This window comes from Lethenteron reissneri, chromosome 10 (assembly GCF_015708825.2).
Source record: "Lethenteron reissneri isolate LAM-NWPU_2019-01 chromosome 10, ASM1570882v1, whole genome shotgun sequence".
Lineage (NCBI taxonomy): Eukaryota > Metazoa > Chordata > Hyperoartia > Petromyzontiformes > Petromyzontidae > Lethenteron > Lethenteron reissneri.
The window spans coordinates 4682347-4754150 of record NC_083788.1 but is presented as its reverse complement, the minus strand read 5'-3'; the positions used below and the strand labels follow the sequence as shown (position 1 = coordinate 4754150).

The 71804-nt window shown below is 49.6% G+C and overlaps 3 protein-coding genes and 2 non-coding genes across 6 annotated transcripts; 3 read left to right on the top strand and 2 right to left on the bottom strand.

Annotated features, from left to right (window-relative positions):
• Positions 1-6634: 6634 nt before the first annotated feature.
• Positions 6635-29725, bottom strand: LOC133340863 (regulating synaptic membrane exocytosis protein 4-like). Of its 2 annotated transcripts, none has more exons than XM_061549305.1 (8): positions 29521-29725; positions 28619-28731; positions 19771-19916; positions 15042-15225; positions 14437-14549; positions 11914-12015; positions 10249-10388; positions 6635-9094 (listed from the first exon to the last, which is right to left on the bottom strand). In XM_061549305.1, the coding sequence occupies exons 3-8, from the start codon at positions 19904-19906 to the stop codon at positions 8495-8497; spliced, it is 1275 nt and encodes a 424-aa protein (XP_061405289.1). In that variant the 5' UTR covers positions 19907-19916; positions 28619-28731; positions 29521-29725; the 3' UTR covers positions 6635-8494. The 2 variants fall into 2 exon arrangements, with proteins under 2 accessions (XP_061405289.1, XP_061405290.1); XM_061549306.1 differs by having other exon boundaries at positions 19777-19916.
• Positions 29726-42020: 12295 nt separating this feature from the next.
• LOC133340532 (small ribosomal subunit protein uS10) lies at positions 42021-46893 on the top strand. The gene is made up of 4 exons (XM_061548833.1): positions 42021-42177; positions 43641-43740; positions 45330-45403; positions 46380-46893. Exons 1-4 carry the CDS (start codon positions 42175-42177, stop codon positions 46560-46562), a joined length of 360 nt encoding a protein of 119 aa, XP_061404817.1. The 5' UTR covers positions 42021-42174; the 3' UTR covers positions 46563-46893.
• LOC133341051 (small nucleolar RNA U54) lies at positions 42408-42477 on the top strand. Its single transcript, XR_009754973.1, has one exon. It is a non-coding gene; the product is annotated as a small nucleolar RNA U54 (small nucleolar RNA).
• On the top strand, positions 44212-44277 carry LOC133341048 (small nucleolar RNA U54). Its single transcript, XR_009754970.1, has one exon. It is a non-coding gene; the product is annotated as a small nucleolar RNA U54 (small nucleolar RNA).
• A 4100-nt stretch (positions 46894-50993) lies between the features above and the next one.
• On the bottom strand, positions 50994-56966 carry LOC133340530 (small ribosomal subunit protein eS12). The gene is made up of 6 exons (XM_061548831.1): positions 56861-56966; positions 56697-56726; positions 53951-54064; positions 53134-53236; positions 51855-51956; positions 50994-51122 (listed from the first exon to the last, which is right to left on the bottom strand). Exons 2-6 carry the CDS (start codon positions 56711-56713, stop codon positions 51063-51065), a joined length of 396 nt encoding a protein of 131 aa, XP_061404815.1. The 5' UTR covers positions 56714-56726; positions 56861-56966; the 3' UTR covers positions 50994-51062.
• Between the last annotated feature and the right edge of the window lie 14838 nt (positions 56967-71804).

Below are 71804 nucleotides of genomic sequence, written 5' to 3'. Positions count from 1 at the left end.
TGCAGTCACGAAAGCTTCAAATCTAGAATTAATTCCTGGTCTTGTTTCGGTCTTCAGTAGATGGGGTTGGGGCGGGTGGGGGGTAAAGGTGATGCCATCACTGTGGCTCTGTCGGGTGTTCGGCAGTAGCTGCGGACTGAACTGAAACAATAACGAGCGATGAGTCCGCATGTAAAGTGCCTGTATGCATGGCGTCTCGGGTACGTGCAGGGCCGGATTGTCCCAGTAGCACAAGTAGCTACATATGTAGTAGCTACTACATGTGTATATGTAGTAGCTACTACTAGTAGCTACTAGTAGTAGCTACTAGTAGTAGCTACTACATGTGTATATGTAGCTACATATGTAGTAGCTACTACATCTGTAGTACATCTGTAGTAGCTACTACATGGTAGTAGCTACATATGTAGTAGCTACTACATGTGTATATGTAGCTAGATCTGTATTAGCTACTACATGTGTATATGTAGCTAGATCTGTATTAGCTACTACATGTGTATATGTAGCTACAGATGTAGTAGCTACTACATCTGTAGTACATCTGTGTATATGTAGCTACATATGTAGTAGCTACTACATCTGTAGTACATCTGTAGTAGCTACTACATGTGTAGCTACTACATGTAGTAGCTACATATGTAGTAGCTACTACATGTGTAGTACATCTGTAGTACATCTGTAGTAGCTACTACATGTGTAGCTACTACATATGTACTACATATGTAGTAGCTACATATGTGGTAGCTACTACATCTACTACATCTGTAGTAGCTGCTACATATGCTACAGGCCCCGCACTTTCAAGGGCCCCGCGCTAAATGCTTTCAAGCAATCAATTCCGGTTCAGAGATTCTGCACTAGCTCTATTACTATAGTACTATACCGCCTTCAACTTTTATGAACGACTGAGTGTTTAAGGTTAGCGATTTGTCGTATCATCTGGCTGTATAGCAAATTATGTCATACAATTACTTTACTAGGCAAGTAAAACAAAGTTGTGTTTTAATATTTGTTTTTGTTTCAAATTTAGGACCCCTTTATAACATATGCTACAGGCCCAGCACTCGCTTAATACTGGCACTGGGTACGTGTGTTTGTACATTTGTCCAGATCGTTGGCTCTTCACCCTTCCTGCAGCCTTGCATCCCTTTTGGTTCTCAATGGTCAAAAAAAGTACAATGTTAATAAAGGGTTGATGAAACAAAGTAATATTCATATTCTTGGTTCTTTCGGTAAAGTCACGTAGAAGGGAAATAACAATAATAAAAAATAAAACAATAAAATTCTCACGACGTTTTATATTTGTATTATTTTGTTATTTCCCTTCTACGTGACTTTACCGAAAGAACCAAGAATATGAATCCCTGCAGTCACGAAAGCTTTAAATCGAAACAAAGTGAGTTGTTACTTAGCGTGCCCCGTGCTTAATTTGTGTTTTCCATAATTTTCCTTCTTATATATATTTAAGAACTTGCATCTTGGAATCTCTGCCTCACTTGATACAGCAAATCTGGCTGTGACGGTCCCACCTGATGACGGAGACTTGTGTTGCCTCCGAAACGTCGTGATTTTTATTATTTTATTTGTATTAATTTTAATTTCATTTTTTACCCACGTGACTTTACCGAAAAAACTAAGAGCACTAATCCTTGCAGTCACGAAAGCTTCAAATCTAGAATTATATATATATTTTTTAAAAATATGGCCATGTCTCGCACATCCCCCAGAAAGGGCATCTCACACCCCCAGGGTGCAGCGAGCAACCCCTGCGGTGCGAGCAACCCCTGAGTAAGAAGAAAGCTCCGCTGGTCCAGGCGATACCGACGAACATCCCGAGTCGTTCGAAAGCTCGCGGTGCCGTGCGCGCATGCGGTGAGCAACGTGGACGCTTTGAGCCGAGGGTTTTGTTGCCTTAGTCCGTTGTTGGTGGTACCGCCACCGCCGCCGCTGCGCGCTCTCCAGTTGCCTGGGTGAAAAGCGGGGCGAAGTTTTGGCGCGATCCCGCCCAGTTGGCTCAAAGAAACGCAATGAACGAACTTGACTAGAATTCGTCTTGTCGGACCTGACGGACGATGATGCTACCCATCCGCTCTACCATCTACAGTAGCCCGGAGACGCGATGCAGAGGCGCGTTTCTAAATTCTACAGCGGATAGGCCGGTGCCGTGGGGGGTCGGGGGGGGGAGGCTCTCTGTGGTGGGGCCGCTGAGCAGCGCTACGAACCCGGCGGACCCGAGTTCGATTCCCGCTCAAGGCCAACACCGTCGACGATTATCTGACCCGGCCCTGGGCCTGCCCCTAGGTCGAGTCAGGCCTCAAATGAGTAGCCGGTGCGGTGTGGTAAAAAAAACATTGAACACCGGGGATACAAAGGCGGTCGGGTGTGGTCCTGGCCACCCACCCCGACGTTGTTCCATTCCGGGACTTCATCCGGTTGCTACTCGCGAAGAGCACTTGCCCCCGACGGTCTGTTAAGGCTACACGGGGGAGCTTTGTCTTTGGAGGCCGGTGGACCGATTCCATCACACTGACCCTTGTTTAATACGCGTTAAACCACCACCAGTTATGATTGATATTTAACTCAACTATCTTACTTAACCAGGTAAATCCCACTGAGCTATTGCCGTTTTTACAGATCCCACTCGTCTATCACACGACATCAGCCGGCTCATCGTGGCTGATATCATCATCATCACCACCACCACCATACAAACAGACACGTGCATACCAACATACAAAGGTCACCCAAGAGTGCTTAGTGCGGCTGTACGACCTCACATTGCGTTGACAAGCGGCGCTGCGCTGTGCTGTGACTGCAGGCCGTGTAGCCAATAGCGCATTGTAATCCTGCGGATCGGGACTTTAAAAACAAAGTTTTTCACTATAAATCCTTTATATGCGTGGCGGCTAGAGTCCTCTCGTCCTCTGGCTTGAGATGGCTGCCACCTATGGGTCAGATGATTGCCTGCCTAATTAAGAAATTGGTAATTAAATATAATTTTATTTTTCCTAAAAAGTGTACAAATTTGGAGAAAAAAATTTCACGAAAATTAATTGTCACGCACAACGAGTCTGTGTGCAAAATATCAGCTCGATTGGATCACGAGAAGTGGGTTAAAAAACGACCGAAAGATTTGCACAGTCGTAAGCGCGCAAGCAAGCAAGCAAGTGAACTTAATATAAAGGATTTAAAAAGCAAGGTAATCGGATGACTATTTTATGATTACTTTTGCTTCGTATCAACATCGACTGCTCTGACCACCACTGCTCAACTTGCTGACCCACCCACACTGGACATCTGTGTGTAACAAAACAAAAAAAGCTTCATAGCTCATCAGATTTCTCTACCAGTCTACGTAAAGTTTCTGATTCGGTAAACATGCCAACGCTTGTATTTGCACCTGGTACCCTCATTTACCCAGGCTGCAAACTCAGATTTTGTCTGTTCTTCTAATAGATTCATCATTAACAACAACAACAAGATCCCCGCAAGTGAAAATAATCCCAAGACAGTAATTCACCGGCAGATGCTAAGAAACTGTAATCTCATTACACGTTGAAAAAGTTGGACTGATAATACTGGAACACAGGAGCCCATTTTTGTAATCTCATTACAGTAAACGGAGTGAAAAATAATACTGAATTTGTAATGTGACCCTGACCGCCCCCGAATCATCGCAGTTCCATTGAAGAAATCCATCATTTTGTGTATGCGGCCAATATGGCCGCCTCTAGTGGCCGCAGGTGCCACGTGCCAACCCACGAGCCCTCGACGCGCACGGACAGGAACGATGCGGCCGAATCACCGCCTCTCGGATCGATACTCATCAGTTAATCGTTTTTTTATCGTCGGCCATGGTCAATCCACTGCTGGACGAAGGCGCCCCCCCCCTCCCCCCACATCACCACCACCTCTCAACAATACCGCAGCGGTGATTGTCCGCCATAGTCATCCCCCCCAACACCCCCGTCTGGCTCCCTACCTCAGCTGCCACTCCGTCATGAGGCGGTTGTTTTAAATATCACGGTAGCAGACCGTGGATTTTAAGTTTAAACAAATTTCAGATATTATCATGGGACCTCCTAAGCCAGTACCAAAATATACTAATAGGGTTTTTCCCCTTTTTTCTGGCAACAAAACTGACACCTTTTGATTCCTTGCAAAAGGTGTCAGTTTTGTTGCCAGAAAAAAGGGGAAAAACCCTATTAGTAAATTTCAGATATGATTACGTTTTCTGTCTCTTAACAAAACATCTATCCACCCGGGGCGATTGTTGACCACAGCTTTCTGGCGGTGCATCGCGGTGGAGCCCATTGAGAGCCACCCGCGTGGATGATCGCAGTCGCCTGGTGGCCTAAGTAAGTGATGTTCGCGAACATACGCACCACATCCACCTCCCGTATAGGTTTCGTAGACTTTTGGGGGCCAGTGTTGTTGGCGAGTAGCACCGATGAAGTCCGACACGGCACACGAGCGGGTGGTGTGGCCAGCAGCATGCCCGGTCGCCTTCGTCTCCCCCGTGGCGATGTTTACACATCGCACCAGGTACTCGTTTGAGGCTGAGTCGACCTAGAGGGGGCCCAGGACCAGTTCAGATAATCGTCACCGGGTGTTGGTGGCCGCGAAGGGGGACTCTAACTCGGGTCGCCGGATTCGTAGCGCAGCGCGCTCACCGCTACGCCACCGCTCCCCACACCCCACACAAGCACACTTACACACCGTAGCACAAAGACACAAACGCACACACACGCAGTTCTGCGGCTCACGGTTACAAAATACTAGAAAAAAACGTAAGAAAATGTGCAAAACAGGACTCCATACAAAAACGCACGCGTACACACGTAGAGGAGTCGGGGTGGGAGAGCGCGCGGAGAGGGAGAGACGGGGAAGAGACGGAGCCAGGGATGGAGCGAGAGAGGAAAGGGAGTTCGATGTCTCGAGTCCACGTGGAGAAATGTACCCAGGCGACAGCCAGGCTGCGCTCGCCCGACTTTGTAAGCATACATTTTTTTTTCGTCCAGCTTTCTAGCCGACATATATACACGCAGGAGTTGAAGCAAGTCCGGCTGATTGATCACCACCTCCACCGTTAACTCGGGCGTTCCTAAAGGTTTTCCGTGAAGTCGCGACCCCGATACCGTTGGCGACATCAATGGAGGGGTCGCCACGGAAACGCTACGCACTGTGACGTCACACACCCCGCGCCATCGAGTAATCGACCTGTCGTCGTGTTCGCTTTTTTCTTAAGTGTCGTGGCCTTTCCCCCCCACCACTCCCAAGTTAGTTCCGATTCGTAACGATGTTTTGGGGGTTAGATCGCGTAAATATAATTGTGTATTTTTTTATTTAAAGCTTTCGTGACTGCAGGGATTCATATTCTTGGTTCTTGGGCCTCCATAGAGTCCAATTTGTAGTGTATAGTAGTGTAGTGTATAGTTGTATAGTGAATGGTAGTGTATAGTAGTGAAGTGTATAGTAGTGTATAGTGTAGTGTAAAGTAGTGTAGTGTATAGTGTAGTGTAAAGTAGTGTAGTGCCTCCATAGAGCCCAATGTGTAGTGTATAGTGTAGTGTATAGTGTAGTTTATAGTAGTGTAGTGTATAGTGTAGTGTAAAGTAGTGTAGTGCCTCCATAGAGCCCAATGTGTTCGCTTACCGACCATTCCCCTGTTAACGACAAGCTGTTGTAGCTACAGTAAATAATAATTAATGGATTAATTAACTGTTTATTTTAATATTATTGTGTGTTTATACTGTTGTTGGTATCTTTATGTATGAATAGCCAGTATTTAAATATGATAAAGTACGTTTTATCGGGTCAAAGATGGCAATTTTCGATGCTATCGGAACTCATGAAACCTTTAACGTGCATTTCCTGTACTCGCTTAACGACCAAATCACTTGACGACCGGTTCCGTGGAACCAATCACCGTCGTTGAGAGGGATTCAGCTGCATTTGACACTTTCTGATTGTGCTCTCGCCATTGTGCTATGAACCGGGAGGGAACCAATTCGGAACTCTCGCAGAGCGGAGTTGCGTCACCCCACGTGTTAGGGAACGACCCCGCCGAAGCGGACATGGCAGAGCTACTTCTGAGATCCCTTCAAATGTGCCAATGGTGTATATGCTTACCCCGAGCTCTCATACTCTGATGGTGCATCGTCTTTGAGTTGTGCGCCTTTTGGCGTCATCTGGTCCAACCCATGTGAGACTAGGCTCTAAGGAAAGCTGTCTCGGGTGTGGACCATTCAACTTCAAGGACAGTGCATGCATTATCAGAGTTATGTTTTTTGTTTGCATTATGACTCCAGGTATTGTGGTCTATGCAAACATGACTCCTCGTAAAAAAGGTGTCAGTTTTGTTGCCAGATAAGAGGGTAAAAAAACAATAATCATATTTTTTACTGGCAAATGAGGTTCCAATGGTGTGCCTGTTTTCATCCGCACGCACGCGTGTGCACGATGGGGCGGCGCTCGTTCTGCCGCGGATGGAAATGCTTGTCGCACGGCAGTTGAACCGATCGATCTTTTTTCATCTTCTTGGTTCTTTCGGTAAAGTCACGTAGAAGGGAATAAATAAAATAAATAAATACATAATAAAACTTTTTTATTTTATGTTATTATTTCCCTTCTACGTGACTTTCCCGAAAGAACCAAGACGATGAATCCCTGCAGTCACGAAAGCTTTAAATCGAAAGATATTTTTTTCAATTCTCGGATTTCTGATTTAGCCAAAGGAAGCTCAAACTTTCCGTTAAATCGAATGCGAGCGAGTGGTTTTTTGTTTCGGCGGTCGTCGGGTGACCGGGCTGAGATCGTCGACGTCGGTACGACTCGAGTCCTCGGCTCCATCGCTGCGGCTGGACCCCCAGATTCGAACCCAGGAGTTTGGCGGCGCCGGCTCGGAACCTACGACCCCCCCCACCTCCCCCGGAGCCCACCCAAGAACCGTGACGGGAAACTTTAAAATCGAGAAGCGTCCGACTTGCGTGCCACGCTTGGCCAGAGGCTTTGGCGCACGGCCGGAAGCGTCGCGACGCGCAGCAGCCAGAGGTCGCAACCGGGTACCCGATACCCGTACCCTACCCGATACCCGGCTACCCGTACCCGGCCGGGTACGGGTACCCGTTTGCGACCCTGGTGCGGCCGGGTACGGGTAGGCCGTGAGTCACTGGTGAGTAACCGTTTGTCACTCATTTCGGGTAGGGTACGAGTACGGGTAGGGAACGGGTACCCGTTTGCGACCCTGGTGCGGCCGGGTACGGGTAAGGAATCAAAACCCGTTTGCGACCTCTGCCGTGCGCCCGACGGAGCCCTGGATCCCCGACGTTCAGAGCGCTCCGTTCTTTAAATGCAGAGCCGCCACAGGCGGTCGGCGTTGTCACCCGTGGCCTTGTCCGTGTTGCGCAAAGTTCCAATGGCTCGCTGGCTGGCTGGCCGGAGCGCGAAGACCGCGACGGGACAGCCCTTTTTTGTTGGACGGATATTAATAAATAATGAATGCTTCGGTAAGATTCTTAATTATTATTATTCTTTTGTAAAGATCAATCGGCATCAGTGCCGCGGGGGTCCCCTCTTTCGTGTGAGGTCCGGTGCCAAGTGGCGCTTTGCTTACCGCCACCGCCCCCTACACCCCCAACCTGTCTGGACGGCCCTGATCAGGATAGCGGAGCAGCAGCAGCAGCAGCAGCTGACGACGACGACGATGACGGGAGGTGCACATCGCAGATTTTAACCGCACCACTGCCGCCACCGCCGCCACCACCGCGACCACCACCGTCTCGTCCTCCACTCCCTCTCGCGTCCGTTCTGACCTCGCTTCTCGCTCGCTCAACGTCCGCCCCCGACAACGCAACGACGTTCGGCGAATTGGGCGACGGGGGTGGAGGGGGTCATTTTGACGGTAATGATCATCTTAGAAGATCGTGTTGGGGAAGTCTTGTGGCCCGTGTATTGCCTCTGATCTCAGAAACGAGTCTGCTGGCATTAGTCGTTGAATCTAGAACAAATAGGTGGTTCCTGCTGCGAGGGGTGGTTCCTAACACTAATCCTTAACCCTAACCGCTAAGCTCTAATTAATTAGTAACCCTAACGCTGCAGCCTAACCCCTATACCCCATCAGCCTTAACTCAAAACCCTAACGCTAACCCTCCAGAGTAACAACAGCTAGCGCTAAGCTCTATCCCGAACACTCCACAGACACCAACCAAGGGGCTTCCCCCTCCGTATTCCATGAGCTGGGGGCTACCGACGCAAAATAGTGAATAGGGCAGCGAATGGGAGGAAACGCAACAACCTCGGGACAAAAAAATCTCCCCTACGATCGTAATAAAAATTAATAAAAACTGTGGAACATCAGTATCAGAGACTCGCTCTCCCACGCACCTCCCCCCCTGCCCCCCCCTGCTCCCTCCGTCTCCCGTGGCAGCGTCTCCCTCACGGCGCGACGCAGCAGCAGCAGCATCGTCGCCTCCCTCGGGCCTCTCGGCCCCCTTCACGACGCTTCTCCTCTCACCTCGCCGTAACTCAGCGGCCGCTCCAGCGAACTCGCGCCGGCCATCGGCGCCGCCGCCGCCGCGGCCCCTCCGGCCGCGTGGCCCTCGAAGCTGGGGCTCGGCGTGATGAGCGAGCGCGAGCCGAAGGGGCTCGGCGAGAGCGACTCCACGCCCGGCGAGAGCGACTCGTAGCCCGGCGAGCTGGGGTCGAGCGCCGACGCGCTCTCCAGCGACGACTCGGAGATGGCGCGCGCCGTGGGCCGCCCCGCCAGCAGGGCGCCGGCGCCGCGCGGGAACAGCCGGTACCACGCCGGGGCGTGGCACTCGGCGGCAGCGACGGTCGAGACGGGGGGGGCGCCGGCGGCACCGGTAGCACCGGCGGCCGCGGCGTCCGTGCCCCCGGAGTCGCCGGCGTCGCCGGCGTTGGCACCGCTGCTGTTGTTGTTGTTGTTGGCGCCGCCGCCACCGCCGCCGCCCTCCTCTTCGTCTTCGTCGCCGGTCGAGGAGGCAGGGTGCAGGCCCAGCTCGTCCAGAGCGATCTGAGCCAGCCCCATGAAGGACTTGCTGTCGCGCCGGCTGTAGTCGCCCCACAGCACCACCTGGGAGGGAGGGAGCCACTGGGAGGGAGCCACTGGGAGGGAGCCACTGGGAGGGAGCCACTGGGAGGGAGCCACTGGGCAGTTGGAGGCAGCAGCCACCCCCTACCCCCCTACGGCAACAACGGAGCCACGCTCACAACAATGAGCGGAGCGCCGGGCGGATAAAACGGTCGTCTCGGTCGGTCAACTCACAGCACCTGGGTCTGCACCATGACCTCCTGCCAGCAAAGAGCCCACACGTCACGTGGCCTCAAAGTGCACCTAGCCTGGCGCAGGCGCCGTGGTGGGTACGCCATCTGCACTTGGTGGCGAACTGCGGCTTTTCTTGTTGCTGCCGCCGTTGTTGTGAGCTCGCCCTGGCCAGTCTGGCGAGCGTGGTGAGTCGGGGAGTGTCGCGAGTGTGGTGAGTTGGCGAGTGGCGAGTGCGGCGAACGTGGTGAGTGCGGCGAGCGTGGCGAGTGTGTTGAGCGTGGCGAGTGTGTTGAGCGTGGTGAGCATGGTGAGTGTGTTGAGCGTGGTGAGTGTGGTGAGTGTGGTGAGTGTGTTGAGCGTGGCGAGTGTGGTGAGCGTGGTGAGTGTGTTGAGCGTGGTGAGCGTGGTGAGTGTGTTGAGCGTAGCGAGTGTGGCGAGCCGGGGACTGTGGTTAGCGTGATGAGTGTGGTGAGCGTGGCGAGCGTGGTGAGCGTGGTGAGTGTGTTGAGTGTGGTGAGGGTGTTGAGGGTGGTGAGCGTGGCGAGTGTGGTGAGCGTGGTGAGCGTGGTGAGTGTGGCGAGTGTGGTGAGCGTGGCGAGTGTGGTGAGCGTGGTGAGTGTGTTGAGCGTGGCGAGTGTGGTGAGCGTGGTGAGCGTGGTGAGTGTGGTGAGTGTGGTGAGCGTGGTGAGTGTGGTGAGTGTGGTGAGCGTGGTGAGTGTGATGAGTGTGGTGAGCGTGGTGAGTGTGTTGAGCGTGGCGAGTGTGGTGAGTGTGGTGAGCGTGGTGAGTGTGGTGAGTGTGGTGAGCGTGGTGAGTGTGGTGAGTGTGGTGAGCGTGGTGAGTGTGGTGAGTGTGGTGAGCGTGGTGAGTGTGGTGAGTGTGGTGAGCGTGGTGAGTGTGTTGAGCGTGGCGAGTGTGGTGAGTGTGGTGAGCGTGGCCGCTGGTGGTGAGTGCGACCTCACCTGGAGGACCTTCCCGCGCGGGGTCTCGTCGAAGGTCAGCTTGTGGTGGAAGTCCGGCTCGAGCGAGCGCTGCGCGGCACGCACCTTGCGCTTGTCCACGCACGCCCCCCCGCACAGCAGGTACACCTTCACCGTGAGCACTGCCACACACAGACACAGGCAAAGATCAGTTTAACACGTAGGCTTTCGCGACCAATGTTATTCATAATCAACGTTTTTGGGTTTAGATCGCGTTTATTTATAAATGTGTCGTAACCCTCCACCACCCGACACGGCCAATCAGTACGTTGATTATGAACAGGCAAAGATCCCCAGCGTAGCCTCCACACACCGACCGGGGCAAGTGAGGACACAGGCACAGGCAAAGATCCCCCGGGTAGCCTCCACGCACCGATGGGGGTGTGTGAGCGAGCAGCGTTGATGAAGGCCGCCATGGCACACAAGGGGGTGGCCAGCACTACGCCCGGCTGACTTTACTGTATCACCAATGAGTACCTCGTGTGATGTTCACACTGATATTGGCCGTGAGTGGGAATCGAACTCGGGTTGCTGGGTTCATAGCGCAGCGCTGTAAGCGCTGAACAATCAAACACACACACACAGAGTTCCACACACACACACAGTCTCCGTTTCATCGCTTCATCTGTTGTGGCGTGGTTGTGGCTTGGTTGTGGGGTGGTTGTGGCGTGGTGTGGGTTTGGTTGTGGTTTGGTTGTGGCATGCTGTGGTTGTGGTGTGGTTGTGCTGTTGTGTGGGTTGGTTGTGGGGTGGTTGTGGCGTGGTAGTGTGGTGTGGGTTTGGTTGTGGTTTGGTTGTGGCGTGCTATGGTTGTGGTGTGGTTGTGCTGTTGTGTGGGGTGGTTGTGGTGTGGTTATGGCGTGGTTGTAGTGTGGTGTGGGTTTGGTTGTGGTTTGGTTGTGGCGTGCTGTGGTTGTGATGTGGTTGTGCTGGTGTGTGGGTTTGTTGTGGGGTTGTTGTGCTCTGCTATGGATGTGGCGTGGTTGTGGTGTGGTTGTGGCGTGGTTGTGGCGTGGTGTGCCATAACGTGGTTGTGCTTTGGTTGCGAGGTGGTTGTGGTGTGGTGTGGCATGACATGCTTGTTGGGTGATTGTGGCATTGGTTGTGGAGTGGTTGTGGCATGGTTGTGGTGTGGTTGTGGCATGGTTGTGGCATGGTTGTGGAGTGGTGTGGCATGGCATGCTTGTCGGGTGATTGTGGCATTGGTTGTGGAGTGGTTGTGGCATGGTTGTGGTGTGGTTGTGGTTGTGGCATGGTTGTGGCATGGTTGTGGTGTGGTTGTGGTGTGGCATGGCATGCTTGTCGGGTGATTGTGGCATTGGTTGTGGCATGGTTGTGGCATGGTTGTGGGGTGGTTGTGGTTGTGGCGTGGTTGTGGCATGGTTGTGGTGTGGTTGTGGCATGGTTGTGGCATGGTTGTGGCGTGGTTGTGGCATGGTTGTGGTGTGGTTGTGGCATGGTTGTGGTTGTAGCGTGGTTGTGGTTGTGGCGTGGTTGTGGCATGGTTGTGGTGTGGTCGTGGTTGTGGTGTGGTTGTGGTTGTGGCGTGGTTGTGGCATGGTTGTGGCGTGGTCGTGGTTGTGGTGTGGTTGTGGTTGTGGCGTGATTGTGGCATGGTTGTGGCGTGGTCGTGGTTGTGGCTCTCACGTGGCAGTGTCTTGGCTCCGGGTTTCGGAACGAGGTTGCGGGCTCGCAGCAGATCCACAGTGAGGCCCTCGTCCTTCAGAGAGACGCCCAGCTCCACGTCCCCTACGCACACCACATACACCACCACCACATACACCACACACAATCACACACACCACCACACACACCACCACCACACACAGTACACACACCACCACCACACACAGCACACACACCACCACCACATACACACACTCCGGTCACCACCAACACACAGCACCACCACCACACACACCAACACGCAGCACACACACCACCACCACCACACACAACAACACTCAGCACACACCACCAACACACACCACCACCACACACAGTACATACACCACCACCACATACACACACTCCGGTCACCACCAACACACAGCACCACCACCACACACACCAACACGCAGCACACACACCACCACCACCACCACACACAACAACACGCAGCACACACCACAAACACACACCACCACCACACACAGTACATACACCACCACCACATACACACGCTCTGGTCATCACCACACACGGCACACACCACCACCACACACAGCACACACCACCACACACAGCACCACCACACACAGCACACACCAACACACACCACATACACCACCACATACACACACTCGGGTCATCACCACACACAGCACACACCAATCAGTCCCTCCAGAAAAACGCGGAGTTTTTTGGTGATTGTTGCGGGCAAAAATCGTTGATTATGTGGCACGTTTTCTTAAAAAATGCGATGGAATATGCGGGATATTTATTCAATTTTATGCGATAAAATTGCGGGAACTTGCAAAAACTGCGGTTTGATGAAAAAGAGAAAAAAAAGTGATTCCCCCAACACCCTATTCACTAGGCTACTATTTTAATGTAAAGAGTCATTTCTTATTACTTCCTATGATAAGCAAGCATACTACATCACAGAAAGGGCTGGGAATATTTAAGTTCTCATCTTGTTTTATTTCAGACCTTAACAAACAGATGGCTCAAACTTACAAAACATTGAGTCGAACAAGTTCTGTAGCTTTACAAAATGAATATGCTACAACTTCTGTAAAAATGAATAAATAAAATATTAAAAAATAAAATGTGTGCTTCCTGTTTTACAGAGGTAGCTATACAAAACAGACATCTTCTGTTAAAATAAGTGTTTTCAGTGCACAGTAACGTAAGCAATACAGTAACAGTACAGTCTTACAGTAATGTAAATTTACATACTACTAACAAAAAAGTGCAATCTTACAACTGTAAAGTTGCATAAACTCCTAAATAAAACTAACTACGTAGCCTCTAACACTTCATAACGTTCCCATGGCAACAGGGGAAATGGCTGCGCTTGTGTGAAGTAAACGCAACATTTTTCAACTTTCTGCTAAGATATATGTGACTTTTTGCAACGAAAATGCGGGGATTATGAAATCATGCAAGCCCGCATATTTTGCGCGCGGAAATCTGCAATTTATGCGGCGAAAGTGCGGCGTATTTGAAAAAACGCGCCCCCCGCATAAATATGCGAACTTTGGCTGATTTTGCGTGGAATCTTGCGATCGCATAATCGCGTTTTTCTGGAGGGACTGACCAATACACAGCACACACCACCACCACACATACCACCACCACACACAGCACCACCACACACAGCACACACCACCACCACACATACCACCACCACACACAGCACACACCACCACCACACACAACACACACCAAGACAGCACATACCAAGACACAGCACACACCAACACAGCACACACAGCACATTCACATACCACCACGTACACACCCCATTCATTGCGCACGGTGGTAGTGTTGCGTTAGTGGTGATATTATTGTAGTTGTTGTTGGTGTTGTGCTAATTTTGGTGGTGGTGATGGTGGTGATGGTGGTGTTGGTGGTATTGGGGGTGTTGTTGGTGGTGGTATTGGTGGTGGTGATAGTGGTGATAGTGGTGTTGGTGGTGTTATTGTCGGTGGTGATGGTGGTTGTGGCATTGGCAGTGGTGCTCTTGGTGGTATTGATAGTGGTGTTGGTTGTGGTCTTGTTGGTGGTGTTGGTATTAGTATTGGTGGTGGTGTTGTTGGTGGTAGTGTTGGTATTAGTATTGGTGGTGGTGTTGTTATTAGTATTGGATGGTCGTGTTGGCGGTATTAGTAGTGTTGTTGTTGGTGGTGGTGTTGTTGTTGATGGTGATAGTGGTGTTGGTGGCAGTGGTGTAATTTTTGGTGGTGATGGTGGTTGTGGCATTGGCAGTGGTGCTATTGGTAGTATTGATAGTGGTGTTGTTGGTGGTTTTGGTATTAGTATTGGAGGTGGTGTTGTTGGTGGTGGTATTGGTATTAGTATTGGTGTTGTTGTTGGTGGTGGTGGTGTTGGCATTAGTATTGGTGTTGTTGTTGGTGGTGGTGGTGTTGTTGGTGGTGGTGTTGGTATTAGTATTGGTGGTGTTGTTGGTGGTGGTGTTGTTGTTGTTGTTGGTGGTTGCCGTACCGAGGGAGAGGGTGGCCAGGCTCTGTCTCCCTGCCACTTGGCCCGGCCCCAGTCCGTCCAGAAAGCCGCTCAGCTCAGCGTGGGAGTGCAGCCTCACCTGGGGGTACAGCGCCCTGCCACAACCACAACAACCACCACAACAATTACTATTGGGGGGGTACAGCGCCCTGCCACAACCACAACAACCACAACAATTACTATTGGGGGGGTACAGCGCCCTGCGTCAACTAGCTACGGCCTAGCCACCCTTACCTTTAACCACTCAACCCTGCCCTGGTCTGTGCTCCCTACTAAACTCACCCTAACACTATGCCCACCTTACAGCTGCTCCTGCTGCATTGCTCCTGCTGCCCCCACTGCCCCATGCTGCCCAGACCTTCCTCTGCTTTCCCCATGCCTCAGCTGTTGCTCTGTGTACTGCCCCCACGCTGCCCCCGATCTTCCTCTGCTGCTCTGTGCTCCCCCCCCCCCCCCCCACTCGCGTGCTGCCCCGTGTGCTTCTCTCCACGTGCTGCCCCCCCCCCCGTGCCCCACGTGCTGCCCCCCCCCCCCCCCCCGTGCCCCACGTGCCCCCCTCCCTCCCCCCCGTGCTGTGGCCCGCGTACAGAGTGGACTCGCAGGGCAGGCTGTGAGCTCGGCTGGAGACGGAGGCGCGGGGGTGTGGGGTGGGGGTGGGCCGGGGGGAGAGGCCGGCAGGGGGGGGCGCCCCCCCCCGCGGGGAGCGCGTGGGGGGCTCCGCGGCCAAACCCGTCTCCGTGCTGCGCCGCACCGTGCTGTGCCGACGCACACCTGGGGGAGGGGAGGGGGCATTGTGGGGAGGGCATGGGGGGAGGGCATGGGGAGGGGGCATGGGAGGGGGTAAATTGGGGGGCATGGGGGGCATTGGAGGGAGGGCATGGGGGGCATTGTGGGGAGAGCATGGGGGGCATTGGGAGGAGGGCATTGGGAGGGGGTAAATTGGGGGGCATGGGGGGGGGGGACAGACAAAAAGTATTCATAATTAAAAAAAATTCTATGTTACCAGGTAAGGCCCCACTGAGCTATGTGGCTCTTCTTCAGAAGCGGCCTGGCCATCACAAACGACAGCTCAGCGAAGTTGCTGGTCATCAGTGTGTGGAAATGTACAGCAGCCCAAATACTCTAAACGCGCGACGTTGATTCTAAATGTGCAGGGGAAAACACCGGAGGACCCGGAGAAGAATCCACGCGACCACGGGGAGAGAGAGAAAGGGATACCGCAGATTCCAAATATACAGCAGCAGGCGTCAGGGTCGGGATCTAACACATGACCTCCTGTGTACCAGGCGAGGTAGTTAACATCTCCTAGCCACCGTGATGATGATGAGAGAGAGAGACACCGCAAATTACTAATATACAGCAGCAGGCGTCAGGGTCGGGATCTACCCCATGACCTCATGCATACCAGGCGAGGTAGTTAACATCTCCTAGCCACCATGGCACCCCTTACTTTTGGGTAAGGGTGCTGCCATCTCCTGACCTTTGGGTGCCACGGTGGCTATGAGATGTTAACTCCCTCGCCTGGTATGCAGGAGGTGGTGGGTTCGATCCCGACCCTGACACCTGCTGCTGTATGTTTAGAGTTTGCAGTGTGTCTCTCTCTCATCATCATCATCAAGGTGGCTATGAGATGTTAACTCCCTCGCCTGGTATGCAGGAGGTCGTGGGTTCGATCCCGACCCTGACGCCTGCTGCTGTATATTTAGAGTTTGCGTGTCTCTCTCACATCATCATCAAGGTGGCTATGAGATGTTAACTCCCTCGCCTGGTGTGCAGGAGGTCGTGGGTTCGATCCCGACCCTGACGCCTGCTGCTGTATATTTAGAGTTTGCAGTGTGTCTCTCTCTCTCCCTGTGGTCGCGTGAATTTTTCATCGGGTCCTCCGGGTTTTCCCCTCCACATTTAGAATGAACATCATGCCTTTTCTTCGGAGTATTCGGCTCCCGCAAAAACATTTCCACGTTGAGCTGTCATTTGTGGCGGCCAGGTCACGTCCGAAAATTTAAAAAGCTACATAGCTCAGTGGGCCTTACCTGGTATAATAAAAATTAGTCGAGTTTTAAAGATCTCCCCGTGTGGCCCACGACGCGCAGCTGGGGGGGGGGGGGGGGGCGATGCTACACGTGGCCGCCTGCAACACAGCGGTAGCGGATGCAGCGGCTTCGAGGGGTTGGTGGGACACGCGCGCTCACCGATGTCCTGAGGCTCCCTATCCCCACGGCTCGCCCCGTGCGCGTCGCGAGGAGGTGGCCGTTGCAGCCGTGATTCGCCACGGTTTTAGTTGGCAGCGTTTCGTCATTGCAAGGCCCTCCCCGCTGGCCAATGGTGGCCCCTTAGTGGCCTTTAGTGCGACCCCATGACGTCAGTGCCTCTTTATCCTAGCAGCACAAGTAGTAGCTACTAAATTTCGATGTAAAGCTTTCGTGACTGCAGGGATTCATCGTCTTGGTTCTTTCGGTAAAGTCACGTAGAAGGGAAATAATAAAATAATAAAAATAAAACATAATAAAATAATAAAAATTAAAATCAAACATTTAATTATGTTTTCTTTTTATTCTTTTTATTATTTCCCTTCCACGTGACTTTACCGAAAGAACCAAGAAGATAGTAGCTACTTCATATGTAGTAGCTACTACATGTAGTAGCTACGGGGCCCGCACTTTAAAGGGCCCCGCGCTAAATGCTTTGAAGCTATCAATTCCGGTTCAGTGATTCTGCACTTGCTCTATTACTATAGTACTATACCGCCTTCAACTTGTGTGAACGACTGGGTGTTTAAGGTTTGCGATTTGTCTGTCGTATTATCCGGTTGTATAGCAAATGGAAAATTACAATTATTTTACTATGCAAGTAAAACATGTATGTGTTTTAATTTTAACGTTTTTTTAAAATATAACACCCTAATGGATTCAAATGCGTGCCAGGCCCTCAAAACGGATTATGTCTTATCGGCGAAAGTGTCCCACCACCCCCGCCCCCTGAAAATGAGTGCAGGAAACTGGGTTAGGGCAATAATACTGTAATCATAATGAGCTCAACTCGTAACGCTGCGCTGCTGCACGATATCCGCTCCTCGCTCTCGTAGAGATAGGAGAGGACGACTCAGGGAGAGGGGGGACGACTCATAGAGGGGACGGCTCAGAGAGAGAGAAGGGACGACTCAGAGAGAGGGGACGAGTCATAGAGAGAGGGGGCGACTCAGAGAGAGGACGACTCAGGGACGACTCAGAGAGAGAGAGGGGACGACACATAGAGGGGACAACTCAGAGAAAAGGATGACTCAGACAGAGAGAGGGGGTACGACTCATAGAGGGGACGACTCAGAGGGGGGATAACTCAGAGAAAGGGGACGACTCAGAGGGGACGACTCAGAGAGAGAGAGAGGACGACTCAGAGAAAGTGAGGGGGGACGGCTCAGAGAGAGAGAGAGGACGACTCATAGAGGGGACGACTCAGAGAGAGGGGGGGCGGCTCAGAGAGAGAGAGAGAGGACGACTCAGAGAGAGAGGGGACGACTCATAGAGGGGACGACTCAGAGAGAGAGGGGACGACTCAGAGAGAGAGGGGACGACTCAGAGAGAGAGAGAGGACGACTCAGAGAGGGGACGACTCAGAGAGAGTGAGGGGGGACGGCTCAGAGAGAGAGGAGACGACTCAGAGAGGGGACGAGTCAGAGGGGACGACTCAGAGGGGGGATGACTCAGAGAGGGGACGACTCAAAGAGAGAGAGGAGGGGGGACGACTCAGAGGCGCCAGGAGAAGGAACCACAGACGAGTGGGGAGGCAGCGACAGCAGCCACGCGGTGATTAGAAGCCAGCGCTACCAACAATTGCCCAAGCTCTGCGCTCCACTGTTTATATGAATGTGCTATTGGGGAGAACATGCAAATTCAAAATATACAGCAGGCGTCAGGGTCAGGATCGAACCCGGCTGCTTGCGTTGTGGCCAAAACGTCGTGAGAATTATTTTATTATGTTTTATGTTTATTATTTTATTCTTTCCATTCTACGTGACTTTACCGAAAGAACCAAGAAGATGAATCCCTGCAGTCACGAAAGCTTTAAATCGAAATTTAAATCAGGCAAGGTAGTTAACATCTTGCCACCGTGGTGCCAATAATGAATGTTTACGCGTGGCAGGAAAGCGGAGCGCCCAGAGAAAGCCCACGCACGCGAGGGGGAAACGCTCTATCCCCGTGCAGGCGGAACAGATGGGAGCCCACATCTTTGCTGTGCCGCCTTCTCCTGGCAGAGCCATGGGGTACGGCTCCTCCTCGACGCCCACCCAGGGGAAGGGAAGTTTCGCAACATGTCTGTGTTATCCACCAATCCCTTGCTGTTGCCTCCACGGTGATGGACTAGAGGTCACGTGGTTAGCCGCCACCTAACCCTACTACACACGCGTGTCCAGCAAAACAAAGATCCCCCGTATAGCCTTCAACAGAGTGTTGGGGCAAGTGCTGTTACCGAGCAGCTGAAGGTTCGAGTTGCCAAACGTCAGCCTCGAAACCTTAATGACTTGGAGAAGATCTGCAAAGAGGAGTGGGACAAAATCCCTCCTGAGATGTGTGCAAACCTGGTGGCCAACTACAAAAAACGTCTGACCTCTGTGATTGCCAACAAGGGTTTTGTCACCAAGTACTAAGTCATGTTTTGCAGAGGGGTTAAATACTTATATCCCTCGTTAAAATGCAAATCAATTTATAACATTTTTGACATGCGTTTTTCTGGATTTTGTTGTTGTTATTCTGTCTCTCACTGTTCAAATAAACCTACCATTAAAATTATAGACTGATCATTTCTTTGTCAGTGGGCAAACGTACAAAATCAGCAGGGGATCAAATACTTTTTTCCCTCACTGTACGAAGGCCACGCACTCTGGTGCACGAGGGGGCTGGGTGGCCAACACCACGCCCGGCCGCCTTTGTCTCTCCAGTACTCATGTTAACGACACCGCACCGGGTGCTCATTTTAGGCGGTTCAGAGAATCGTCGCTGGCATTGGTGGGCCGTGAGCGGGAATCGAACTCGGGTTTGCCGGGTTCGTAGCGCAGCGCGCTGACCGCCACACCACCGCTCCCCACTTCACTCGGCAAGCATCGCATACAAAGACAAAGGCACCCCGGGTAGCCTTCACAGACCGTCGGGGCAAGTGCTGTTAGCGAGCAACACTTATGAAGGGGCCGGCACGGAGCACGAGGGGGTGGGTGGCCAACACCACGCCCGGCCGCATTTGTCTCACCCCAGCGGCGATGTTTACAACACACCGCACCAGGTACCCATTCGAGGCTGAGTCGACCTAGACGCATGCACGCACCCGCACCGGGGTGCGAGCCGGGAGGCGAGAGGCAGGGCAGGTAGAGGGAGAGCGCCTCCAGGGAAGACGAGAGGCTGTTCCTGCGGGGAGTGGAGCGTGGGAGACGGAGTCCCAGCGTCAGGCGTTGCTTTCCCATCGCCGTGGGCCTGAGGAACACCACCATTGACATGAGCAAAGACAAAGATCCCCCGTATAGCCTTCGCAGACTGTTGGGGGGGGGGCAAGTGCTGTTCGTTAAAGGCCGACACGGCACACGACGGGGTGGGTGGCCAGCACCACGCCCGGCCGCCTTTGTCTCACCGCAGTGGCGATTGTTAACTACACACCGCACCAGGTACTCATTCGAGGCTGAGTCGACCTAAAGGAGGCACAGGAGCGGTTCAGATTTCGTCACTGGTGTTGGTGGCCGTGAGCGCGAATGGAACTCGAGTCGCTGGGTGATTTCGAAAACGTTTTGGTTTAGCAATGTTTGTTTGTTGTAGTACAGAGTTAGACTGATAATTTTAATCTAAATTGTCTTATGGTTGTTGTTATTGTTTTGCACACAGCATTGATACACGGTGCTTTTCCTGGAAGACTTTGCTGTTTTTTCCTGGATTTTTCTGTTGCGCGCAGTCACTTTAAGATGTTTTTTTGTTCATGTTTTCTGTTTGTTGCGGTTGCACCCGATTCAAGAGCCGAATGGCTCACAGCGCTATACCTTCGATTTAAAGCTTTCGTGACTGCAGGGATTCATCTTCTTGGTTCTTTCGGTAAAGTCACGTAGAAGGGAAATAATAAAATAATAAAAATAAAACATAATAAAATAATTCTCTCTTTTATTTTCATTATTTTATTATTTCCCTTCCTACGTGACTTTACCGAAAGAACCAAGAAGAGGGCTATACCTAATAAACTGAAACTGCTTGCAACGCCACATCATCGCTGACCTCCTCAACGGCACCCACATCGACACCGTGAGCATCGAGGTCGACAGCAACATCTTCACGTGCGCATCTAGGAGGCTCGCAGCATGGCGAACGGCAACGTCGCTGCTTGACATCACCGTCACTGACATCACCCACGCCGTCGCCGTGAATAGCAACAACATTTACGGCCCTCACTGTTACTCATGGCCGACGTCAACATCGGAATAATTACCGACAACAACAACAACAACATCGTCAACAACGTGGTCGCCGCGAGTAGCGTTGCTATCATCATCATCATCGCCAATAATACAAATCATCATCGACAACATCCGCATTATTATCAGTGCCGGATTAAGCTAGTGCCGGGGCCTGTAGCATATGTTATAAAGGGGCCCTAAAATAAAATAAAAACACGTAAATATTAAAACACACATTTTTTTACTTGCATAGTAAAGCAATTGTAATCTTTAATTTGCTATACAGCCAGATAATACGACAAATCGCTAACCTTAAACACCCAGTCGTTCATAAAAGTTGAAGGCGGTATAGTACTATAGTAATAGAGCAAGTGCAGAATCACTGAACCGGAATTGATAGCTTGAAAGTGCGCGGCCCGTAGCATTTGTAGCTACTTGTGCAACTAGGATAATCCGGCACTGATCATTATCATCATCAAAGTTAAATTGCCATCATTAACACCATCGTTGACATCATCATACATTCTTCATCATCATCATCGTTGACATCGCCAGTGTTACTGCCATCAACATCGACACCATCGCTGACCGCAAACGATCCATCATCGTGAAGGTCACCGCGATATGGTGGGTGGGGTAGGTGGTGGGAGCGGTGGCGCAGCAGTGAGCACACTGCGCTAGAAACCCGATTTCCAACGCTCCGTTAACTATTCTCATTACAGCATTACCGCTCACCGAGTTTACCTCTCTCTCGCCTCCCCCATCTCTCCCCTCTCTCTTCACTCTCTCCTCCTCGCCACCTTTGTATTTTGTTTTCGATTTAAAGCTTTCGTGACTGCAGGGATTCATCTTCTTGGTTCTTTCGGTAAAGTCACGTAGAAGGGAAGTAATAAAATAAAAAAACAATAAAAATAAAACATACTAAAATAATATAATAATATAATAATTTATTACTTCCCTTCTACGTGACTTTACCGAAAGAACCAAGAAGATGAAACCTTTGTATTTCTCCCTGCCTATGCCCAGTCTCGTCCCACCCACAGAGTTTGACGACACCCCCCCCCCCCACCCACAAAACCTCCGTCTGTTTGTGTCTGTCTCTACTCGTGTCTGTTTCTGCCTGCCTGCCTCTGTGTTCGTCTCGCTCTCTTTGATGCTGCCCGTCTCTGTCTATATATCTCTAAAATGACTCAATGTATGCAAGTATGTTGAACTTCTAGATTTGAAGCTTTCGTGACTGCAAGAATTCATATTCTTAGGTTTTTTCGGTAAAGTCACGTAGGTACCTACGTGACTTTACCGAAAAAACCTAAGAATATGTTGGACTTCTTTTGCACCGTACGTAGCCAACCGTGCTAATCGGAGGTGCGGAGGAAGGACAACACCACTAAACACAACAAGAAGCAGTTCTAAAGAAATTAGTTTGTCAAACTAGATGATGATTTAAAATTGCATAGCTCCAGTGGCTTCCTAATATCGGAAGGAAGAGCGTTCCAGACGGCCGCAGAAGTGCATCTGAAAGCGCCGCGCGAAGGAGTGACCGTCTTTGTTCGATGGCTCGCAGCGAAAAGCCGCTGCTACGAGGATGACCACCGTAGTTCGCGTGATGGTTTATGCTGCTTGACGAGATCAGCATGGTATTGTGGTTCCTTTGTGTCAAGCACTTTGTGTGTAATGATAGCAAAGGCAAAGATCCCCCCTATAGCCTAAAGAGACGGTTAGGATAAGTGCTGTTAGCGAGGAGCACCTATGAAGGCCGGCACGGCACATGAGGAGGTGCTGTAGGTGGTGTGGCCAAAACCACGCCGGTACCAGGTACCCATTTGAGGCTGAGTCGACCTACAGTAGGAGGGGCCTAGGACCGGTTCAGAAAATCACACAGCAGCAGCAGCAATCAACATCACCCCCTTCTGCGTGAGCCTGGCAGGACCCTCCTGAAAAAGAGTCATAAGACTCAGTGAAACTTTGCTGGGTCAACAAGCGGAATGATAATCATCTCTCCATAATAGAGGGTTTTTTTGGGGGTTAAATCGCGTAAATATAAATGTGTTGTTAAACCCGCCACCATCCGACACAGCCAATTAGTTAAGGCTTGTCACGTCAAAAAAACATGCCAATTAGTTACTAGTACAGCACACCGATGTGTTGGAGAGTAAACGCACAACATTTAGAATTCGAGTACGACGTTTCGCCAGCAATCACAACTTGCAAAATCAGGCGAGAGCCAGATTTGTTATGGATATTATTGGTCGCGAAAGCCTCCGTGCTAAGTCATCATTTCTGTCGGGGTCGTTATCTCTTGGTTGCCTGTATCTGCCCGTCTCTGTCTTTCTGTCTCTATCTCTACGTATCTGTTTCACCGTCTCTGCACTGAAAGAGATACAGCGCCACCGTGGCGAGATGTTAACAACCTCGCCTGGTATACAGGATGGTCGTGGGTTCGATCCTGACTGACGCCTGCTGTATATTTGGAGTTTGCGTGTCTCTCTCACTCATCATTATCACGGTGGCTAAGAGATGTTAACTACCTCGCGTGGTCTACAGGAGGTCGTGGGTTCGATCCCGACCCTGACGCCCGCTGTTGTATATTTGGAGTTTGCGTGTTTCTCTCCCCGTGGTCGTTTGGATTTTTTCTGGGTCCTCCGGTTTTTCCCTCCACATTTAAGTATTTTCCACGTGATAAGCCACTTCGTTGAGTTATCATTTGTGGCCAGGTCGCTTCTGAGTTGGGCTTTACTTGGTAAAATAAAAAAACGTTAAAATATTTAAGTTTTTATGTTTTACGTCTACTACAAGACAAAGACCCCCCGTATAGCTTTAACAGACTTTTGGGGCAAGTGTTATGAGCGAGCACCTATCAACGACGGCACACGAGTGGGTGGGTGGCCAACCACGCCACTGCAGTGGCAATGTTTACACATTGCACCAGGCACTCATTTGAGGCTGAGTCGACCTAAGGGGAGACCCAGAACCGGTTTAGAAAATCGTCACTCTTATTGCGACGAATATCGGGAGCGAGAATCGAACCAGGTTCGTAGCGCAGCGTGCCAACCACTGTACCACCGCTCCCGACCGATAAGGGTACAGACACACACACTTTATACACGGATATCGCTCTCTCTGTCTCCATGACTATGTCTCCCCATCTCTCTCTCTCTCCGCGTCTCTCCTGTCTCACTTTACACATGCGTCACTGATAAACGGATAGATTCTTCTAATTCACAAGCTGATTCAATAATTATCTCCCACTCTTGTGTGTCTGGATGTGTATGTGCGTGGCCACCCACCCCCTCGTGTGCCGTGCCGGCCTTCATAGGTGCCACGCTAATGGCACTTGCCCCAAAAGTCTGTTAAGGCGTAGTACTAATTACATACCTGCATTTCCCATAAATATGCTAAATTTCTCTTGATATGCACGTACGAACCAGACTACAAGGCCATCAGCAAAACCATGCAGCACCAGAAGTCGCATTAAAAGTAATACATATTTAATTTATTATACGTTAAAAATACTATATGGCTCTCAATGCAATATATTTAGAAATATTTGGCTTTTATGGCTCTCCCAGTCAAAAAGGTTCCCGACCCCTGGTCTAGAACTAGCTTAGCTCTTATCTCAGAGAAAATCAGACTTACGCGCACCGAACTAGATCACTTAGACAAGACACTCTACAAATCACACTTATCTTTAACTGAAATTCCTCTTGATATGCAAATTCTTTTGTCAAGACGCCCTTCAACCCTTCCAACCCAGCTTAAATATACGCTCCAAGCGTGGTGGTGTTTCATTCAGACGCTGTCTCCCCGACAGACCTGGTCTTCACCTGAGGACGGCTGATTGCGTTGTGGCCGAAACGTCGTGAGAATTATTTTATTACGTTTCATTTTTATTATGTTATTATTTCCCTTCTACGTGACTTTACCGAAAGAACCAAGAAGATGAATCCCTGCAGTCACGAAAGCTTTAAATCGAAATTTAAATCTGTTAAGACTATACGGGGGATCTTTGTCTTTGTAGCGGGGAACATTTGCGCAGCGATCAGTGCGCTGCGCAGTCGAACCCGCGACCCGAGCTCGCTTCTGGCTCACGGCCAACACCGGTGGCGATTATCTGAACCGGTCCTAGTCCTTCCCTGGATCGACTCAGCCTCAAAATGAGTACCCGGCGTGGGTGTGTAAACATCACCACTTGGCAGACAAAGGCGGCCGGGCGTGGTGCTGGCCACCCACCCCCTCGTGCGTCGTGCCGGCCTTCATAGGTGCTTCTCGCGGACAGCACTTGCCCCTGAAGGCTATATGGGGGAACTTTGTGTGTGCGACATGTACAGTACATCACACCCTCCCCCCCGTCGTGTCTATCTCGTACCGTGTGGCTTTCCGAGTACTGCACAAGAGGTTCTGATAACACCCGTGAGATCATTCTGGACCAAATCATTCCTCTATATCCGATTCGCTTGCGTTCTACATTCATTCATTCATTCCAAGCAACACTCACCCGATCATGACAACACCCTCCGAACACCGCTGACCGCTGAGTCTTGACGCTCATTCGCAGGAGGACCCTGCGAGAGCGCTTAGCGACCTGCGTCCATCGTTCTCCCGGAGCGCGGCAGCTGACAGTTTTATAGAATTGGCATTTAAGCTTAAAAACCAGGCTACAGTCTACGTTATAGATTGCCAGTACGCTCACCGAGATTAATAACCATTGCTACAGTCTACGTTATAGATTGCCAGTACGCTCACCGAGATTAATAACCATTGCTACAGTCTACGTTATAAATTGCCAGTACGCTCACCCAGCTTAATAACCAGGCTACAATCTACGTTATAGATTGCCAGTACGCTCACCGAGATTAAGAACCAGGCTACAGTCTACGTTATAGATTGCCAGTACGCTCACCGAGATTAAGAACCAGGCTACAGTCGACATTATAGACTGCCAGTACACTCACCCAGCTTAATAACCAGGCTACAGTCTACGTTATAGATTGCCAGTACACTCACCCAGCTTAATAACCAGGCTACAGTCTACGTTATAGATTGCCAGTACACTCACCCAGCTTAATAACCAAGCTACGGTCTACATTATAGATTGCCAGTCAGTACGCTCACAAGATTAAGAACCAGGCTACAGTCCTATATTATACACTGCCAGTACACTCACCAAACTCAATAACCAGGCTATAGTCTATATTATAGACTGCCAGTACACTCACCCAGCTTAATAACCAGGCTACAGTCTACATTATAGACTGTCAGTATCCTCACTCCGATTAAGAACCAGGCTACAGTCTACATTCGTGTTTTTTTGTTTTTCAATTATTTTCATTTCATTTTTTTTATTCACTTATTTTTATTTTAATATCTACGCGACTTTACCGAAAGATATTCTTAGGTTTTTTCGGTAAAGTCACGTAGGTAAAACATTACAATTAATAAAATAAAAATAAAATAAAAATCACGACGTTTCGGAGGCAACACAAGCTTCCGTCTTCAGGTGGAACCGTCACAGCACGATAGCTGTATCAAGTAAGATTACAGCAATCGTGCTGTGACGGTTTTATTTTATTTTAATTTTATTAATTTAAATTTACATTTTTAACCTACGTGACTTTACCGAAAAAACCTAAGAATATGAATCCTTGCAGTCACGCAAGCTTCAAATCTATAATTTACATAAAGAACCAAAGAATATGGCTATTTCCTTAAAAAAAAATGCCCCCACCTCCGCCACTCCACCTCCCCCACACCTTTCCCACCGTCGCCCCTCAGGCGCCTGGCCAACGATGGAGGAGTAGGCCAAAACACCATCGAGAGCAGTGGTTCTTCACCTTTCACTGCAGCCTTGGACCCCTTTGCTACTCAGTCGTTAACAACGAAAGCCGTCTCTGGTGTGGACCAATCAGTTTCAAGGACAATGGATATATTATCAGTGTGTTTTTGGTTGCATTTAGACCACAAGTATTGTGGTTAATGCGCACATGATTCCTTATAAAAAAAGGTTTCAGTTTTATTGCCAGAAAAAAAGGGGGGAAAACCCTTATTATTAAAGTAAGTTGTAACTTAACGTGTCCGTGATTAATTTTTGTGTCGATAATTTACCTTCTATATATAAAAAAAAATCCGTCCGTGTCTCGCACGCACAGAAAGGGCATCTCGCAACCCCAGAGGGTGCGTGCCACCCCAGGTGAAGAGCCACTGGGCTAGAGGCTAGGCAGGTGCGTAAGCACAGCACTCGCTGGGCCGTGGCCAGTGCCATCAATGTGTGTGTGCGATGCATCTTTGAGGATCTAATACTTCATCGGTATTGTTATCATGATTATCAGAATCGATGTTCCATACCCCCGCCCTGTACTGCACCAGTGCCGCCTACAATCCACCGCTGGTTGAACCGAGGGGCAGTTTACTTCGCCTTGTCGCTCGTGGGCCGTTTGCTCACAGCCATACTTCACCACGCCGGTTGTCAGCCGGTGTCGTGCGTGCCCCGAGTAACTGATGTCATCGCCGTGCCCGGCAAACTTGACCGTCTCACCTGACCCTCGTATGGTTAACAAGGTGAAGACGATAATTGTTTTTTACCCTTCTATCTGGCAACAAAACTGACACCTTTTTTTTTTTACAAGGAGTCATGTTTGCATAGACCACAATACCTGCAGCCATAATGCAAACAAAAAACATAACTCTGATAATGTATGCACTGTCCTTGAAGTTGATTGGTCCACACCCGAGACAGCTTTCCTCAGAGCCTAGTCTCACATGGGTTGGACCAGATGACGCCAAAATGCGCACAACTCAAAGACAATGCACCATCAGAGTATGAGAGCTCAGGGTAAGCATTTACACCATTGAAACCTCATTTGCCAGTAAAAAATATGATAATTTGTTTTTACCATTCTATCTGGCAACAGATCGCAGGTGCGGAAACATAGAAGTACAACACAACAATTGAATTTCGGCCGCACTGCCCTCTGCTGACCGCCACGGCACTGCCTGGAATACGCCTGCAACACCTGTGGTGCACGGTGGTAGGTGGGGAGCGGTGGTGTAGCGGTTAGCGCTACGCTGCGCTACGAACCCGGCGACCCGAATTCGATTCCCGCACACGGCCAACACCCAGTGACGATTATCTGAACCGGTCCTGGGCCTCCCCTAGGTCGACTCAGCCTCAAAATGAGTACCTGGTGCGGTGTGTAGTAAACATCGTCACTGGGGAGACAAAGGCGCCCGGGGCGTGGTGCTGGCCACCCACCCCTCGTGTGCCGTGCCGGCCTTCATAGGTGCTACAATAGCACTTGCCCCTCCAGTCTGTTGAGGCTATACGGGGGATCTTTGCCTTTGCACGGTGGTAGTCACCCACCCAATCGCGATCCAGGCTCTTACCTGCTTAGCTTCCCGGATGCTTCGTTCACGGGGCCGACGGGTATTTAAAGCCCCCCCCCCCCTACGCCGTGTGTGTCGCTCATGGGATGAATGGGATGGGGGGCTGGGGGGGGGAGGGTGTTGTTTGACCATACTTCACCGCGCTGGTCAGTGCGGGTTCGTGAAGGGTGGACGCGGGGGGAGAGATTAACCGCTGCGTGTTGGGAATCGAACGAATGTTGTGGCAGGGATTCTTAGAGCACAGCGCGCTAACCACTGTGCCACCGCTCGCTCACCCCCCCATATGTATGATTAGTATTTACGGTCCTTTGAAGATGAACGGAAGCCATCAAGGGCGCTCGCTCTCTCTCTCTCTCTCACCTCGTGTCTGCTGCGTATCGCTCCTCGTGTGCGTCTCTCCACGCCGTTGTACTGAACTTAGACACGTCGCCCTGAGACGTGGCGGGGGGGGAGGCGATGGAGGCGTCGTCTGGCTGGAGTTGAGACGGGGGTAGGAGGAGGAAGAGGGGGGAGAGAAATGAATAATGACCATCAGTCATGTGCAATCCACTGCTGGATGAAGGCATCTCCCCCCCAATACAATCGCCACCTCCGCCTAGCGCAAAACGCGAACGGTGAAGAATTGTCGGTGTCAGTGTAACGCGTCGGTGTCTTTCGCGAGCAATGTCATCGTCCGTAGTAGAGGTGGTTTTTTTGTGTGTCGTCAAACTCGCCACCACCCGACAATTCGTTAAGGTGTGTCACGTAAACGGAACGTGCCAGTCAGTTACTAGTGGAGCACACGGCGGGTTTGTGTGTTGGAGAGCAAATCCACACACACAAATTGTTTTTTTAAATGTGCTGACGACGGCGGCCAAAGGAGATGTGGAGCCACGCGAACGAGAGAGAGAGAGGGTACGTCCCCCGTGGAGATGGAGTGTGTGAAGGGGTTCAGGATGGATCGATAGATGGATCGTAAGAGGGAGCAGCAGGGGGGTGAGGAGTACTTCATTCAACAGTGGATAGATCAAGGCTCACGCTGCTGATGATGATGATGATGCAGGATACATTTAAATTGCTATAGTGGTTATTGACAACTGCATCCGTGCAACACAGAAACCGCAACGTCTAAAAAAAATACAGAAATCATGAAGACGAACTCAAAAAAACAGATCGATGTATAATTCTAATCGACAATGAAATTCGTTATTTTTTTTGGTTGTTAAATTATCCAAACATCAAATGTCCCCCCCCCCCCCCCCCGAGGTTTGTAGCATACACACCGTGCAGACGCCGTCACAACAACCACCGTCTGTGGCGGTGGTGGTGTTGGTGGCGGTGGTGTTGGTGGTGTTGGTGGTGGTGTTGGCTGCGTTGTGCGCTCGTCTCCGATGAACATCCGCACGGAGTGTGTCGTGAGAGAGCGCGCTGTGTGTGTGCGCCGTGTGTGCAGAGAGAGGGAGGGAGGGATGGCGATGGATGGGGAGGGAGACGGTGAGGTGGGAGGAGGAGGAGTGCTGGGGTGGTGATGGTGGTGAGGATGGGGGGGGGGGTCACGTGACCCGCAGACCAGCATCCGCGCGCCTCGTCGCCAGGGAAACGCTCATCGCGCGGTTGCCTTGGCGACCACCCGCGGAGCCAGACGGAGGAGAGAGAGCGAAGCAATGAAAATAACACGACTGCAGCACGCGGTGCGTGTGTGTGTGTGCACACGTGTGTGTGTGTACACGTGTGTGTGTGTACACGTGAGTGTGTGTGTGTACACGTGTGTGTACACGTGTGTGTGTGTACACGTGAGTGTGTGTGTACACGTGTGTGTACATCCGAGGCTGTGTACACGTGTGTGTGTGTACACGTGTGTGTGTACACGTGTGTGTATGTACACGTGAGTGTGTGTGTACACGTGTGTGTACATCCGAGGCTGTGTACACGTGTGTGTGTGTGTACACGTGTGTGTGTGTACACGTGTGTGTATATACACCCAGGGATGTGTACACGTGTGTGTACATCCGAGGCTGTGTACACGTGTGTGTGTGTACACGTGTGTGTGTGTACACGTGTGTGTGTGTACACGTGTGTGTATATACACCCAGGGATGTGTACACGTGTGTGTACATCCGAGGCTGTGTACACGTGTGTGTGTGTACACGTGTGTGTGTACACGTGTGTGTATACACCCAGGAATGTGTACACGTGTGTGTACATCCGAGGCTGTGTACACGTGTGTGTGTGTACACGTGTGTGTGTGTACACGTGTGTGTGTATACACCCAGGGATGTGTACACGTGTGTGTACATCCGAGGCTGTGTACACGTGTGTGTGTGTACACGTGTGTGTGTGTGTACACGTGTGTGTATATACACCCAGGGATGTGTACACGTGTGTGTACATCCGAGGCTGTGTACACGTGTGTGTGTGTACACGTGTGTGTGTGTGTGTACACGTGTGTGTGTATACACCCAGGAATGTGTACACGTGTGTGTACATCCGAGGCTGTGTACACGTGTGTGTACACGTGTGTGTGTGTACACGTGTGTGTGTATACACCCAGGGATGTGTACACGTGTGTGTACATCCGAGGCTGTGTACACGTGTGTGTGTACACGTGAGTGTGTGTGTACACGTGTGTGTATACACCCAGGAATGTGTGCACGTGTGTGTGTGTACACGTGAATGTGTGTGTACACAGTGTGTGTGTGTGTGTATATACACCCAGGAATGTATACACGTGTGTGTACATCCGAGGCTGTGTACACGTGTGTGTGTACACGTGAGTGTGTACACGTGTGTGTGTATATGTAGACCGGGGATGTATACACGTATGTATGTGTGTGTACATCCGAGGGTGTGTACACGTGTGTGTGTATACACCTAGGGATGTGTACACGTGTGTGTACATCCGAGCCTGTGTACACGTGTGTGTGTGTAAACGTGAGTGTGTGTGTGTGTACGCGCGGGTGTGTGTGTGTGCACATGCGGGTACACACAGATTGGTGTACACCCAGCTATGTGTACCATCTCATACGCACACGTACAAACGTGAAGATCACCCCTATAGCGTTAACAGACTGTCGGGGCAAGTGCTGTTAGCGAGCAGCACCTATGACGGCCGGCACGGCACACGAGGGGGTGGGTGGCCAGCAACACACGCCCGGCCGCCTTTGTCTCCCCAGTGGTGATGTACACACTCCTACACACACACACACACACCTGTAATGACATGCACACCGTGAACATTCACCTGTGTTCTTAGGTTTTTTTCGGTAAAGTCACGTAGGTAAAATATTTAAATTTAAATTAATAAAAGTAAAATAAAATGAAAATCACGACGTTTCGGAGGCAACACAAGCTTCCGTCTTCAGGTGAAGCTTGTGTTGCCTCCGAAACGTCGTGATTTTTAATTTTATTTTTTATTTTACTTTTATTAATTTTCATTTTAAATTTTTTTACCTACGTGACTTTACCGAAAAAAACCTAAGAATATGAATCCTTGCAGTCACGAAAGCTTCAAATCTAGTATTCACCTGTGTACACACGTGCACACCCCACCCCCTTTGTACACCGAGTTCCCCCGTTCCTACCCCGTGGAGCCACTGGTCACGACTCGCACTCCGCTCCAGTGACTGCGCGATCCGGGCCGGGTGATGCGTCCAGCCCTCAACACGATCACCCTTACCATCATCATCATCACTGTCATCATATCAGCAGTATTGCTACCATCATCATCAACGCATCGTTATCGCAATCATCATAGCAGTAACATCACAACCTTCAACACATCATCATCATCATTATATCAGCAGCATCACTGCGATCATCAACGCAGCATTGGCACTGCGACTACCATCATCATCAACAGAGCATCATCACGATCATCATATCAGCAGTATTGCTACCATCATCATCAACGCATCTTCATCACAATCATCATAGCAGTAACATCACAACCTTCAACACATCATCGCTATCATCATCATCATTATATCAGCAGCATCACTGCGATCATCAACGCAGCATTGGCACTGCGACTACCATCATCATCAACAGAGCATCATCACGATCATCATATCAGCAGTATTGCTACCATCATCATCAACGCATCGTTATCGCAATCATCATAGCAGTAACATCACAACCTTCAACACATCATCGCTATCATCATCATCATTATATCAGCAGCATCACTGCGATCATCAACGCAGCATTGGTACTGCGACTACCATCATCATCAACAGAGCATCATCACGATCATCATATCAGCAGTATTGCTACCATCATCATCAACGCATCGTTATCGCAATCATCATAGCAGTAACATCACAACCTTCAACACATCATCGCTATCATCATCATCATTATATCAGCAGCATCACTGCGATCATCAACGCAGCATTGGCACTGCGACTACCATCATCATCAACAGAGCATCATCACGATCATCATATCAGCAGTATTGCTACCATCATCATCAACGCATCGTTATCGCAATCATCATAGCAGTAACATCACAACCTTCAACACATCATCGCTATCATCATCATCATTATATCAGCAGCATCACTGCCATCATCAACGCAGCATTGGCACTGCGACTACCATCATCATCAACAGAGCATCATCACGATCATCATATCAGCAGTATTGCTACCATCATCATCAACGCATCGTTATCGCAATCATCATAGCAGTAACATCACAACCTTCAACACATCATCGCTATCATCATCATCATTATATCAGCAGCATCACTGCGATCATCAACGCAGCATTGGCACTGCGACTACCATCATCATCAACAGAGCATCATCACGATCATCATATCAGCAGTATTGCTACCATCATCATCAACGCATCTTCATCACAATCATCATAGCAGTAACATCACAACCTTCAACACATCATCGCTATCATCATCATTATATCAGCAGCATCACTGCCATCATCAACGCAGCATTGGCACTGCGACTACCATCATCATCGACAGAGCATCATCACGATCATCATATCAGCAGCTTCAGTACCATCCTCATCATAAACGTATCGTCATCACAATCATCATAACAGTAACATTATCATCATCATCACTACCATCAACACAGCATTGTCACTGCTACTACCATCATCATCATCGACAGAGCATCATCACGATCATCGTATTAGCAGCATCACTCCCATTAGTCATCAATACGGAATAATCACAAACATAGCACTATCACTACCCTCATCAACACATACACCAGTGTCATATCAGCAGAATCATAATTACTAATATAGCTGCAATATACTGGTAGGAACCTCCTGGTTACACCAGCCCACAGGGGATTATTGTGTCCGTCGTGCAGGGAGGGCTGGGTGGGAGGGAGGGGCTGGGTGGGGAGGGGAGGATGGGGAGGGGCTGGGTGGGGAGGGTGGGGCTTGAGGGGCTGGGTGGGGAGGGTGGGGAGGGGCTGGGTTGGAGGGGTGGGACTGGGTGGGGGGTGGGAGGGGTGGGGCTGGGTGGGGAGGGGCTGCTCACCCCGTGGTACCCTTATAAAACTCAACTTTTAACCTACTCACGCCGGCTTGTGCCCGCCCTCATAGTCAGGCATATTTGCGGAATACACCACGCCGCCGTTGACCCTGGCCATTGACCGAGTAACCCAACGTTCCTACCAGCTCCTTCCGCAGGAATGTGTTGCCAGCAGCATCACGATCATCAACAAGGCGTCATAATGACTATGATCATAGCGGCAACGCACCATCAACACCATTATCACCATTATCATCATCACGACTACCACCACCACCATCATCACCACCAATTACAGCATAATCGATTCTGTGAATCATCACAATGTATAAGTATGATTGACTGCAGTGTTACTAAGTTGTGTTATTGATTAACCCTTCCGTTTCGGTCACCCGTGGCTTCCTCCTCACCCCCATCACCAGCTCTGTGCTTGAAAAAAAAAAGGGCGACGTTTCGGGCAATAGCCCAAAAAGATCGGAGTGTTTTTTGTTGTTGCCAAGATGGTACTTATGTTGAACTTTTATTCGCACTGTACGTAGCCAACCGTGCTAATCGTAGATGCGGGGTAAGGGGCCGTCCATAAATGACGTCACGCACCTTGGGGGGGGGGGTCAGACATTTGTGACGATGTGTGACGAGGGGGGGGGGGGGTTGAGAAATGTGACGTAACATCAAAATGCGCAACTTTAAATAAATATAGACAACACGTTTTACTTAATTAGACTTTTTTTTATAAATGTTTTCTCCTACAACAGCAGAGTGCAGCGCCACATTAAAAACACACTACAATGACAATAGTTTAAAGCGATTTGAAGCATTTTTATTTTTGGGGGGGGGCAGAGCTTTGTGACGTCATATTTGAGGGGGGGTCTGACTTTTTGTGACGCCGTGTGACGAGGGGGGGGGGGTCAAAAATCGTCCAAAATCGCGTGACGTCATTTATGGACGGTCCCTAAGGACAACAAACTCAACACAAAAAGCAGTTCTAACGCACCGCATCGATGCGAAATTAGCATCGACGCGGTGCTAATCACCCGTTCACAACCCTGAGCCGGTGGTGGAAATTCCACATTCCCATGGCAACATCATCACTACCATCGTTTTAACACGGCTCCATCACAATCATTGCAGCATCACTACCATTGCCAACACTTACACCATTAGCATAGCAGCAGCATCACTGTCATAGCAATTTAGCAGCAGCATCACTTCCATCATCACGGTATCATCACCCTCATCATAGCAGCAGCATCATCACTGCCATCATCATCATCAACCGTGTGCTCTGTGTATCAGCGGAGTGGCTCTACTCGGCCTCAAATGAGTCCCCGGTGGCGCTGTGTAAACATCGCTACTCGAGAGACAAAGGCGGCCGGGGGTGGTGCTGGCCACCCCATTCCCTCGTGTGCCGTTCCGGCCTTCATAGGTGCTCGCTAACAGCACTTGCCCCGACAGTCTGGTACGGCTATACGGGAGATCTTTGTCTCTGTGGTGCTCGCTAACAGCACTTGCCCCAACAGTCTGTTACGGCTATACGGGAGATCTTTGTCTCTGTGGTGCTCGCTAACAGCACTTGCCCCAACAGTCTGTTACGGCTATACGGGAGATCTTTGTCTCTGTGGTGCTCGCTAACAGCACTTTCCCCAACAGTCTGTTACGGCTATACGGGAGATCTTTGTCTCTGTGGTGCTCGCTAACAGCACTTGCCCCAACAGTCTGTTACGGCTATACGGGGGTCTTTGGTTTTTTTCTAATTCTCGGGGGGGGGGGGAGAGGGGGGGCAGAAAGGTAGAGGAGGGTAAGAGAGGTGGGGGGGGTAGAAAGGTAGGAGGGGGGCAAAGAGGTGGGGGGATAGAGAGTTGGCGGGATAAAAAGGTGGGGGGGGGGAAACAGAGGGGTGGGGGGGGGGTAGAAAGGTGGTGGGGAGGGTAGAGAGGTGGGGGGGGGGTAAAATGCTGGGTGGGGAGAATAGAAAGGGGGGGGGTAGAGAGGTGGGGGGGGGGTAGAGAGGTGGAGGGTAGAAAGGTGGGGGGGGGGGGTAGAGAGGTGGGGGGGGGGGGCTAAATCCGCTGGCGCCTTCCAACAATAACAAAAAAGAAACACTCCGTCTAATTCTCTGGCCGCAACTCAATGTCTCACTCGACTACCGATCGGCAACTTCACAGCCAGCAATTGCCAAAACCATTCTAATAATACGCGAACGGTGCCATTTTATTGGTGATTGTGCATATTTTTGGAACACGCTGGGGCTTATTTGTGGAATGTCTTAATTTGGCGGACGCAACACGCAGGCATCGAACGCTCCATCACCGTCATCCCTCCCAGCTCAGGTGGCTCCACAGTGACATTTTGCGAACCTATCACCCTTTTTTAAATTCTTTATATTAATTTCGCTTGCTTGCTTGCTTGCGTGCTTGCTTGCTTGCTTACGACCGTGCAAATATTTCGGTCTTGTTTTAACCCACTTCCCGTGATCCAATCGAGCTGACATTTTGCACACAGACTCGTTGTGCGTGACAATTAATTTTCGTGAAAAATTTTTTCCTAAATTTTACACTGTTTAGGGAAAAATAAATAAATATTTCATTACCAATTGCTTAATGCTGGCAGACAATCATCTGACCCATAGGTGGCAGCCATCTAAAGCCAGAGGACGAGAGGACTCTAGCCGCCACGCATATAAAGATTTAATAGTGAAAAACTTTGTTTTTACGGGTTAATTTTTTCCTTATTGGTTCTTTCGGTAAAGTCACGTAGAAGGGAAATAATAAAATAATAAAAATAAAACATAATAAAATAATTCTCACGACGTTTCGGCCACAACGCAAGCAGCCGTCCTCAGGTGAAGACCAGGTCTGTCGGGGAGACAGCGTCTGAATGAAACACCACCACGCTTGGAGCGTCTATTTAAGATGGGTTGGAAGGGTTGAAGGGCGCCTTGACAAAAGAATTTGCATATCAAGAGGAATTTCAGTTAAAGATAAGTGTGATTTGTAGAGTGTCTTGTCTAAGTGATCTAGTTCGGTGCGCGTAAGTCTGATTTTCTCTGAGATAAGAGCTAAGCTAGTTCTAGACCAGGGGTCGGGAACCTTTTTGACTGGGAGAGCCATAAAAGCCAAATATTTCTAAATATATTGCATTGAGAGCCATATAGTATTTTTAACGTATAATAAATTAAATATGTATTACTTTTAATGCGACTTCTGGTGCTGCATGGTTTTGCTGATGGCCTTGTAGTCTGGTTCGTACGTGGTGAGGTTGAGCTTCATGCAGGCGTTGAGGCCCCGTGACCCGTGAAATCTATCTTCAAAACTAATTTCTGTTTACTTTAAAATGACACGGTATTATTCAGCAAAGTATTTTAAAATCAGTTCCAAACTGATTTTTGTATTTTTTTTCAACTCAAAATTGTCTGGGAGCCATATGCCGTCACCAGAAGAGCCATATATGGCTCGCGAGCCATAGGTTCCCGACCGCTGTTCTAGACAGAATTCGTTTAGCATTAGAAGAAGTTACAGCAGCAGAGGTTAGTGTAAATGCGATTGGTATTACCTTAGAACCTGTCACCCTTATCGAGAAAGGCGAACGAATTTTGTCTCTCTCCATTCCTGTCCTAATCGGTTGACATACTATCTCAATCATCGCCATCACTCGTCATCATGAGTAATGGCAGAAATCGTTGTCTATCCACTGCTGGATGTGGGCCTCCCCCGCGTCGTCTGTGCCATCACTCACGGTCAAATACCTATCCTTAGGTTTTTTTTCCGTAAAGTCACGTAGGTAAAAAATTAAAATTAATAAAAGTAAAATGAAATAAAAAAAATCACGACGTTTCGGAGGCAACACAAGCTTCCGTCTTCAGGTGGAACCGTCCCAGCACGATAGCTGTATCAAGTGAGAGAAATTCCAAGAACACAGTATTTGTATATACTGGTTGAGGGTGGGAGGAGCCAAGGTAGGCCGCATCATCTCTACGTAACAAAAAAGGCTCAGTCCCTTTAACACGCACCTTTACATCATCCGCACCTAGTTTACACAACAAAGGCCCATTCTTAACAGCGTGCTTCAGCCGCACCGAACCTCACTAATGACGGAGGGCAGGGGAGCGACGCTCACAACAACGAGCGGAGCGCCGGGCGAATAAAACACAGAAAGTTTACATAGTGGGGAGCACATCTGCCAGTTATCTCAGTCAGAATCAGAATATTTATACTGGCGAATTCCGATGAGCAAAAACGCTATTTTGTCACAGATGTCCAGTAGGAGCGGGTAACAATGTTACAAAAAACAGTAGAAAAAGATGATAGTCGTGCAACGTACAAGAAAGATAAACAAATCACCCAAACTCTTTGGTTCTTTCGGTAAAGTAACGTAAGTATAAAATAAAATGAAAAGGTTGGTGCGGCTGAAGCTTATCATAATAATAAAAAAAACTCCTATCCAGGGGCCTACCCTGGCTCCTCCCCCCTCAACCAGTATATATACAAGGTCGGGTCTCTTGGAATTTCTCTTTTACTTGATACAGCAAGCGTGCTGTGACGGTTCCACCTGAAGACGGAAGCTTGTGTTGCCTCCGAAACGTCGTGATTTTAATTTTACTTTTATTAATTTTTATTTAATTTTAATTTTTTTACCTACGTGACTTTACCGAATCCTTGCAGTCACGAAAGCTTCAAATCTAGAACTGCTGAATTCAGACACCGCCTCGTTATACGAATGCACGCACGTCGCATTGTGCGCGCAGCTCGGATGCGATTACTCGTGATGTCGCGCCTTTGTTTGCTGCCGTTCGGTTTGTTAATGACCAACGGAGACAAACCAAAGCGGACAGACTTCGTGCGACCCTCTGAATGAAATCGCGATTTGGAATCGAGTCACATTTGTCCGATTGTGTATAACGCAGCACGGAATAACAAACGCGGCGTGCCCGCTGCGTTACTCGGGGGAAAGTAAATATTTTGGGACTAACGTTTTCGACAAACGACATGAAGGAGGGGGATCTGAAATGTTGTACTAATGTTTATGTAAAGGAGAGCCGACGCAAGGTTGCAGGGGGTTCGTCTTTTAATTATTTTCTCCCATCCACACCTGTCCCCAGCCGTCCCAATCTCGTTCCCACCAAAGGCCCCCTCTTCCCGCCCGTTCTCCCCTAATATCCCCTCGATCACCCCTCCCACTAACCCTCCTATTGGTGGGAATCATTCCCCTGACACCCCTACAGATAAATACGTGTTCGTTTATGTTGTTGTTGTTGCAGCGCAGTGATAATCATTTTCATGGCGGGAATGTTCAGTTTAAACGAGTGCTTGTTTGTCAACGCAGTCCCATTCATGTTTTTATTGCACTCAAAATAAAACAGCTAGTATGGTAATTTGGTTTTATCTTATGCTCTGAATTCGGGCCGTTGTCCGAAACGTTGTTTATGATATATTTAATAAACTTCCCCCCCCCCCCTTTTAAGTTTGTGTTATAGACGAATGTGTCGTTCGAGTTTGAGTTTATTTGATCCTTGACATAAAGCTTTCGTGACTGCAGGAATTCATATTTTTTGGGTCTTTCGGTAAAGTCACGAAGATAGGTTCAAAGAAAATGACAAAAGAAAACAAGAAAACTACAACGTTTCGATCGCAACACAAGCGTTCGTCATCAGTACTTTATCGAAAGACCCAAAGAATACTTATTTGATCCGTTACACGAATGATCTCGTTTTCATGTATGTACGTGTAAGGATATTATCCTTGTGTAATGACAATAGAGCCTGCATGCGGTGGGAGGGGACCAGCGGCCATGGGAGGTAATGACAGGGGAATCAGTTGTGAGTGCGAAGCGACTGGTGGCCACGGTAGGTAATGACAGGGGTATCAGTTGTGAGTGCGAAGGGACTGGTGGTCACGGGAGGTAATGACAGGTGAGTCAGTTGTGAGTGCGACGGGACTGGTGGCCACGGGAGGTAATGACAGGGGAGTCAGGTGTGAGTGCGAAGGGACTGGTGGTCACGGGAGGTAATGACAGGGGAGTCAGTTGTGAGTGCGACGGGACTGGTGGCCACGGGAGGTAATGACAGGGAAGTCAGTTGTGAGTGCGAAGGGACTGGTGGCCACGGGAGGTAATGACAAGTGAGTCAGTTGTGAGTGCGATGGGACTGGTGGCCACGGGAGGTAATGACAGGGGAGTCAGTTGTGAGTGCAAAGGGACTGGTGGCTACGGGAGGTAATGACAGGGGAGCCAGCTGTGAGTGCGAAGGGACTGGTGGCCATGGGAGGTAATGACAGGGGTATCAGTTGTGAGTGCGAAGGGACTTGTGGCCACGGGAGGTAATGACAAGGGAGTCAGTTGTGAGTGTGAAGGGACTGGTGGCCACGGGAGGTAATGACAAGTGAGTCAGTTGTGAGTGCGATGGGACTGGTGGCCACGGGATGTAATGACAGGGGCATAAGTTGTGAGTGCGAAGGGACTCACACCACGGAGATCCAGTGGTGCGTGAGCACAGCATCAACAATCACAAAGACAAGTATAACCCGTAAAAACAAAGTTTTTCACTATAAATCCTTTATATGCGTGGTGGCTAGAGTCCTCTCGTCCTCTGGCTTGAGATGGCTGCCACCTATGGGTTAGATGATTGCATGGCACCATTAAGCAATTGGTAATTAAATATATTTTTGTCCTAAAAAGTGTAAAATTTAGGAAAAAAAATTTCACGAACATTAATTGTCACGCACAACGAGTCTGTGTCGAAAGTGTCAGCTCGATTGGATCACGGGAAGTGGGTTAAAAAACGACCGAAAGATTTGCACGGTCGTAAGCGATCAAGCAAGCAAGCGTGCAAGTGAACTTAATATAAAGGATTTAAAAAAAACAATATATTGTAGAGAACGAGACAAGGGTACTTAGGGAATATTGCACAACTAACAAACGAGGTGTTTGACGGTCCAAAAGGAAACACGCGCGAGCCAAAACCAGTGTAAATGTAATGCTCCCACATGTTTTTCACTGTCTTTTTTCTGTGTGCGTGTGTTTATGTCACTGTTAGATTAGCACGGCCGGCTACGTACGGTGCGAAAGAAGTTCGAAATATTATTATAACATGCATTTTGAGGTGCTGCTATAAAATTCCACATGATAAGCCGCTAAGTTGAGCTATCATTTGTTGACAGGTCGCTTCTGAAAAATAAGCTAATAGCTCAGTGGGCTTTACCTGGTAATAAAAAAAGTTTAGTTTTATTTGTATGTATATTTAAGTGATTTGTTTACCTTTCCTGTACTTTGCACTCCAATTTTATAATATGTATCATTTATTGTAGCAAAGTTTTGACCTGCCCCCTACTGGACTTCTGTGGAAAAAAATTTCCTCCTCGAGTATTCTTAAATATTCAGATGTTGTGTTTGGTGGGGGCCATCAGTCTACGTTCCGTTCGCTGCGTGCTGCGACTTCTTTCACCACAGCCGCACTTGACATCTGTGACAAAGAACTTCAAATCTCATCTGATTTCCTCCTGCAGTCTAAATAAATATCCCCATTCTGAGTCCTTACGTAAGATGGCCGCGGCGCCCAACACTCTTAACCGATGACCCCCTCCCCCATCTCCCGTACCCTCACGTAAGATGGCCGCGGCGCCCAACACAACCGGTGACCTCCCAACTCCCGTACCCTCACGTAAGATGGCCGCGGCATCCAACACTTCACCGGTGACCCCCCCCCCAACTCCCGTACCCTCACGTAAGATGGCCGCGGCGCCCAACAACCGGTGATCCCCCCACATCGCTCGTACCCTCACGTAAGATGGCCGCGGCACCCAACACTTAGCCGTTAACCCCCCCCCCCCCCATATCTCCCGTACCCTCACGTAAGATGGCCGCGGCGCCCAACAACCGGTGATCCCCCCACATCGCTCGTACCCTCACGTAAGATGGCCGCGGCGCCCAACACTCTTAACCGATGACCCCCTCCCCCATCTCCCGTACCCTCACGTAAGATGGCCGCGGCGCCCAACACAACCGGTGACCCCCCCCCACATCGCTCGTAACCCTCACGTAAGATGGCCGCGGCGCCCAACACTTAACCGTTACCCCCCCCCCCCCCCCCATATCTCCCGTACCCTCACGTAAGATGGCCGCGGCGCCCAACACTTAACCGTTAACACCCCATATCTCCCGTACCCTCACGTAAGATGGCCGCCGCCTGTCTACGTTACGCGATGATGTCACGGGACCCCTCGACTGCCCCGCCTCCTCCCCACCCCTCCCCCCCACCCCCCTTCGCGCTATAAAAGCCGCCGCGTCACGTGACGCCGTCCCTTTCCCAAGCACCCCCGCGCGCAGCAGCAGCAGCACGAGGAGGAGCAAGACGCGTGCCCGGCTCACCGCTGTTCGTCGCTTCAGAGAGTTCAACTCATTGTCTGTGGGACGAATACGTCGGCCGGCGGTCACGATGGTGAGCGTCTCTCGCCTCGTTACCGGCACTCGCTCGCGAATTGTTTGGTGTATCATGCGGTGCAAGTTGACGTGGTGGTGGATTTTAACGACTGGGTCCGCCATTGCGGCCTGTGCGATGCGAGCCCCTTTGGGCAGCAGGCATTGTAAGAGACGCACTTTCTCCCCGCGTTTTTAAATAAAAACAATATATAAAGGATACGTTGGCCCGTGGTGGTTGCGAGCTGCGTTTGGCTATGAGGATAAATCGTAGATATGACTTTTTTACGGTGATTCACCTATACGCTATTCTGAGCCAAACGCACCCAGCTACAGCGCACGTGTGTGTGCAGCGATTGCAATATCCATCAGCCTCTTGCGCGGTCGATAAAGTAGGGTGTGGGATCAACAGGGAGACCTAAGTTTTGGGTCTAGGATGTGACTTGGAATACTTTCTCGCGTGACAACTTTGTGTTTATATATGTTTTGTGCTTTTTTTTACTTTTACGTTCGGGAAGTTTTCATCTTCTTTGTCATCGCTATATGTATTTGGTCCCTGTGTACAATTATTGTAGTGGTTTTTAACCTGTGGTGTGCGAGATGCCCTTTATGGGGGTGCGAGAAATTCCCGCATTTTGTTTTCGAAGGTAAATCGTTGAAACGCAAATTAAGTATGGGCACTAATTCTAGATTTGAAGCTTTCGTGACTGCAAGGATTCATATTCTTAGGTTTTTTTCGGTAAAGTCACGTAGGTTAAACATTAGAATTAATAAAAGTAAAATAAGATAAAAATCACGACGTTTCGGAGGCAACACAAGTCTCCGTCATCAGGTGGGACCGTCACAGCCAGATTTGCTGCATCAAGATTTTTTATTTTATTTTACTTTTATTAATTTTAATGTTTTACCTACGTGACTTTACCGAAAAAACCTAAGAATATAAGTATGGGCACGTTAAGTTACAACTTTGTTTCATCAAACCTATGTGTTTGTTAACGTACATTTTTTACGATTTAGAATCAAAGGTGTGCAAGGCTGTAGCAGTCAAGGTTAAGAACCACTGAATTATTGTAAAGCCTTGTGGGATGCAATTAACATTAATTAAAATATTAAATTATTCAAATGCAATTACATATGATTGACGTCATGCACAGAAGCGAGTGGTTTACTGGATTGTATTTTTAGTTTACTTAACCGACTAATCGCCCCAAATTTGCCCCTCGACATGAAGAATATATATAATTTATACATCCCATCAGCAACACAGTCATCCGGGAATGCATAATTTAAGCAGCTTCGGATTAATGCGAGCAAACTGGGCCTGTTTTTGACGTTCGTCATCGCATCAGCAGTTAGGCTTACTTGAACCAATTCTGGAGTACTGCCAGATGTCCATAGGCAAGGGCCGTCTTGCTGTACATGTATGTTACGTGTTGGATATACAGTAGTGTGTAACCCGTGTGTGTGTGTGTGTGACTCCGCCAGGCATACAAAGACGCAGGCAAGGCTCCCGTGGACTCGGAGGTGTCCATCCATCGCATCCGCATCACCCTCACCAGCCGCAATGTCAAGTCTCTGGAGAAGGGTGAGTGGCCGCTGATTCTTGAATCCATCTGTGAGGGGCGTTGAGTGTGGATATGAAGCCAAACGCGCCCGCTAATGGAATTCATGGCCAAACATCTCCATGTAGTGTGACCCTCTTGTTTTTTTTGCTGGTGGCTAGCCTGTCCTATAAATCGTGTGACATGATACTCTATACTCACGACTCACCTAAAGCCACTCACCAGTTAACGCAATGTTTTGTTGCTTCCCAATTGACACAACATCAGAGCGCTGGTAACTTTAGTAAACGTAACATTAAAGGTAGCATCAAGCCAGAATCTACAGTGCTCAAGCAAGTGTCTTTAGAACGGGTAGTTTTGACAGGTATCTATAAAAATGATATCTTTATTACAGGTATTTCTAACAATGGTAACATTTGAGCAGGGGATCGTTAATATCACAAGGTGTTGTTAACACGGTCAGCGGAGTTGATGCGGTAATAGCGAGCGGCGTTTGGCGATGAGGACAAACCACAGCTATGATTCACAGTGATTCACCTATACGCTATTCTGAGCCAAACACCTCCCACCGCTCGTGTTTGCCGACTTATCATCCCTCCGCGGCCGATAAAATGGTTACCGCTTTGTGGGAAGCCAATCAACGAAATGTTGATTAATCTATTACATTTCGATTTAAAGCTTTCGTGACTGCAGGGATTCATCTTCTTGGTTCTTTCGGTAAAGTCACGTAGAAGGGAAATAATAAAGTAATAAATAAAACATAATAAAATAATTCTCATGACGTTTCGGCCACAGCGCAAGCAGCCGTCCTCAGACGCTGTCTTTCCGACAGACCTGTTCTTCACCTGAGGACAGCTGCTTGCGTTGTGGCCGAATCGTCGTGAGAAGAATTTTATTACGACTCGTGATAATTATTTGCCAAAACATGGTACGTGGTGCCACGGTGGTTAACATGCCGCACGATGAATCCAGTGACCTGTGGTTGATTTCCTGCCACGGCTAACATCGGTGACGAGTGATGGCTGAACCGGTAACCCACCCGCCCCCCCCCCCACCAGCATTCACTAAACCACACTGACATTAACGTGCTGAAGTTGAAGTATGGTAAAATACTCTTAGTTTTTTCGGTAAAGTCGCGTGGGTAAAAATGTAAAATTAATAAAATAAAATATAAATCACGACGTTTCGGAGGCAACACAAGCTTCCGTCTTCAGGTGGAACCGTCACAGCACGATAGCTGTGTCAAGTGAGAAAAATTCCAAGAAAACAGTCCTTGTATATATACTGGTTGAGGGTGGGAGGAGCCAAGGTAGGCCCTGAATATTATTTTTGTGAGGTCCGGTGCGGCTGAAGCACGCTGTTAGGAATGAGCCTTTGTTGTGTAAACTAGGTGCGGATGATGTAAAGGTGCGTGTAAAAGGGAAATAACTCGCACGGTCTGCCAGGTGTGTGGGGGGAGTCTCTGTTCCAGTGGTGGAGTGACAAAAGGGCTGTACATGTACAATGTTAACTTGCGCAGGTGCAGAGGAGGTGTGTGCAGTCACTTGATTGGCAATAACTGCGTTTGCTGTCTTAATCATTTCCCTCCCCGGGGCGTCTCTCCGTTGGGCAGTCTGCGCCGACCTCATCCGTGGCGCCAAGGACAAGAATCTTCGCGTGAAGGGACCGGTCCGCATGCCCACCAAGGTGGGGGCCTCCTGCACCAGTTGCTCGCTGCTTTCTTCTTGCTTTATTTATCATCACTATGAGACCTCAGTAGTAGGTTTTTACCCTTTTAAACTGGTACAAAACTGACACCTTTGTTCAAGGCATCATGTTTGCAATAACCACAACACAAGTAGTCAAAAAAGCAAACAAAAAGAAGCAACTCTGATAATGATAATAATATGCACTGTCCTTGAAGTTGATTGGTCCACACCCGAGACGGCTTTCTTTAGAGCCTAGTCCCCATTGGTGTTGGACCAGATGACACCAGAAGGCGTACAACTCAAACACAGTGCAATATCAGAGTATTGAGAGCTCGGGGTAAGCATTTACACTGAGATCTCTTTTACCTCCTTTACCAGTGGCAAACTATAGTAATATGTTTTTACCCTTTCAACTGGTACAAAAACTGACACCTTTATACAAGGCATCATGTTTGCAATAACTACAACACAAGCAGTCAAAATGCAAACAAAAAGAAACAACTCTGATGATGATAACAGGACAGCGCATATCATTATCATCATCAGAGTTGTTTCTTTTTGTTTGCATTTTGACTGCTTGTGTTGTGTGTATTGCAAACATGATGCCTTGTATTAAGGTGTCAGTTTTTGTACCAGTTGAAAGGGTAAAAACTATTACTACTTTATTTATCATCGTTCCATGTTTTTTTTTTCCCAGGCAAGATAGTCGATCTTTGCAGTTTTGGTTGCACAACTTCTCTGCGTCTGCTCTCTAAGACTATGTCTGGGTATCTAGGACAAGTGCAAGATTTCGTTTCACTGTGCAGAAACTATGCAAAAAAAACTTTGGATCAGATTGATCTGACAATCGGGAACACATCCCTCCCGTGAAAGACGGCGATGGTTTTGGGGAGGTCTCCATTCGGCGCTGGGATAGTTTCACGGCTGGTGACAATGACGACAGGCGACGGTGGTGATCTCGCTGCTTTGTGCAGGTGCTGCGCATCACAACGCGCAAGACCCCGTGCGGTGAGGGCTCCAAGACGTGGGATCGCTTCCAGATGCGCATCCACAAGCGGCTCATCGACCTGCACAGCCCCTCCGAGATCGTCAAGCAGATCACCTCCATCAGCATCGAGCCAGGCGTCGAGGTGGAGGTCACCATCGCCGACGCTTAGGCTCTCGCCCGATGACTCGCTCACTCGCCCGATCGCTCACCCACCCGTTTGATTGCTCGCTCGTGTAAGCGCGTGCTTGTGTGTTTGATTACGTAAAGGAACACTCAGGTGGGCCTGCGTGACCAGGTACTCGCACATTGTGTACACCGTACCCACACTGAGTAAGCATAGCGCGCGCGTGCACACAACAGTGTACACGTTGTACGCTAACGCGGGATGGTGTTGCGTCGGGCAGTGAGTGCAGCGGAAACCGAGTGCCATCGAGCAGTGGAGAACCGATGCCACGTGCATTTGTTAAAGAATTTGAAAAATAAAAATGAAAAATTTAGAAGTGCCTTGTTTGCTTGTTGGCTGATGGTGTTTGGTGTGTTTTTCTTCATCCTGATCTTGTAAAGCATACATTTGTGAAAAAGCCAGTTAGCTGAAACGCCAGGCTCTTGCTGACGTGAAAACTTGTTTTATTGTTTTTTCTTGAAATAAGTTAGGACTTTAACTTACACCATTGGAACCTCATTTGCCAGTAGCAAAATATGATAATTGGTTTTTTACTCTTTATCTGGCAACAAAACTGACACCTTTTTTTACAAGGAGTCATGTTTGCATTGACCACAATACCTGCAGTCGGAATGCAAACAAAAAACAACTCTAATGTAGGCACTGTCCTTGAAGTTGATTGGTCCACACCCGAGACAGCTTTCCTTTAGAGCCTAGTCTCAATTTCAAGGATAGTGCATACATTATCAGAGTTATGTTTTTTGCTTGCATTCCGACTGCAGGTATTGTGGTCAATGCAAACATGACTCCTTGTAAAAAAAGGTGTCGGTTTTGTTGCCAGATAAAAGGGTAAAAAACTAATTATCAGACTAACTTAATGGATGACTTGTATACCAATTAAACTAATAAATGCTCATGTCCCCTGGTGGACTGCTATGCTCTGTTGGCTGTCCAGCTGCTATGCACATGCCTCAACTCTCGGCGTGTGCAGTCAGATTATTTCGACTGGAAGAATCCAATAAGCTATTAAACTTTCACGGATGTCCGGTATGAGTGGGTCGGCAAGTTACGACATACTCTTGTGTGAAAACCTCAAAAGGTCCGAGGGACGAGTCAACCTCCAACCACGATGTGAACGCTCAACCTGCCGATTGTGGCCCACTGTCTCTACCGCTGAGCCACCATGCTCGCCTCGTGGTGGAATATTGAGGTTACTTCTAGACTTCACTGCTATCAACGGAGCCAAACTATAACATCAAGAAAGACGACGGTAACGCCATATTCATAAAGCCAGAATAAGGCTATGTTAAGGGTAAAACACTTGAGTCAGATTACATGCTTTATTTGGAACTGTGAAACCCGTCTCGGGCTTGGCTCGGAGCCATGCTGGAGCCAGCTCTCGAGTATGGGTCACAAGCATGCTCAATATTTCTAGATTTGAAGCTTTCGTGACTGCAAGGATTCATACTGTTAGGTTTTTTCGGTAAAGTCACGTAGGTAAAAAATAAAATTAAAAGTTAATAAAAGTAATAATGGAAATCAAATAATAAATCACGACGTTTTGGAGGCAACACAAGTCTCCGTCATCAGGTGGGACCGTCACAGCTAAAATTGATGCAGTAATTTTAGCTGTGACGGTCCCACCTGATGACGGAGACTTGTGTTGCCTCCGAAACGTGATTTTTTATTTTATTTCCATTATTACTTTTATTAACTTTTAATTTTATTTTTTACTTACGTGACTTTACCGAAAAAACCTAACGGTATGCTCAATATTCACATGAGTTGAGCCAGAGCCAAGGATGAGCCGCTTACTCCTCTGCCGTCGAAAGCAACCGAGAGGGTGAGGGAGGAGCAAGCCGGAGCTAAGGCGTGACTCAAGAACACGGACGGCGCATTGACGTCACGTTCGTATCTTAGCGCTACAGCTCGGTTAGGGTCTCTCGCGGTTCTGCCCAAAGTTATCCGGGCCGAGGAATCACAGAGCCGCACAATGCGGACAAGCCGGCCTGCAATGAGCATCACCTGGTCATCGTGGTAAGGCGCCCACCTGCGCACCGCCCCTGCAATTACGGTAGAGCTTTGGGGCTCGCCCAGGTGAGCCTCGGTGCGTGGCAGGTGCGGCCAGGGGAGGGCAGATCCTCACCTGACATACTCCAATGAAAATAGCTTTTACGAAAAATATTAAGATGTTTCCAACGATCTGTGTTATAAATGTCATTTCTGTATGATTCCAATAAATTTTTTTATAGTAAAAAAATGTCATCAATGTAATCATTGGTGCAATGTCATCATTGGTAACAGGCACGAACGCGCTTGTTGCCGCGCTACATCCAGTGTCTCAAGGGTTGCGCAATCGCCTCCCGTCTCTCCCTGCATTTGCAGCGGAGCTCCGCATATTTAGCGATTTTGAGTATATATTTTTTTGGGAATCATACAGAAATTACATTTATAACACAGAGCAGTGGGAAAAAAATCTTCATTTTCATTTGATTTAATAATTTTTTACTTTTAGTAACAGCTATTTTGATTGGAGTTTGACAGCCGAGGCTCTGCCTCCCCTGACCGCACATCCCCACCCTCCCCACCCAGCCCCACCCTCCCCACCCAGCCACACCCAGCCCCACCCTCCCCACCCAGCCCCTCCCTCCCCACCCAACCCCACCCTCCCCACCCAGCCCCACCCCTCCCATTTTGTATGCACGACAGACGGACACAATAATCTTCTGTGGGCTGGTGGAACCAGTGGGTTCTTACCAGTATTAACGACTGCACAGCTCTGCTCTCTCTCTCTGGATGTCTTCCCTCTCTACTGCCGTGACTCTTGCACCGTCGCGTCTCTCTCTCTCTCTCCACGCTCGCCGCGAGCTGGCGGAGAATTTTCTAATGAAGATAACATTTTTAATTTCGATTTAAAGCTTTCGTGACTGCAGGGATTCATCTTTACCGAAAAAACCAAGAAGATAACATTTTAAGTTAATGAGAAACCGCTGCAAGTCTGATCTGTGCCTCGGGCGAGGTCTCGGAGCGGCTGTGAAGGCATCCGAGTGAAAGATATTCCTTCATTGCGACGAGCTTCGCAATGTAACCACCACGTTTGCGACCCATTTAGGGCGATGAAAAAGGCGCCCATGGCTGCTATGACGATGTCACAACGCTAGGTTGCACTGTGCAGACATAGGTCACGGTCTACACGCTCGACGCTTTCGCAGTTTCCAAGGAGTTATATGGTGTTGCCTGGATGGTCATGGTGACATTTGAATGCTTTGTTTATAAATGCCTACCGTTGGTAGATAAGTTGTATCACTTTCACCATAAGGCCAATAACATGGTTTCTCTTACAACACATTCAGATCACAACAGCGCCTCCTAGTGGAAATGTCACGAGCCGCCACTGCTTGCCTGGTATGCAGTGGTCGATTCAGCCACAAGTCTTGAATATTTGGAGTTTGCATGCTTTCACCACGGTTGTGCTGATTTTTCGCCGGGTCCTCCTGTTTTCCCTCCACATTTACAAACATGTTTAGAGTATTTGGCCGCTCTACATTTTTTACCAGACGCATGCAAAGGTGTGCTGCACAGACAACTCACATCCACGTGCATTTTGTGCAACCAAATTGCACTTACAATGCTCTCAGCCTTGTCTAGACCACCAGCTCAAAAGAACTGTATTATCATTTAGGCCACCATTATCAAAGGGAGTTGATGTGACCATCCCATTATTTCTAATGATAAACTCATATAACACCATGCCCTTGAAAATCATATAATAGTTGAGGTTTCCAGGCAATGGTCATTCTCACATTTGTTCTATGGAGAAGTACCGTTTCCTGAAACGCGGCCTATTACGTATATTTCCTTGCAAGGCCACGATGTTTTTTGACGAACGTGTAGAGTTTCTTCTTGTCGTTTGTGCTTACGCACCCCCAACTGCCAACGCAGCGTCAACAAAAAAAAGCATTTTTTTTTTTGGCCTGGACTTTTGCAGCTGTTTTAGACTAATTTCAGGGTGCGGATTCCAAATCTGATCTCAGATTTGCTCCATCACATCTCATTTTTATGCTATCGGCATACCCCATTTTCATCGATTTTACCCGAAATTAACTCTGTCACTTATGATTGCAAGTTGTTGCGAGTCAGCGACTGCTTTAGTGTTAAAATATGGTGCTGTATTTTTAGGATAGTGTGTTTATAATATCATTTTATGTAGATATCTACATTTATTTAATATTTTTCTTCTGCAGTTTTTATTGAAAATGCAATATTTGATATCTCAAAAACCGATGCCAGATTTGGAATCAGCACCCCAAAATTACCTTAAACCCGTTGGAATACCTTATGCCAGAAAAAGTGTGTTGACCAGTGTAATGTGGCGTTCATGAGGTTGTGCTACGCGGCTCGAGGAGCTAAACAAACACAACAAGGATGGAGACGGCGGCAGGTTGAGTGACACTTTTATTGTTCCATCGCGATCGTCGGGACGATGCAGGAGGAGCAGGAAGAGCTTCACTTGCCCTTGAAGTACTCCTCCAGCACGTCCTTGGCTTGCGTCTCCTTGCCGTAGTCCTGCAGGGAAGCGCACGCGAAAACACAAATACAAACATCACCCATGCAGCCTACACAGGGGCCGTTTGGGGGCAAGTGCTGTGAAAGCAAGCGCCTATGAAGGCCGGCACGGCGCAGGTTTGAGGGGACGGGGAAACGCACGCGAGAATACAAAGATCACCCATGTAGCCTACACAGGCCGTTTGGGGCAAGTGCTGTGATAGCAAGCGCCTATGAAGGCCGGCACGGCGCAGGTTTGAGGGGACGGGGAAGCGCACGCGAGAACACAAATACAAAGATCACCCATGTAGCCTACACAGGCCGTTTGGGGCAAGTGCTGTGATAGCAAGCGCCTATGAAGGCCGGCACGGCGCAGGTTTGAGGGGGTGAGTGGTGTCGCCTCGCAGTACCGATGTTAACAAACGCAACACCAGGTAGTACTCATTTAATAAAGCAGTCGACCTACGGAGGCCCACAGCCTGGTAGGACATTCATCACTGTTAGTCTGGGCTGCGACTAACTCAGCTCGTTACGTTGGCAACGCATTACACTAACACTCCCAGTACGAAAAAACACAAACGTGCAAAAATCCTCGTGATGACATGCTGGGACGCACCAGTCCGTTACATTACAGGACTCACAAATGAGCATGCACGAACACGCACAAACGAACACACACGCACACACACACACACAAGAACACAACGCTCGTGATGACACGCTGGACCGCAGAGGCCCACTTATCTTACGCACCTTCACGACCACGCAGCTGCATCCGACCACCTTGCGTGGTTTCCCCTCGCGGTCGATCTTGCAGAGCCCCGACCACTCGCCAAGCTTCTTGTTATCGTCCACCTGCGTTGTGCATCAACACCATCATCGCCGTCATCGTTAGCGTCAGTTACACTGCTACCACTATAACCATCATCACTGCCACCATCATTAACGTCACTATAAACTACCATCAAAACAAAGATCCCCCATGACATTTAAAATATTTTTGGGGTAAGTGCTGTTAGCGAGCATCCATTAAGCCCAACGAAGCTAATGAAGTTGTGGTTGGCCAGCACCATGTCTGGCCACCTTTGTCTCCCTCGTGATAGACACCGCACCAGGTAATCTCTTTAAGGCCGATTCGCCATGGGGGAGACCCAGGAATGGTTTAGATGTCACGGGTGTTGGTCCTTAACGGGAATCAAACTCGGGTAGCCGGTTTCAGAGTGGACCTAGGGAGGGGGGGACAAACCACGTTGCTGCTCAGAAGACGTTCTCACTCATAGAGGAGTGATTGGGAATCCGACGTCAAGTTCATCAACACAGCTACGCGGGTACTGGGCCTAGAGAGCCCTGGTGTGGCACTATGAGCCCTCAAAAATAAAAGCAGGCTCAAAGAACCAGGTGCATTAACAACAAAGCCTTCACCATACTAAGGGTATCCGAGTTTGGCTCTAAGAACCTCAAGCATTAACCTTAAAACTATTGGGGCTTGCGTTTTAATCTGCCTCCAAAAACATCAAGTGTTACTCCACAAACATAAATGTACGTTTTAGTCCATCAGCCTCTCTTAGCTTTCTAGACCAATGTTATCCAGCAGCATTTGCTTAAGCGAGCAAACAGTCGACCAGTTTTCGACAATCTAGGTCGCATCAAGTCAGGTTTGTTAAACAAATGCTGCTGCATTACAAGTTGTCCGCATGAAAATGCATACTTAATTGCTCTAGATGCACCCAAATCACCCTGGCAAGAGGCAATGTTGTTTCACGGCTCTCACTGGGTTCATTGCAAACACCACAAATTACAACAATAACATTGTGGCTATAAAAAGGTAAACGCCTAGAATGGGTTACGTTCCGAGTTAATGGCCCTTCACAACATGTTACATTACTTTTCCTTGTAAAACCAATGTTATTGATGCACGTGTCGAGTTCGTTCATCGCGCTCACGCACCACTATCAACACAGCAGCAGCGTCGCCAAATAACGGGCGCTACCGAATCTCCCGGGATAAAGAACGCGCAATCCAACCGACGGACCTTGATGAGGTTGATCTGGTGCTCGTTGCACAGGGCCTCCACCAGCTTCACGTACATGGGCTCATCGCAGTTGCTGGCGAGGACGCACAGATGGGCGTGCCGCCTGCACACGCAAACACGACACCGCGGCAAAGTTAAAACACAAGAACCATTTGCCACTTCTTCGTATTGGCCGATGTTGTCGTAAGAGCCGGAACTGCGATTATACATCGAGGTGGGCGAGCTGGATAGTTGGGTCAAGAGTAGGACGTCACAACAGCGCTAGAGCCAGGCAATGTGCGCTCTGAAGCAAGAGCACAGATACGGCATGCTCGCAACACAACCAAAGTATTGTACACATTAAACAATCACACACGCAAAAGCATGCGTATGCACGCAACACGGAATAATGCACGTACACGCAATATCACGCAAAATATATCAGCAAAGGGTAGCATCACTTCCATTATTATCACCACCAGAGCGAAAACAAAGATCCCGCCCCCCCCCCCCCCCCCCCCCCCACGTAGCCTTAAACTTTTGTGCAAGTGCTGTTAGGGAACACCTCTGAAGGCCGGCACGGTACACGAGCGTGTGGGTGGCCAACACCACGCCCGACGTTCATCTCCCGAGTGGCGCCGTTTACACATCACACTGCACCACTTGAGCACATCCTCACAAGCACGCGCACAAAGGCCAATGAGCACACGCACGAGACGTGAGCTGTTGAGGTTGTTATCTGGTGGCGAGGCCTTTAGATATTGAAGGGGTGTGGCTGCGGCTATTATTTTGTAAGCGTGACCGCGGTGGCATCTGCACACTGCCGCTCGCTCCTCACTTGTCGAGGGCCTTTGCCGCCTCGCGGAGACCGCGGGCGAGTCCGTCGTGGATCAGCGCCGTCTTTAGAACCTCCTGCAAGGCCGTGTTCACGTCCATGGGTCCGCCGCTGACACTGAGGACGCACGCGCAGTGACACACGCACACGTGAGAGTGATACTAAACTATTGCAAACAATATAGCTGAGTTAAATTTCGAATTAAAGCTTTGGTGACTGCAGGGATTCATCTTCTTGGTTCTTTCGGTAAAGTCACGTAGAAGGGAAATAATAAAAATAAAACATAATAATTCTCACGACGTTTCGGCCACAACGCAAGCAGCCGTCCTCAGGTGAAGAACAGGTCTGTCAGAAAGACAGCGTGGCTTTACCGAACCAAGATGAATATAGCTGAGCTTCGTGGCGGTGATGGCGTGTACACGTGGTGTAGGAGTATATCGTCAATGATTATCTTCATCATAATTATCCCCAATGATATACTGTGGAATTAACCTCATCCTAAATCCGTGAGTCTGCAATGCAATCACTTTTTAGTATTCAGCAGAGTATGTGTTGCTGGTAAGGTACCAGTGAAAGTGACACCAGTACGATACTAAACTTTTTATTTTACCAGGCAAGGCCCACTGCGCTACACAGCTCTTTTTAAATCCTTTATATTAAGTTCACTTGCTTGCTTACGACCGTGCAAATCTTTCGGTCGTTTTTTAACCCACTTCCCGTGATCCAATCGAGCTGACATTTTGCACACAGACTCGATGTGCGTGACAATTTATTTTCGTGAAAAATTTTTCCTAAATTTTCCACTTTTTATGAAAAAAAAATTTTCATATTTAATTTAAAATACCAATGTGATAAAAATGAAACTCTTACTCAAGAAAAACAGAAATGAATAATAAAATAAAACCGATGCCACGCATATAAAGGATTTATAGTGAAAAACTTTGTTTTTACGGGTTAATTTTTTCAGAAGCGACCTGGCCACAAACGATAGCTCAGCTTAGTGGCTGATCACGTGGATATTAAGAGCAGCCAATTACTCGAACCTAGTGGGGACATTCGTGCAGATGCAGTGGCACACGTGAGTAGAGACATTTCTAACACATCCAGTGGATCTACCCCGCTGCTGCTCAGAAGACGTTCTCACTCATCGATGAGTGATTGGGAATCCGACGTCAAGTTCATCAACACAGCTACGCGGGTACTGGGCCTAGAGAGCCCTGGTGTGGCACCACGAGCCCTCGTCAATAAAATGAGGCTTCAGCCTGGCTCAAAGAACCTGGTGCATTAACAACAAAGCCTACATCATCGTAGATTCCAAGAACACAGGATGAGATGTTACTATCCTTTGTGCAAACACTTCCAAGAGTTCATGAACAGTGAGCCTGGTGAAATTTGGGGAGCGCATCGTCAGTAGTGAACCTTTGGTTCCTAGGGTGTTTCGGCCTTTCATACTATACACCCTCCCCAAAGGCGGCCAGCGACAGGGTGATCAATCCTACGCTTGCGTCCCATTCCCAATTAGTCATAGGAGTTGCCCGAGTTTGGCTCCGAAACCCTAGAGAAATACCCTTAAAACTATCGCAACCCGTGTGTGTTTTAATCTGCCTCCGAAAAAACTACCCTGAGCACAACTCCATCGAGTGCTACTCCACAAACTTAAATGTACGTTTCGATTTAAAGCTTTCGTGACTGCAGGGATTCATATTCTTGGTTCTTTCGGTAAAGTCACGTAGAAGGGAAATAATACAAATATAAAACAATAACATTTAGTTTTATATTTGTATTATGTTGGCTTCCGACACCGATGTTATCCAGCAGCATTTTGCTTAAGCGAGCAAACTGTGCATTGTGAACCAACGCATAGATAGCCCTCTCGTGTGTGGCACTACCTGGGGACTTAAAACTTTACCCCATCCACGAAGTGCTCTTGCCAATTACATCTGGTTGTCAGACCGATTGTATTTTTGTTTGCATCTAGAATTAAAACAAATATGCCACTCAAAGCGCAATCACATTAATACTCAACATGGCATAATTAAAGCCTAAACAATGATAAAACAATATAAATGTTGAAACAAGTTTGCGTGTTTAAACAAATGCTGCTGGATAATATTGGTCTACAGAGCCAAATATGTCAATATATTATTAAAGTATATATACATGTGAGGAATACAATTCTGCTGATATTTGAAAAGAACAAAGACTTTGGGACTACGCGCCTCGCACATGAACACAGAACTTTAATAGGTCACAAGTTAACCTCAGTCTGGGCCCTCAATAATTCACAACGCAAAATGTAAAATGTTACGAGGGCTACTTAGTCTGCTTGCTCTACGGGCCTCAATAATTATAACGCAACGATTGGAATCCAGAGAGCCCTTAACTCTGGCACTGCGAGTCATGGGGCACAGCACTTTGGGGACTACTAAAGCAGCCCGAGTCGAACTACGAATCTGAAACATTAACGTTGATAATTGAAACCACAAATATGTCCTTAAGTCTCAAGCGCAGACTCGAAAACTCAGCTTACACGACCGCCTCACGTGCCACCAGGGAAACCTAAGAATCGTACACAACAACACGTTTATTTCTAAACTTTGTTAACAAGTTCCCAGATTCCGGCTACAATTAATAGCTGGGGTGGGTGGGTTGAGGGGGGAACGTAAACTCGTCCTATTACAATGCTCGGGTCAACCTTATAGGTCCGGCGCGTTATCAACTCGGGTGTGTAAAGCGGTGAAACACTTACGCCTCCGCCTCCGCCATTTCGTTCGTTTACCTGCGAAAACAAAAGCGACGTGATGAGTCGGGCTGCTCGCCGCGACATCGAGGCGCGCGTACATGGCGACGAAACGCGCGGATGGTGTCGGATGAAGGCGGATGGCGCGCGATGGAACGGAGAGGAATACTCACTAATGGCTTCCTCGGCTGCCGGGCACGGGAGAGAGAGAAGGCGGATGTGACGTCACTCTTTATATGTAGTGGGGGGGAGGCAGGGTGTGCGTGACGTCATGTAACCCGTAAAGTGTTCTGCGCGTGACGTCACGCACTCGTATACCGGGACGGATTACCGGGAGAGAGTTGCGACGTCACGTTCCATCGAGCACGCGGTGGTTGTACTGACGTCATGAAACGCGGTCCTATCGAATAATTATGACGTCATTTTTCCATACACTTTAGACAAAATATATTTTTAAACGTGAAAACATACACAGTACTATAAAAGAGGTTTTTTTTTGGGTTAGATCGCGTAAATATATTAATATATAGACTGGTATACAGGAGGTCATGGGTTCAATCCCGACCCTGATGCGCCTGTATATTTGGAGTTTGCATTTCCTCCCCGTGGTCGCGTGAATTTTTCTCCGGGTCCTCCGGTTCCCCCTCCACGTTTAGAAGTATGCCTTGATGGTATTCGGCTGCTATACATTGCCACGCGGTAAGCCACCTGGTTGAGCTGTTATTTGTGGCCAAGTCGCTTCTGAAAAAAAAGAGCTACACACAACTCAGTGGGCCTTACGTGGTCACAAAAATATAGTTTCATCTTCTTGGTTCTTTCGGTAAAGTCACGTAGAAGGGAAGTAATAAAATAATAAAAATAAAACATAATATTATTATATTATTTTATTATGTTTTATTTTTATTATTGTATTACTTCCCTTCTACGTGACTTTACCGAAAGAACCAAGAAGATGAATCCCTGCAGTCACGAAAGCTTTAAATCGAAAAATCGTAAACATCGTAAACATCGCCACGTGGGAGACAAAGGAGGCCGGGCGCGGGTGCTAGCCACCCATTCCCTCGTGTGCCACCGTGCCGGCCTTCATAGGTGCTATTCCCTAACAGCACTTGCCCCAACAGTCTATTTAAGGCTATACGTGGCATCTTTGTCTTTGGTGGTTGCTACGATTTACAGAATTCAGCTACGCACCGTTCCCACAAGAGGGCAGCGTTGCTGTTCTGTGGGCACGCTCCCTCCGCGACACTCCAATACGATGAAAGATCTAACGATATTGACGATTATCGCGATAATATCAGCCCCCCCCCCCGACAGCATTGTTAATTGAATTATATTAAGCGCTTGTCTTGGTTTGTTTGAATGTGCCTTGGTGGACTTCAACTGGAGTTGACTCATCACAAACCTTGCCACGTGACTAAAATAACATTAAATAACCCGATGTGTGTCCTGACTTTTGTGGCCACCCTATGGACAAACTCGACGCATTTGGGCATACAAGGAAATATATAATGCCCGACGTTTCGGGGCAATGACCCTTCTTCACAGCAAATAGAGAGTCCTCTCCCTTTGAGTTATTTGTTGCAGCGAATATCACGAACTACAATTACATATTTAAAACGAATCAAATGAGCCGCTGTAAATAACTATTTCTAAATTCGCTTCCGGGAATTGCCCTTCGATATACACGTGAGCTGAACTAATGACAATATAAGGGGCATTGCCCGAAACGTCGTCTGCTATTATATTCGTTGTATTTTAAGGTCCCATGCGCGGTGTTATTGACATGGAATGTGTTGAATTTTTTTTGGCTTTTTTTAAATATTTTATATTAAGTTCACTTGCTTGCTTGCTTGCGTGCTTACGACCGTGCAAATCTTTCGGTCGTTTTTTAATCCACTTCCCGTGATCCAATCGAGCTGACATTTTGCACACAGACTCGTTGTGCGTGACAATTTATTTTCGTGAAAAAATTTTTCTCCAAAATTTTCCACTTTTTAGGAAAAAAAAATTTCACTAACACAATCATATATTTTTTCCTAAACACAGAAAACTATTCAAGAAAACAACAAAAATGTACAATATAAACAATCATACAAAAACTGAAAACCTTATAATCCTTATATACGACTTTCCTTATATTTAATTTAAAATACCAATGTGATAAAAATGAAACTCTTACTGAAGAAAAACAGAAATGAATAATAAAATAAAACCGATGCCACGCATATAAAGGATTTATAGTGAAAAACTTTGTTTTTACGGGTAATTTTTTTCCCAAATAAAAATTGGCGCATTCCTAAATCAGGAATCCGAATATTGGCTTATACTGGAGGAATCCGATGAGCTATAAATATATTTTTTCACACCAGGAGGGTCTTAACGACACAAGTGAGATCAGATAATTACGCGGCCCTCTACCTAAACATAAACTACGGGATGAAAACAAACGGAATAATACGATAATCTCGGATCTTATATATATCGTACGATATATTTTTCGACCAGAGTGAAACTAATGGGGCGACGGCTCTTTGAGGACACGCATGTGCTGCATCAATTGCACCACGACACCTCGCTGACCTCGTCAAGGAGGGTAAACCATCACGCCAACTCCGAGGGTTATCCTCGCAGCAACAGCAATAGCAGCGGCGGCGGTGGCGGCTTTTGGCGAATCATCGAATAAAGACGGGCACTGAATGTCGCGCTTTCAGGATGGGCTTTTGTGGCCGTCTGGAACGCTCCTCCTTCCGATATTAAGAAGCCACTGCAGCGATGCACTTTTCAATCTACACTGAAAACTCATTTCTTTAGAACTTATTTTTCGAGTTTAGTTTGCTGCTCTTCCCTCGCGCCTCCGATTAGCACGGTTGGTTACGTACGGCGCGAAAGAAGTTCGACGCAAATACGGACAATATGTACCAGAGACACACACGTGCACACAAAGAAAAATGTTCCCCGTATAGCCTTAACCGACTTTTGGGGCAAGTGCTGTTAGCGAGGACCTATGAAGGACGGCACGGCGAAAGAAGGGGTGAGTGGCCAGCACCAAGCCCGACCGCCTTTGCCTCTAGAGTGTTTATGTCTATATCACACCAGTTCTATGCTGAATCAACCTAGGGGAGGCCCAGGATCGGTTCAGATAATTGCCACTGCTGTTGACCCTAAGTGGGAATCGAACCCGGGTCGCCGGGTTTGTAGCGCAGCACGCTAACCACTGCCCCACCGCTCCCCGAGCAAAAGACAAAAACCCCCCGTATAGCCTTAACAGACTGTTGGGGCAAGTGCTGTTAGCGAGCACCTATGAAGGCCGGAACAGCACACGAGGGGGTGGGTGGCCAGCAACCACCCTCGGCCACCTTTGTCTCCCTAGTGGCGATGTTTACATACCACACCAGGTACTCATTTGATTCTGAGTCGACCTAGGGGAGGTCCAGGGCCGTTTCAGATAATCTTCAACTGGTGTTGGCCGTGAGCAGGAATCGAACTCGGACGCCAGGTTCATAGCGCAGCGCGCTAACCGCTACACTACCGCTCCCCACTGCACACACTCTCACACACACGCACACTCACACACTCTCACACACACGCACACTCACACACTCTCACACACACGCACACTCTCACACTCACACACACACAGACACTCACACACTCTCACACACACGCACACTCTCACACACACGCACACTCACACACTCTCACACACACGCACACTCTCACACACACGCACACTCACACACTCTCACACACACGCACACTCTCACACACTCTCACGCACACTCTCACGCACACTCACACACTCTCACACACACGCACACTCACACACTCTCACACACACGCACACTCTCACACTCTCACACACACGCACACTCACATACACGCACACTCACACACTCTCACACACACGCACACTCACACACTCTCACACACACGCACACTCTCACACTCTCACACACACGCACACTCACACACTCTCACACACACGCACACTCTCACACTCTCACGCACACTCACACACTCTCACACACACGCACACTCTCACACTCTCACACACACGCACACTCACACACTCTCACACACACGCACACTCTCGCCCCGGTATCCCTGATCTCCACAGAGACCTCTCTGTCTTTAAAGAGCACTCGGCTCTTTCGTCGGTATCATGAATAATGCATTCAGAAACTATCGCCATTCGAACCACCACCATCAGCACCACCACGATCAGCACCACCATGAGCCAACTACAATCATTAGCACCACCATCAACACCAAAAACAAAGATCCCCCGTATAGCCTTAAGAGACTGTTGGGGCAAGTGCTGTTAGCAAGTACCGATGAAGGCCCGCACGGCACACGAGGGGGTGGGTGGCCAGCACCACACCCGGCCGCCTTTGTCTCCCCAGCGGCGATGTTTACGCACCGCACCAGGTACTTGTTTGAGGTTGAGTCGACCTAGGAGAGGCACAGGACCGGTTCAGATAATCGTCACCGGTGTTGGCCGTGAGCGGGAATCGAACCCGGGTCGCCAGGTTCGTAGCGCAGCGCGCTAACCGCTACACCACCGCTCCCCAACTCCACCATCAAGACCACCAACATCTCCACCACCACCATCAACCCACTACTACTATCAGCATCAGCACCATCAGCATCATCAGCCAGCAGCACCACCACCATCATCAGGCGACTGCCATTATCAATAAGAATATTATCAGCCCACTGCCATCATCAGCACCAGCACCATCAGCACCAGCACCATCAGCACCACGACCATTATCAATACCACTATCATCAGCACCAGCATCAGCACCACCACCAACATCAGCACCAGCATCAGCACCACCATCTTCAGCACCACTACTATCAGCACTACAAACAAGATCCCCGGTGTACACGTTCATTCACACACACACACAGACACACTAATACACGCCCCCCTCCCCACACACACACAGACAACGATCCCCGTATAGCCTTGACAGACTGTTGGGGCAAGTGCAAGCACGGCACACGAGGGGGTGGGTGGTCAGTACCACGCTCGGTCGCCTTTGTCTCCCCTGTGGCGATGTTTACACACCACACCAGATATTCATTTGTGGCTGAGTCGACCTAGAGGAGGCCCAGGATTGGTTGAGATAATCGTCACTGGTGTTGGTCGTGAGCGGGAATCGAACTCGGGTCGCCGGTTTCATAGCGCAGTTCGCTATTCACTGCCTCAACACTCCCCAAATCCTCCCACCCACTCACAAACTCACAAATCCACTCACACATTCCTCCAAACACTCACACATTCCCTCACTCACTCACTCGCACACTCCCCCTCTCACACACTCACTCACTCACACATACCCCCACTCACTCACACGTCCACTCACACACTCACGCATCCACTCACACACTCACTCACACACTCACGCATCCACTCACACACTCACTCACACACTCACGCATCCACTCACACACTCACTCACACACTCACGCATCCACTCACACACTCACTCACACACTCACGCATCTACTCACACACTCACTCACACACTCACCCGCTCCTTCATCCCTCCCTCCTTCAAGCCGCCCACGTGCTCATGAATTATACAGGGGATGGATACCCGAGTGACGTCAATGGCCCGGATAAAAACCCGACAGCTCTTTCCCGCAACACTCTCGGCCAGCCGCCCCGCTTTTAATTAAATGCTATTCCTGGGCAGGCAACCCCAATCAATCCTCCAGAGAGGCCCTTTATTTAAACAGGTGAGCGCCCACGGACATCAGGCACCAACTTTCTCAATGCTCAGTCCGGTCCCTCCATCGTCGATCCAGCGGGCGGGTTTGGCAGTCGGTTGCGGTGGTGGCGGTAATGCTGTCTTGGCTGGGTCACGTAGCCACCGCATGCCCAGCCACCGGCATGCCCAGCCACCGCATGCCCAGCCACCGCATGCCCCAGCCACCGCATGCCCAGCCACCGCATGCCCCAGTCACCGCTTGCCCCAGTCACCGCTTGCCTCAGCCACCACATGCCCCAGCCACCGCACGCCCAGCCACCGCATGCCCAGCCACCGCATGCCCCAGCCACCGCATGCCCAGCCACCGCATGCCCCAGTCACCGCTTGCCCCAGTCACCGCTTGCCTCAGCCACCACATGCCCCAGCCACCGCATGCCCAGCCACCGCATGCCCAGCCACCGCATGCCCCAGCCACCGCATGCTCCAGCCACCGCATGCCCCAGTCACCGCATGCCCAGCCACCGGCATGCCCAGTCACCGCATGCCCAGCCACCACATGCCCAGTCACCGCATGCCCAGCCACCGCATGCCCAGCCACCGCATGCCCCAGTCACCGCATGCCCAGTCACCGCATGCCCCAGCCACCGCATGCCCAGCCACCGCATGCCCAGCCACCGCATGCCCAGCCACCGCATGCCCCAGTCACCGCATGCCCAGCCACCGCATGCCCCAGCCACCGCATGCCCAGCCACCGGCATGCCCAGTCACCGCATGCCCAGCCACCGGCATGCCCAGCCACCGCATGCCCAGCCACCGCATGCCCTGGCACCGCATGCCCAGCCACCGCATGCCCAGCCACCGCATGCCCAGCCACCGCATGCCCAGCCACCGCATGCCCAGCCACCGCATGCCCAGCCACCGCATGCCCAGCCACCGCATGCCGGATAGAAGGGGCTAAACGGGCACGACACGGGCGAGAGAAGAGATGGAGTGATGTAGTACAGGAGGACGTGGAGCTGATTGGATTTGCCGACGACTGGTACCAGCAGTGTCAATATCGGCCTCGATGGAAAAAGCTTGTGAAGGACGCTGCTACTGGGCAGTCGGAGGCAGTCGCCCTCCGACAAGAACTGAGGGCAGAGGAGCGACGTTCACAACAACGAGTGGAGCGCCGGCCGGCTAAAATTCAGCGAGTTGGCACAGTAGGTGCCTCTGCAAGTCATCTTCGTCAACAAACCCATAGCACCTGCTGGGTCTGTCCCGTGGCCTCCTGTCAGCGAGCCTTCGACACTTCACGTGGCCTCAAAGTGCACCTGGCCTGGCACAGGCGTCGTGGTGACATCACCGTCACTTAGTGGCGAATGGCGGGTATTGGTATTGGATGATGGTGGTGGTGGTGGTGGTGAGCGGCGTTCTTCATTGTGTTGAGTAGTTCCGACGGATGTACTCGTAGACGGAGGTTAGTTAAGGGCTTCCGCCAGGGTTTATTAAAGCTTATCAAGAATACACAGCAGGGTACACAACTCCCAGGGGCTAGGGGTCCTACTCTGAGTCCGGGTCCCTGCCGGCGAGCTCCGGTCTCTCTCTCTCGTGTCGGATCGTGAACTCTGCCGACTCCACCGAGCGGAGAGAGAAGCACCTCTACGGCTACCACCGGCTTCTCCCCAGACTCACCACTCGATCCCTCTCTCTGCCCACTGGCTCCCTCTTCACCCTTCTCACTCGACCCGTTCCCAGAGTGACCCCGCTTACGTCACGGGGTATCCCTTAAGTACCCTAGGAGACGTGACGTCATCGCACTGAACGGCACACCTGACGTCACGTCCCCATTTTACTCCTCTACAATTGTAAGGTCCGCGGGCCACTGGCAGCCCCTGGTGGCCCTTTCGTGCGGCCCCCGACAAAACACAAAGAGCGAAAACACCCCCCACCCATCATTGCTGCCGTCAACCCTCCAATGGTTTCAAATGCTGTGGTGGCCCTCACACACACACCGATGATGTCCTATCGGCGAAAGTGCCCTCCCCCTCTGAAAATAAGTGAAGGAGACCACTGGTGGTGGTGGTGGCCACCCGAGTTCGATCCCCGCTCACGGCCACCGACAGCAGTGACGATTTTCTGAACCGGGCCTGGGCCTCCCCTAGGTCGACTCAGCCTCAAGTGAGTACCTAGTGTCGTTTGCGGGGAGCCACGGTGGAGGGATGTTAACTGCCTCGACTGGTATGAAGAAGGTCGTGGGTTCGATCCCCGGGACCCTGACGCCTGCTGTACATTTAGAGTTTTCGTGTCTCTCCCTCTCATCATCATTACGGTGGCTAGGAGATGTTAACTACCTCGCCTGGTATGCAGGAGGTCGTGAGTTAAATCCCCTGACGCCTGCTGTACATTTGGAGTTTTCGTGTCTCTCTCTCATCATCACGGTGGCTAAGAGATGTTAACTACCTCGCCTGGTATACAGGAGGTCGTGGGTTCGATCCCCGAGATCCTGACGCCTGCTTTATATTTTTGTTTGCGGTGTCTCTCTCTCTCATCATCATCACGGTGGCGAAGAGATGTTTAACCCACGATGAAGTAGTGAGGGAGACGTCAGGAGACGAGGGGTGAGACACAACGTTTTTTATTTGGCTTGATTCGTGCCACGTCGAACGAACACGGGATGGCTGCTCGTCGGCATCTCCTCGCCCCCTCGGTTGAAGTTCGTGAGCTGAACCAGAGAGCGGCACGGATACGGACACACGCGCGCACAGGCACAGACAAAGATCACCCGTGTAGCCCTGTGACAATGTTGGGGCAAGTGCTGTCAGCAAGCAGCAGCAGCAGCACCGATGTGTCGCTAGTTTGTGATCCCCCTCCCACCGCCGGACCTCCAATTAGCACGGTTGGCTACGTACGGTGCGAAAGAAGTTCAACACGCGTACGTACAAGGTCGGCGCGGCACACGAGGGGGTGGGTGGCCAGCACCACGCCCGGCCGCCTTTGTCTCCCCTAGTGGCGATGTTTTTATTTTACTTGACACACCGCTACCGGGGACTCATTTGAGGCGGAGTCGACCTAGGGGGAGGCCCAGGACCGGGTCCGAAAATCGTCACCGGTGTCGGTGGCCGTGAGCGGGAATCGAACTCGAATCGTCCAGGTTCGTAGCGCAGCGCGCCGACCGTTGCGCCACCGCTCCTCACGCTCGGCACGAAGCGTCGCAGCCCCACCTCGCGTTCCATGGAAAACTTCTGGGCTTCTAGCAGAGGTCGCAACCGGGAACCCGATACCCGTACCCTACTCGATACCCGGCTACCCGTACCCGGCCAGGTACGGGTACCCGTTTGCGACCCTGGTGCGGCCGGGTACGGGTAGGCCGTGAGTCACTGGTGAGTCACCGTTTGTCACTCATTTCCCAACGTCTTGACTCTTCTCACAATTCAAGTTCCTAGAATCAACCCACCCGCGCCTGCAACGTGGCTTCATCCCAGAGGTCGCAATCAGGTACCCGATACCCGTACCCTACCCGTACCCGGCCGGGTACGGGTAGGGTACGGGTACGGCCGGGTACGGATACGGGTACCCGTTTGCAACCCTGGTGCGGCCGGGTACGGGTACGGGTAAGGAATCAAAACCCGTTTGCGACCTCTGGCTCCCAGACCCCTCAAACTCCCCAACAAGTCAGAGTGATTTGTCTGACGCAAGTGGCTCGTCACTTGCTCGCAGCTCTGTGCCAGTGGTGGGCATTCCACATTCGTATGGCGGGGCGCGAGTCGATCCGCGGGACAACCGCGGTTGGCTTCTTCTTCCGCACAAAGAACTACCGATTTTATCGACCACCTGAGCGATGATGATGATGATGGGCGGAATAAACCCGCTGCAACCGGGGGATTGGAATTTAAATTCAGGATCTTTTTTAAATCCTTTATATTAAGTTCGCTTGCTTGCGTGCTTGCTTGCTTGCTTAGCACCGTGCAAATCTTTCGGTCGTTTTTTAAACCACTTCCCGTGATCCAATCGAGCTGACATTTTGCACACAGACTCGTTGTGCCAGACAATTAATTTTCGTGAATTTTTTTTCCAAAATTTTACACTGTTTAGGGAAAAATATTAAATATTTAATTACCAATTGCTTAATGGTGGCAGACAATCATCTGACCCATAGGTGGCAGCCATCTCAAGCCAGAGGACGAGAGGACTCTAGCCGCCACGCATATAAAGGATTTATAGTGAAAAACTTTGTTTTTACGGGTTATACACTTGTTGTCAAATTGAGAGCCGCCCCCTCGCTCTGCCGCTGACGCCGCGTGGCTGTGGGGGAATGTGTTCCGGAGCACAGCCCAGGGCAGCTCCCGTCGAGAGACTCCAGGTACTGGGCATGCCCCACGGGACCTCCGCCAGGAAAAACACGGCGCCCACAGCAATCAACACAGCGGGCACGCCTCGCTCCCTCCCGCATCGCACGTGGGACTCACGCATCGCACGTGAGACTCACGCACTACACGTGAGTCTCACGCACTGCACGTGAGACTCACGCACTGCACGTGAGACTCACGCATTGGACGTGAGACCCACGCGTTAGGCGTGAGACTCGTGGCGGCGTCACCACGCGGCCCAATGAAACATTTGGTCGCTCGCAGCTGCTGGCGAGTTCGGATGCTGCCGTGTTGATCATTCACAACGTTGGGGGGCATTGCACCTCGCGACTTGCGGGGGGGGGGGGTGATGAGGGGGATGGGGGGAGGGGCTGTGGGGAGAGGAGGTGAAAGTGGTGGTGGTGGTGAGTGTAGCGGTGTGCGCAACGCTGCGCTACGAACCCGGTGACCCGAGTTCGATTCCCGCTCACGGCCAACGCCAGTGAAAATGATCTGATCTGGTCCTGGGCCTCGCCTCGGCCGACTCAGCCTTAAATGAAAACCTGGTGCGGTGTGTAAACATCGCCACTGGGGAGACAAAGGCGGCCGGGCGTGGTGCAGGCCACCCACCTCCTCGTGTGCCGTGCCGGCCTTCATAGGTGCTCGCTAACAGTACTTGCCCCAACAGTCTGTTGAGGCTATACGGGGGATCTTTGTCTTTGGTGGGGAGAAGAATGGAAGGAGCGGTGGTGTAGTGGTTAGCGCGCCGCGCTATGAACTCGGCGACCCGAGTTCGATTCCCGCTCACGGCCAACACGAACACCACTGGCGATTTTCTGAACCGGTCCTGGGCATCCCCTACGTCGACTCAGCCTCAAATGAGTTCCTGGTGCGGTGCGTAAAAGACATCGCCACTATGGAGACAAAGGCGGCCGGGATGTGGTGTTGGCCACCCACCCCCTCATTTTGGCCCAACATCATTTTGAGGATAAAACGGGGGATCTTTGTCTTTGTGTGTGTGTGTTTTGATACATGTGTAAATGCGTACTCTCTGTGTGTGTGTATCATGTGTTTGAGCGCGTGGATGGACACAGTGGTTAGCGCACTGCGCTACGCACCCGGCGCTCCGGATTCTATTCGAGTTCACGGCATGTACTCGGTGCGGTGTGTAAACATCACCACTAGGGGAGACAAAGGCGGTCGGGCGTGGTGCTGGCCACCCACCCCCTCGTGTGCCGTGCCGGTCTTCATAAGTGCCCTACAAAAGTACTTGCCCCAAGAGTCTGTTGAAGCTATAGGGGGGATCTTTGTCTTTGTGCATATGCGCGCGCACGTGTGTGTTGGTATCATGTGGAGAGCGGTGGCGCAGTGGTTAGCGCCACCTCGCTGTGAAGACGGTCACCTGCGTTCGATTTCCGCCACGGCTAACATCAGTGGCGAGTTTTAACTGAACCCCCCCCCCACCCCCCTTTGACTATCCCCATTCAAATGGTGAAGTATGGTTATAAAACCCCCATGACTGCCACAGCAACCACGGCCTTCATCCAGCAGTGGATAGAGAGAGTTGTAGCGAACTTTGGCGTTGGATGATGAAGAATCACGTGAGATTTAAACATCGTACAATCTATCATTGCATTGATGGTGACGGTGATGAGGGTGCTGATGGTGATGGTTATGTTGGTGGTGATAATGATGATGGTGACGATGATGGTGGCGGCGATGATGATGACAATTATTATGGTGATGCTGTTGGTGGCGATGATGATGGGGATGATGATCGCAGCGATGGTGATGACAATGATGTTGGTAATGATGATGGTCACGATGATGATGATGGTGATGGCGATGATGATGATGGTGATGATCATAGTGGCTATGAGGATGATGTTGATTCGACGAGGAGGAGGAATTATTTCACCGAACCGGCCAACTCCGACATGGACTCACAGTCTCGGTTCGATCCCCTGTCATGCTTTGATCAGAGCAAGGGTTGGCTCCAGAGCTCGAGGCTAGGGTTAGAACTCGGGACAGGGTTATGATTCCGGGCTCGAGTTGACAGGAAGGGCAATGGCTCGTGCAGGGTGCGGAAAACCAAAGAACAAGAAGAGCGAAACAGTTACACTGGTCAACAACAAAAAATTCATTTTTTTCTGGCCTGGACTTTTGCAGCTGTTTTAGACTAATTTCAGGGTGCTGATTCCAAATCTGATCTCAGATTTGCTCTATCACATCTCATTTTTATGCTATCGGCATACCTAATTTCAATAGATTTTACCCGAAATTAACTCTGTCACGTATGATTGCAAGTTGTTGCGAGTCAGTGACTGCTTTAGTGTTAAAATGTGGCGCTGTATTTTTAGGATGGTGTGTTTATAATATCATTTTATGTAGATATCCACATTTATTTAATATTTTTCTTCTGCAGTTTTTATTGAAAATGCAATATTTGATATCTCAAAAACCTGATGTGATAGCCAAAAAACTGATGCCAGATTTGCAATCAGCACCACAAATTACCTTACAACCGTTGGAATACCTTGTGCCAGAAAAAGTGTGTTGACCAGTGTAAGCAGACAACGCCACCAAGTAAGTCCCTTCAAGAGCCGCCTGGAGCCCCTGGAGCCCCGTGTTCGGGCGACGGTTTAGGTCTCGGGTGTAGCTTCGGAGCTCGAAACGTCGACATTCTGTCAAGTGCCGCGCCGGGAGATCGGAGCGAACCGGTGACCATGACGTCACACGCGCGTGAGTGGCACTGAGGATCAGGCGTGGGAGGCTTTCGCGGCCAATATCATCCATAATATAGAGGGGAGGGGGGTTTGGGGGGGGGTTAGAACGCGTAAATATATCACTGTGTCCATACTCTTTGGTACTTTCGGTAAAGTCACGTAGCTATAAAATAAGCTAAATCACGACGTTTCCCAGAAAACCACCTGATGATGATTGCTTGTGTTGCAATCGAAACGTAGTGAATTATTTATGTTATTTTATACCTTTACCGAAAGAACCAAAGAGTATGGATCCCTGCAGTCACGAAAACTTCAAATCTAGATATCACTGTGTCGTTAAACCTGCCACCACCAGACACAGCCGATTAGTAAGGGTTTTGGCACGTGAACAAACCTATTGGCATGTTCTGTTTGACGTGACGCACCGATACTGTGGATGTCACTGATGGCGTTTGTTGTCACCGCTCGTTACCCTCATCGGTGTTCTACCGGCAGCAGTCTTAAGTCACCCTGCTGCTGCTGCTCTATTTAAGACCGGGAGCAAGGTGAGAGCCTCACCATTCTGGCAAATCGCCCGATGAAGCTGGAGGTAATTACCAGCGAAACGTCGTACGACTCAAATTTTAAACGATGTTGATTTGTTCTTCAACACACCGGTGGGCTAAAGCAGTGAACTATTGTGTTTTTATCAACGTGACACTTTTTTACTATTTGGCCGTGTCGGGTGGTGGAGGGTTACGACACATTTATAAATAACGCGATCTAACCCAAACACCGATATAATGAATAATATTGGTCGCGAAAGCCTACACATTGACGCCGTGCTGCTGCTGATGGGTGGATTTATTTATCGATTTAAAGCTTTCGTGACTGCAGGGATTCATCTTCTTGGTTCTTTCGGTAAAGTCACGTAGAAGGAAAATAATAAAATAATAAAAATAAAACATAATAAAATTATTCTCACGACGTTTCGGCCACAACGCAAGCAGCCGTCCTCAGGTGAAGAATGAAACACCACCAAGCTTGGAGCGTATATTTAAGCTGGGTTGGTGGGAGAAGAGCGCCTTGACAAAGGAATTTGCATATCAAGAGGAATTTAGCATATTTATGGAAAATGTATTTCCCATAAATATGCTAAATTCCTCTTGATATGCAAATTATTTCGTCAAGGCGCTCTTCTTCCCCCTCCAACCCAGCTTAAATATACGCTCAAAGGCTTGGTGTTTTATTCTTCACCTGAGGACGGCTGCTTGCGTTGTGGCCGAAACGTCGTGAGAATGATTTTATTATGTTTTATTTGTATTATTTTATAATTTTCCTGCTACGTGACTTTACCGAAAGAACCAAGAAGATGGATTTATTTACCTTTACTTGATTTGGGGGGGGGGGGGGGGGTGGCGGGGATGGTGGGGGGGTGCAAATAATAAGGGCGAGGCCGGGGACAATATTTTCCGGAGCTCAGCCCCAAAGCTCCAACACGAGTCACGGTGCAGTGGCGATTCCAAGGAGTTTGGGGGTGAGGGAGGGGATTTGATCAACCGCACCCCACCCCTCCAGACTCCACTTGAGACCACCTAAAATGATGTTTAACGGGTTAAAACGTATAGCTATCGGATGAAGCTGATTATTATTATTGATCAAAAACGAATCGATCCGTCAATGCAACGAGTCCCGGATTTCTGTACCGCAGAGGTTGGCAAACACGAGGTTTAATCGATGCATTCATATTCTGGCGCACATCTTATTGATATTCGACGGGTACAAAAAAAAATCATACATCGAATGAATCTGATTATCGATTCAAATTCATCAATGTACGGGGGAGGGGGGGGGGCTGTTTAAATAGCTTGACATTTCCAGACTTCCCCATCACCACCGCCCCCCCACAAACTTGAGAAGAGTCTTGAGGATTCGCCTCGCAACGCGTTGCTTTACTCCGTCCACGTGGGGAGGTTTTGAGCGGAAATCAAACACCCGGACAATCACTGCGTCAGGCGAGAGCACGCGGAGAGACACGGAACAACCAACACGACGACGCATATGAAGCAGTCTCGATATCGCAAACACCGATACACAGAAACAACGGCAGCAGCAGCAGCAAGAGCAGCCCGACATAGCAGTCGGCACGTGGCACAAGCAGCGGCTGTCACGTGGCACAGCAGCGGCTGTCACGTGGCACAGCCAGCGGCTGTCACGTGGCACAGCCAGCGGCTGTCACGTGGAACAGCAGCGGCTGTCACGTGGCACAGCCAGCGGCTGTCACGTGGCACAGCCAGCGGCTGTCACGTGGCACAGCAGCGGCTGTCACGTGGCACAGCAGCGGCTGTCACGTGGCACAGCCAG

Bases quoted from the DNA above. Each gene is read 5' to 3' on its own strand.
- LOC133340863 (XM_061549305.1), bottom strand. From the start codon at position 19,906: ATGGGAAAGCAACGCCTGACGCTGGGACTCCGTCTCCCACGCTCCACT. The intron at 14,550-15,041 runs GTACGCGGGCCA...TGGTTGTGGCAG, and splicing joins CTGCCCTGCGAGTCCACTCT to GGCGCTGTACCCCCAGGTGA. The intron at 9,095-10,248 runs GTGAGGTCGCAC...CCTCCCTCCCAG, and splicing joins CGCGCGGGAAGGTCCTCCAG to GTGGTGCTGTGGGGCGACTA.
- LOC133340530 (XM_061548831.1), bottom strand. The intron at 51,957-53,133 runs GTCCGTCGGTTG...TGCACAACGCAG, and splicing joins ACCAGATCAACCTCATCAAG to GTGGACGATAACAAGAAGCT. The intron at 51,123-51,854 runs GTGCGTAAGATA...GCTTCCCTGCAG, and splicing joins GCAGCTGCGTGGTCGTGAAG to GACTACGGCAAGGAGACGCA.
- LOC133340532 (XM_061548833.1), top strand. The intron at 43,741-45,329 runs GTGAGTGGCCGC...TCCGTTGGGCAG, and splicing joins TGTCAAGTCTCTGGAGAAGG to TCTGCGCCGACCTCATCCGT. The intron at 45,404-46,379 runs GTGGGGGCCTCC...TGCTTTGTGCAG, and splicing joins CGGTCCGCATGCCCACCAAG to GTGCTGCGCATCACAACGCG.